Source organism: Aristolochia californica, unplaced genomic scaffold (genome assembly GCF_029961685.1).
Source record: "Aristolochia californica isolate CCGP_79_NKW_82.1479 unplaced genomic scaffold, dmAriCali1.0.hap1 SCAF_1, whole genome shotgun sequence".
NCBI classification, from domain to species: Eukaryota; Viridiplantae; Streptophyta; class Magnoliopsida; order Piperales; family Aristolochiaceae; genus Aristolochia; species Aristolochia californica.
In genome coordinates, this window is record NW_027181770.1 from 14,034,496 (window position 1) to 14,106,584 (window position 72,089).

Genomic DNA, 72,089 nt, shown 5'->3' on the forward strand with positions numbered 1-72,089 from the left:
GCTTGTTTGACACGGGTAAATATCCCTCCGCACGTTCACTTGAGAATTTAAAGTGATTCTCTTTAAAGGTTTGGATCCGTATGTCATTTGAATATTTACCATGTTTCAAACATGCATATCAATTTTTTAGAACATGTGTAGAAAAATCTCTTTCTTATAAAAGTCCGAGCTATTAGGGTAGAACTAGTGGAATTACCCAAACTTGGACAACAAAAATTTTGTGGTCATTTGTTGTGTGTGAATAAATTTTCTTTAATTACATTTGTTTATTGCTTTAAATTCTTTCCGTACATAAACTCAAAAATTTTCATTTTATTGAGATCAATTTGCCTTTTATCTCTTTTTATTGTTTACGAGATGAAGGGAAAGTGAAAAGTCAAATTTTGATTTAAGAAAAAAGTATACATCTAAAATGGAAATTCACAAGGCACAAATTTAGAGAGAGATAATTTCAAAAAGTGTCTGTAATTTTAAAGGATTGTAAACTCTTTTTTAGTTTTTATATATCAGGTTTTGCAATCATCGGGAAAAGGGGGAGGCGGGGGATTCTAACTGAGTGTTGACTCCCAATCCATAAGTCAATCGTTACAAATATATAGCCCATTACACATGATAAATAACTTTACAATCATCTATGATCGTTAGGTCAGCTTATTGTAAATGGGCAAAATAACGGCTTGTTTGACTCGGGTAAATATTCCACCGGACGTTCACTTAAGAGTTTAATGTTATTCTCTTTAAAAGGTTTCGATCCATAGGTCATTTACATCTTTAAAATGTTTCAGGCATATATATCCCTTTTTTAAAACATGTGTAGAAAAATCTCCTTGTTATAAAATTCCAAACTATTAGGGTTGAACTATTGGAATGGCCCAAACTTGGATAACAAAACTTTTGTGTTCATTTATGGTTTGTGAAAAAAAATTCTTCACTTACATTAGTTTCTTGCTTTAAATTCTTTCCATACATATACTCTAAAATTTTCATTTCGTTGTGATCTATTTGCCTTTTATCTCTTTTTTTTGTTTACGAGATAAATGGAAAGTGAAAACACAAGTTTTGATTTAAGAAAAAAGTATACATCTAAAATAGTAATGCACAATGCACAAATGTAGAGAGAGATAATTCCAAAAACTGTCTGGAATTTTTAGGGATTGTAAACTCTATTTAGTTTTTATATATGAGATTCTACAATCTTCGGGAAAAGGGGGAGATGGGGGATTTTTCACAGAGTGTTGACTCCCTATCCATAAGTCATTCCATACAAAAATATAGCCCGTTACCCATGATAAATTACTTTACAATCATCAATGATCGTTATGTCAACTTTTTGTAAAGTTGCAAAATAATGGCTTGTTTCTCTTGAGTAAATATCCCTCCCCACGTTCACTTGAGAATTTAAAGTTATTCTCTATAAAAGGCTTGGATCCATAGGTCATTTGCATCTATAACATGTTTCAACCATGCATATCCATTTTTTAAAACATGTATAGAAAAATCTCTTTCATATAAATTCCGAGCTATATGGGTTGAACTAGTGAAATTTCCCAAACATGGAAACAAAACTTTTATGTTCATTTCTCGTGTGTGAATAAATTTTATTTACTTACATTTGTTTCTTGCTTTAAATTCTTTCCATACATAAACTCTAAAATTTTCATTTTGTTGTGATCTATTTGCCTTTTATCTCTTTTTTTTTTTTTTACGAGTAAAAGGGAAGGTGAAAAGTCAAGTTTTGATTTAAGAAAAAAGTATACATCTAAAATAGAAATGCACAATGCACAAATGTAGAGAGAGATAAATCCAAAAAGTGTCTGTAATTTTTAGGGATTGTAAACACTTTTTAGTTTTTATATAACAGGTTCTGCAATCGTGGGGAAAAGGGGGAGGCGGGGGATTTTTAACTGAGTGTTGACTCCAAATCCATAAGTCATTATTTACAAAAAAAAAAATAGCCTGTTATGCATGATAAATCACTTTACAATCATCTATGATCGTTAGGTCAACTTTTTTTAAATTGGCAAAATAATGGCATGTTTGACTCGGATAAATAACCCACCGCAGGTTGAGTTCAGAATTTAATGTTATTCACTTTAAAAGGTTTGGATCCATACGTCATTTGCATCTTTAACATGTTTCAAGCATGCATATCCATTTTTTAAAACATGTGCGAAAAAATCTCTTTCTTATAAAATTCTGAGCTATTAGGGTTGAACTAGTGGAATTACGCAAACTTGGATAAAAAAACTTTTGTGTTCATTTGTGATGTGTGAATAAATTTTCTTTCCTTACATTTGTTTATTGCTTTAAATTCTTTCCATACAAAAACTCTAAAATTTTCATTTTGTTGTGATCTATTTACCTTTTATCTTTTTTTTTTGTTTACGAGAAGAAGGGAAAGTGAAAACTCAAGTTTTGATTTAAGAAAAAAGTATACATATAAAATGGAAATGCATTATGCACAAATGTAGAGAGAGATAATTCCAAAAATTGTCTGTATTTTTTAGGGATTGTAAACTCATTTTAATTTTTATATATGAGGTTCTGCAATCGTCGGGAAAAGGGGGAGGCTGGGGATTTTTTATTGAGTGTTGACTCCCAATCCATAAGTCAATCCTTAAAAAAATATGGCCCGTTATGCATGATAAATAACTTTACAATCATCTATGATCGTTAGGTCAGCATTTTGTAAAAGGGCAAAATAATGGCTTGTTTGACTCGGGTAAATATCCCATCACACGTTCACTTGGAAATTTAATGTTATTCTCTCTAAAAGGTTTGGATCCATAGGTCATTTGCATCTTTAACATGTTTCAAGCATGCCTATCCATTTTTTAAGACATGTGTAGAAAAAACTCTTTCTCGTTAAATTTCGAGCTATTTGGGTTGAACTAATGGAATTTCCCGAACTTTGAAAAAAAAACTTTTGTGTTCATTTGTGGTGTGTGAATAAATTTTCTCTGCTTACATTTTTTACTGCTTTATATTATTTCCATACATAAACTCTAAAATTTTTATATATCTGATTCTGCAATCGTCAGGAAAAGGGGGAGGTGGGGAATTTTTCACTGGGTGTTGACTTCCAATCCATAAGTCATTCGTTAGAAAAATATAACCCGTTACGCATGATAAATCACTTTACAATCATCTATGATCGTTAGGTCAACTTTTTGGTAAAGTTGCAAAATAATGGTTTGTTTGACACAGGTAAATATCCCTCCGCACGTTCACTTGAGAATTTAAAGTTATTCTCCTTAAAAGTTTGGATCCATCGGTCATATTAATCTTTAACATGTTTCAAGCATGCATATCCTTTTTTTAAAACATGTGTGGAAAAATCTCTTTCTTATAAAATTCCGAGCCATTAGGGTCGAACTAGTGGAACTACCCAAACTTGGAGAACAAAAATTTTTTGTTCATTTGTAGTGTGTGAATAAATTTTCTTTACTTACATTTGTTTATTGCTTTAAATTATTTTCATGCATAAACTCTAAAATTTTCATTTTATTGTGATCTATTTGCCTTTTATCTCTTTTTTTTGTTTACCAGATAAAGGGAAAGTGAAAACTCAAATTTTGATATAAGAAAAAATGTGACATCTAAAATGGAAATTCACAAGGCAAAAATGTAGAGAGAGAGAATTCCAAAAAGTGTCTATAATTTTTAGGGATTGTAAACCCTTTTTAGTTTTTATATATCTGGTTTTGCAATACTCGAAAAAAGGGGCACTCGGGGGATTTTTAATTGCGTGCTGACTCCATAACAATAAGTCATTCCTTCCAAACATATTGCCCGTTACTTATGATAAATGACATTACAATCAGCTATGATCATTAGGTAAGCTTTTAGTAAATGGGAAAAATAATGGCTTGTTTGACTCAGGTAAATTTCCCTCCGCACGTTCATTTGAGAATTTAAAGTTATTCTCTTTTAAAGGTTTGGATCCATAGGTCACTTGAATCTTTAACATGTTTCAAGCATGCATATCCTTTTTTTAAAACATGTGTAGAAAAATCTCTTTCTTATAAAATTCCGAGCTATTAGGGTGGAACTTGTGGAATTTCCCAAACTAGGATAACAAAACTTTTGTGTTCATTTGTGGTGTGTGAATAAATTCTCTTTACTTACATTTGTTTATTGCTTGAAATTATTTCCATACATAAACTCTTAAAATTTTCCTTTTGTTGTTATCTATTTGCCTTTTATCTCTTTTTTTTGTTTACGAGATAAAAGGAAAGTGAAAACTCAAGTTTTGATTTAAGAAAAAAGTACAAATCTAAAACAGAAATACACAATGCACAAATGTAGAGAGAGATGATTCCAAAAAGTGTCAGTAATTTTTAGGGATTGTAAACTTTTTTTAGTTTTTAAATATTAGGTTCTGCAATCGTCGGGAAAAGGGGGAGGCGGGACATTTTTAACTGACAGTTGACTCCCAATCCTTAAGTCATTCCTTATAAAAATGTAGACCATTCCGCATGCTAAATATCTTTACAATCATATATGATCATTAGGTCAACTTTTTGTAAATGGGCAAAAGAATGGCTTGTTTGACTCGGGTAAATATCCCCCCGCACGTTCACTTGGGAATTTAATGTTATTCTCTTTAAAAGGTTTGGATCCAAAGGTCATTTTAATATTTAACATGTTTCAAGCATGCATATCCATTTTTTAAAATATGTGTAGAAAAATCTCTTTCTTATAGAATTCTGAGCTATGAGGGTTGAACTAGTGGAATTTCACAAACTTGGATAACCAAACTTTTTAGTTTTTTGTGGTGTGTGAATAAATTTTCTTTACTTACATTGGTTTATTACTTTAAATTCTTTCCATACATAAACTCTAAAATTTTCATTTTGTTGTGATCTATTTGCCTTTTATCTCTTTTTTTTGTTTACGAGATAAAGGAAAAATGAAAAATCAAGTTTTGACTTAAGAAAAAAGTATACATCTAAAACAAAAATGCACAATGCACAAAAGTAGAGAAAGAAAATTCCAAAAAGTGTCAGTAATTTTTAAGGATTGTAAACTCTTTTTAGTTTTTATATAACAGGTTCTGCAATAGTCGGGAAAGGGGGAGGCGGGAGACTTTTAACTGACTGTTGACTCCCAATCCTCTAGCCATTCCTTATAAAAATATAGCCCGTTATGTATGATAAATCTCATTAATATCATTCATGATCGTTAGGTCTACTTTTTTTAAATGGGAAAAATAATGGATTGTTTGACTAGGGTAAATATCCCTTTGCACATTCACTTGAGAATTTAATGTTATTATCTTTAAAAGGTTTGGATCCATAGGTCATTTTAATCATTAACATGTTTCAAGCATGCATATCCATTTTTTCAAACATGTGTAGAAAAACCTCTTTCTTATAAAATTTTGAGCTATTAGGGTTGAACTAGTGGAATTACCCAAACTTGGATAACAAAACTTTTGTGTTCATTTGTGGAGTGTAAATAAATTTTCTTTACTTATATTTGTTTATTCCTTTAAATTCTTTCCATACATAAACTCTAAAATTTTCATTTTGTTGTGATCTATTTGCCTTTTATCTCTTTTTTTACGTTTACTAGATGAAGGGAAATTGAAAACTCGAATTTTGATTTAAGAAAAAGTATACATCTAAAATGGAAATTCACAATGCAAAAACGTAGAATGAGATAATTCCAAAAAGTGTCAGTATTTTTTTGGGGTTGTAAACTCTTTCTAGTTTTTATATATCAGGTTCTGCATGCATCGAGAAAAAGGGCAGGCTAGGGATTTTTAACTTAGTGTTGACTCCCAATCCAAAAGTCATTCCTTTAAAAAATGTAGCCTGTTACACATGATAAATCACTTTAAAATCATCTATAATCGGTAGGTATGCTTTTTGAAAATGGGCAAAATAATGGCTTGTTTGACTCGGGTGAATATCTCTCTGCATGTTCACTTGAGAATCTAATGTTATTCCCTTTAAAAGGTTTGGATTCATAGGTCATATGAATCTTTAACATGTTTCAAGCATGGATATCTATTTTTAAAAACATGTGTAGAAAAATCTCTTTCTTATAAAATTCCGAGCTATTAGGGATGAACTAGTAGAATTACTGAAACTTGGATAACAAAACTTTTGTGTTCAGTTGTGGTGTGAGAAATTTTCTTTAATTAAATTTTTTTATTTCTTTAAATTCTCTCCATACATAAACTCTAAAATTTTCTATTTTTTGTGATCTTTTTGCCTTTTATCTATTTTTTTTTGTTTACGAGATGAAGCGAAATTGTAAACTCAAATTTTGATTTAAGAAAAAATTATACATCTAAAATTGAAATTCACAATGGACAAATGTAGAGAGAGATAATTCCAAAAAGTGTCTGTAATTTTTAGGGATAGTAAACTCTTTTTAGGTTTTATATATTAGGTTCTGCAACTGTCGGGAAAAGGGGCAGGCGGGGGATTTTCAACTGCGTGTTGACTCCCAATCCATAAGTCATTCCTTACAAAAATATAGCCCGTTACGCATGATCAATAACTTTAAAATCATCTATGATCATTACGTCGACATTTTGTAAATGGGCAAAATAATGGCTTATTTGACTCGGGTAAATATCCCCGCGCATGTTCACATGAGAATTTCATGTTATTCTCTTTAAAAGGTTTGGATTCATATGTCACTTGAATCTTTAACATGTTTCAAGCATGCATATCCATTTTTTAAAACATGTGTAGAAAAAATCTCTTTCTTATAAATTTTGAGCAATAAGGGTTGAACTAGTGGAATTACCCAAACTTGGATAACAAAACTTTTGTGTTCATTTGTGGCGTGAGAATAAATTTTCTTTACTTACATTTGTTTATTGCTTTATATTCTTTCCATATATAAACTTTAAAATTTTCATTTTGTTGTGATCTATTTGCCATTTATCTCTTTTTATTGTTTACGAGATGAAGGGAAAGTGAAAACTCAAGGTTTGATTTTTCAACAAAGTATACATCTAAAATGGAAATGCACTATGAAAAAATGTAGAGAGATAATTCTAAAAACTGTCTTTAATTTTTAGGGATTGTAAACTCTTTTTAGTTTTTATATATCGGGAAACGGAGGAAGCAGGGGATAGTTAGGTTAGTTTTGAATCCCAATCCATAAGTCAATCCTTACAAAAATGTAGTCTGTTACGCATGTTCAATCACTTTACAATCATCTATGATCGTTACATCAACTTTTTGTAAATGGGCAAAATAATGGTTTGTTTCACCCGGGTAAATATCCTACTGCACCTTCACTTGAGAATTTAATGTTATTATCTTTAAAAGGTTTGGATCCAAAGGTCATTTGCATCTTTAACATGTTTCAAGCATGCAAAGCCTTTTTTAAAACATGTGTAGATAAATCTCCTTATAAAATTCCAAACTATTAGGGTTGAACTAATGGATTTCCCCAAACTTAGATAACAAAACTTTGTGTTCATTAGTGGTGTGTAAATAAATTTTCTTTACTTACATTTGTTTCTTGCTTTAAATTTTTCCCATACATAAACTCTAAAATTTTCATTTTGTCGTGATCTATTTGCCTTTTATCTCTTGTTTTTGTTTACGAGAAAAAGGGAAAGTGAAAAATCAAGTTTTGATATAAGAAAAAGTATATATCTAAAATATAAATGAACAATTCACAAATGTAGAGAGAGATAATTCCAAAAAGTCACTGTAATTTTATGGGATTATAAACTCTTTTTAGTTTTTTTATATAACAGGTTCTGCAATCGTTGGGAAAAGGGGTAGGCGGTGGAATTTTCTCTGAGTGTTGACTCCCTATCCATAAGTCATTCCTTAAAAAATATAACCCGTTACGCATGACAAATCACTTTACAATAATCTATGATCGTTAGTCAAATTTTTTTAAAGTTGCAAAATAATGACTTGTTTGACATGGGTAAATATCCCTCCGCACGTTCACTTGAGAATTTAAAGTGATTCTCTTTAAAGGTTTGGATCCATAGGTCATTTGAATATTTACCATTTTTCAAACATGCATATCAATTTTTTAAAACTTTAGTAGAAAAATCTCTTTCTTATAAAATTCCAAGCTATTAGGGTAGAACTAGTGGAATTACCCAAACTTGGATAAAAAGAAATTTTCTGTTCATTTGTGGTGTGTGAATAAATTTTATTTACTTACATTTGTTTATTGCTTTAAATTTTTTCCATACCTAAACACTAAAATTTTCATTTTATTGTGTCTATTTGCTTTTTATCTCTCTTTTTTTTTTTTACGAAATGAAGGGAAAGTGAAAAGTCAAATTTTGATCTAAGAAAAAAGTATACATCTAAAATGGAAATTCACAAGGCACAAATGTAGAGAGAGATAATTCCAAAAAGTGCCTGTAATTTTTATGGTTATAAACTCTTTTTAGTTTTAATATATTATGTTTTGCAATCGTCGAAAAAAGTGACAGGCAGGGGATTTTTAACTGCGTGTTGACTCCATATCCATAAGTCATTCCTTTTAAAAATATAGCATGTTACTTTACGATAAATCACGTTACAATCAGCTATGATCGTTAGGTCAGCTTTTTGAAAATGGGAAAAATAATGGCTTGTTTGACTAGGGTAAATATCCCACCGCATGTTCACTTGGGAATTTAAAGTTATTCTATTAAAATGTTTGGATCGATAGGTCATTTTCATCTTTACCATGTTTCAAGCATGTGCATCCATTTTTTAAAACATGTGTAGAAAAATGTCTTATATATAAAATTCCGAGCTAATAGGGTTGAACTATTGGGATTTCCCAAACGTGGATAACAAAACTTTTGTGTTCATTTGTGGTGTGTGAATACATTTTATATACTTACATTTGTTTATTTCTTTAAATTCTTTCCATACCTAAACTCTAAAATTTTCATTTTGTTATGGTCTATTTGCCTTTTATCTCTTTTTTTTGTTTATTAAATAAAAGGAAAGTGAAAACTCAAGTTTTGATTTAAGAAAAAAGTGTCCATCTAAAACTGAAATGCACAATGCACAATGCACAATTGTAAAGAGAGATAATTCCAAAAAGGGTTTGTTATTTTTAGGGATAGTAAACTCTTTTTAGTTTTTATATATAAGGTTCTGCAATCGTCGAGAAAAGGGGAATGCGGTAGAATTTTAACTAACTGTTGACTCCCAATCCTTAAGTCATTCCTTATAAAAATATAGCCCATTACGCAAGATATATCTCTTTAATATCATCCATGATCGTAAGGTCAACTTTTTGTATATGGGTAAAATAATGGCTTGTTCGACTCGGGTAAATATCCCTCCGCACGTTCACATGAGAATTTAATGTTATTATCTTTAAAAGGTTCGGATCCATGGGTCATTTGAATCTTTAACTTGTTTCAAGCATGCATATTCATTTTTTCAAACATGTGTAGAAAAACCACTTTCTTATAAAATTTTGAGCTATTAGGGTTGAACTAGTGGTATTACCCAAACTTGGATAACAAAAATTTTGTGTTCATTTGTTGTGTGTAAATAAATTTTAATTACTTATATTTATTCATTTCTTTAAATTCTTTCCACACATAAACTCTAAAATTTTCATTTTGTTGTGATCTATTTGCCTTTTAGCCCTTTTTTTTTGTATATGAGATGAAATGAAAGTGAAAAATCAAATTCTGATTTAAGAAATAGTATATCTAAAATGGAAATTCACAATGCACAAATGTAGAGAGAGATAATTCCAAAAAGTGTCAATAATTTTTAGGGATTGTAAACTCTTTCTATTTTTTATATATCAGGTTCTCCATTTGTCGGGAAAAGGGGCAGGCGAGGGCTTTTTAACTGAGTGTTGACTCCCAATCCATAAGTCATTCCTTACAAAAATATAGCCCGTTAAGCATGATAAATAACTTTACAATCATCTATGATCGTTAGGTCAGCTTTTTGTGTATGGGCAAAATAATGGCTTGTTTGACTCGGGAAAATATCCCTCCGCACGTTCATTTGAGAATTTAATGTTATTCTCTTGAAAAGGTTTGGATTCATAGGTCATTTGAATCTTTAACATGTTTCAAGCATGCATATCCATTTTTTAAAACATGTGTAGAAAAATCTCTGTCTTATAAAATTCAGAGCTATTAGGGTTGAACTAGTGGAATTACCAAATTTGGATAACTAAACTCTTGTGTTCATTTGTGGTGTGAGAATTAATTTTCTTTACTTACTTTTGTTTATTGTTTTAAATTCTTTCCATACATAAACTCTAAAATTTTCATTTTGTCGTGATTTATTTGCCTCTTTTTTTTTGTTTACTAGACTAAGGGAAGGTGAAAGCTCAAATTTTGATTTTACAAAAAAGTATATAACTAAAATGGAAATTCAAAATGCACAAATGTAGAGAGAGATAATTCTGAAAAGTATCTGTAATTTTTAGGGATAGTAAACTTTTTTTAGTTTTTATATATCAGGTTTGGCAATTGTGGGAAAAAGGGGAAGCGGGGGATTTTTAACTGAGAGTCGACTCCCAATCCATAAGTCATTCCTTACACAAATATAGCCTGTTACGCATGATAAATCACTTTACAGTAAAGTTGAAAAATAATGGCTGGTTTGACACGGGTAAATATCCTTCCGCATGTTCACTTGAGAATTTAAAGTTATTCTATTTAAAAGGTTTGGATCCATAGGTCATTTGGATCTTTAACATGTTTCAAGCATGCAGATCCATTTTTTAAAACATGTGTAGAAAAATCTCTTTCTTATAAAATTCCGAGCTATTAGGGTTGAAGTAGTGGAATTACCCAAACTTGGATAACAAAACTTTTGTGTTCATTTGTGGTGTGTGAATAAATTTTCTTTACTTACATTTGTTTATTGCTTTAAATTCTTTCCATTCATAAACTCTAAAATTTTCATTTTGTTGAGATTTATTTGCCTTTTATCTCTTTTTTTTTGTTTACGAGATAAAGGAAAAGTGAAAGCTCAAGTTTTGATTTAAGAAAAAAGTATACATCTAAAACAGAAACGCACATTGCACAAATGTAGAGAAAGATAGTTCCAAAAAGTGTCAGCAATTTTTAGGTATAGTAAACTCTTTTTAGTTTTTATATAATAGGTTCTGTAATCGTTGGGAAAAGGGGGAGGCCGGAGATTTTTAACTGACTGTTGACACCCAATCCTTAAGTCATTCCTTACAAAAATATAGCCCGTTACACATGATAAATCTATTTAATATAATCCATGATCGTTAGGTCAACTTTTTGTAAATGGGCAAAATAATGGCTTGTTTGACTCAGGTAAATATCCCTTCGCACGTTCACTTGAGAATTTAATGTTATTATCTTTAAAAGGTTTGGATCCATAGGTCATTTGAATCATTAACATGCTTCAAGCATGCATATCCAAGTTTTCAAACATGTGTAGAAAAAACTCTTTCTTATAAAATTCAGAGCTATTAGGGTTGCACTAGTGGAATTACCCAAACTTGGATAACAAAAATTTTGTGTTCATTTGTTGTGTGTAAATAAATTTTCTTTACTTATATTTTTTTATTCCTTTAAATTATTTCCATACATAAACTCTAAAATTTTCATCTTGTTGTGATCTATTTGCCTTTTATCTCATTTTTTTTTGTTTACGGGATGAAGGGAAACTGAAAACTCGAATTTTGATTTAAGAAAAGTTATTCATCTAAAATTGAAATTCATAACGCAAAAATATAGAGTGAGATAATTCCAAAAAGTGTCAGTAATTTTTAGGGGTTGTAAACTCTTTCTAGTTTTTATATATCAGGTTTTGCATTCGTCGGGAAAGGGGCAGGCTAGGGATTTTTAACTGAGTGTTGACTCCCAATCCAAAAGTCAATCCATAAAAAAATATTGCCCGTTACGCATGATAAATAACTTTACAATCAACAATGATCGTTAGGTCAGCTTTTTGTAAATGGGCAAAATAATGACTTGTTTGATTCAGGTAAATATCCTTCCGCACGTTCACTTGAGAATTTAATGTTATTCCTTTTAAAAGGTTTAGATTCATAGGTCATTTGAATCTTTAACATGTTTCAAGCTTGCATATTCATTTTTAAATACATGTGTAGAAAAATCTCTTTCTTATAAAATTCCGAGCTATTAGGGTTGAACTAGTGGAATTACCCAAACTTGGATAACAAAACTTTTGAGTTCATTCGTGGTGTGAGAATAAATTTTCTTTATCTACATTTGTTTATTGCTTTAAATTCCTTCCATACATAAACTCTAAAATTTTCAATTTGTTGTGATCTATTTGCCTTTTATCTCTTTGTTTTGTTTACGAGATGAAGGGAAAGTGTAAACTCAAATTTTGATTTAAGAAAAAAGTATACAACTAAAATGGAAAAGCACAATGCACAAATGTAGAGAGAGATAATTCCAACAAGTGTCTATAATTTTTAAAGATAGGTAACTCTTTTTAGTTTTTATATATCAGGTTCTGTAATTTACGGGCAATGGGGTAGGCAGGGGATTTTTAACTGTGTGTTGACTCCCAATCCATAAGTCATTCCTTAAAAAAATGTAGCCTATTTCGCATGATCAATAACTTTACAATCATCTATGATCTTTGGGTCAACTTTTTGCAAATGTGCAAAATAATGGCTTATTTGACTCGGGTAAATATACCCCTGCACGTTCACTTGAGAATTAATGTTTTTCATTTTAAAAGGTTTGGATTCATAGGTCATTTGAATCTTTAACAAGTTTCAAGCGTGCAAATCCATTTTTTAAAAGATGTGTAGAAAAAATCTCTTTCTTAAAAATTTCTGAGCAATTAGGGTTGAACTAGTGGAATTACCAAAACTTGGATAACAAAACTTTTGTGTTCATTTGTGGTGTGAGAATAAATTTTCTTTACTTAAATTTATTTATTGTTTTATATTATTTCAATACATAAACTTTAAAATTTTCATTTTGTTGTGATCTATTTGCCATTTTATCTCTTTTTATTGTTTACGAGATGAAGGGAAAGTGAAAATTCATGTTTTGATTTTAGAAAAATGTATACATCTAAAATGGAAATGCACTATGCACAAATTTTGAGAGAGATAATTCCAAAAAGTGTCTTTAATTTTTAGGGATTGTAAACTCTTTTTAGTTTTTATATATCAGGTTCTGTAACGTCAAGAAAAGGGGGAGGCGGGGGATTTTTAATTGAGTGTTGAATCCCAATCCATAAGTCAATCCTTACAAAAATGTAGTCCGTTACGTATGATCAATCACTTTACCATCATCTATGAGCGTTAGGTCAGCCTTTTGTAAATGGGCAAAATAATGGTTTGTTTCACCCGGGCAAATATCCCACCGCACGTTCAATTGAGAATTTAATGTTATTCTCTTTAAAAGGTTTGAATCCAATGGTCATTTGCATCCTTAACATGTTTCAACCATGCATATCCCTTTTTTAAAACATGTGTAGATAAATCTCCTTCATATACAATCCTAAGCTGTTAGGGTTGAACTAATGGATTTGCCCAAACTAGGATAACAAAACTTTTGTGTTCATTACTGGTGTGTGAATAAATTTTCTTTACTTACATTTGTTTCTTGCTTTAAATTCTTTCCGCACATAAACTCTAAAATTTTCATTTTATTGTGATGTATTTGCCTTTTATCTCTTTTTTTTGTTTACGAGATAAAGGGATGGTGAAAACTCAAGTTTTGATTTAAGAAAAATGTACACATCTAAAATAGAAATGCACAATGCACAAATGTAGGCAGAGATAATTCTAAAAAGTGTCTGTAATTTTTAGGGATTGTAAACTCTTTTTAGTTGTTAAGTAACAAGTTCTGCAATCGTCAAGAAAAGCGGGAGGCGGGGGATTTTTCACAGAGTAATGACTCCCTATCCATAAATTATTCCTTCAAAAATATAACCCGTTACGCATGACAAATCACTTTACAATAATCTATGATTAGGTCAAATTTTTTTAAAGTTGCAAAATGATGGCTTGTTTGACGAGAGTAAATATCCCTCCGCACGTTCTCTTGAGAATTTAAAGTGATTCTCTTTAAAGGTTTGGATCCATAGGTCATTTGAATATTTACCATGTTCAAAACATGCATATCAATTTTTTAAAACATGTGTAGAAAAATCTCTTTCATATAAAATTCTGAGCTATTAGGGTAGAACTAGTGGAATTACCCAAACTTGGACAACAAAAATTTTGTGTTCATTTGCGGTGTGTGAATAAATTTTCTTTACTTAAATTTGTTTATTGCTTTCAATTCTTTCCATAAGTAAACTCTAAAATTTTCATTTTATTGAGATCTATTTGCCTTTTATCTCTTTTTTTTTGTTTATTAGATGAAGAGAAAGTGAAAAGCCAAATTGTGATTTAAGAAAAAGCTTACATCTAAAATGGAAATTCATAAGGCACAAATGTAGATAGAGATAATTCCAAAAAGTGTCTGTAATTTTCAGGGATTGTAAACCCTTTTTTAGTTTTTATATATAAGGTTTCGCAATCGTCGGGAAAAGGGGCGGGCATGGGATTTTTAACTGCGTGTTGACTCCATATCCATAAGTCATTTCTTACAAAAATATAGCCCGTTACTTATGATAAATCATGTTACAATCAGCTATGATCATTAGGTCAGTCTTTTGTAAATGGGAATAATAATGGCTTGTTTGACTCGGGTAAATATCCCACCGCACGTTCACTTGGGAATTTAATGTTATTATCTTTAAAAGGTTTGGATCCATAGGTCATTTTCATCTTTAAAAAGTTTCAAGCATGCGTATCCATTTTTTAAAACATGTGTAGAAAAATCTCTTTCTTATAAAATTCTGAGCTATTAGGGTTGAACTAGTAGAATTACCCAAACTTGGACAACAAAACATTTGTGGTGTGTGAATAAATTTTCTTTACTTACATTTGTTTATTGCTTTAAATTATTTCCATACATAAACTCTAAAATTTTCATTTTATTCAGATCGATTTCCCTTTTATCTCTTTTTTTTTTAATTTACGAGATGAAGGGAAAGTGAAAAGTCAGATTTTGATTTAAGAAAAAAGTATACATCTAAAATGGAAATTCACAAGGCACAAATGTAGAGAGAGATAATTCCAAAAAGTGTCTGTAATTTTCAGAGATTGTAAACTCCTTTTAGTTTTTATATATAAGGTTTTGCAATCGTCGGGAAAAGGGGCAGGCATGGGATTTTTAACTGCGTGTTGACTCCATATCCATAAGTCATTCCTTACAAAAATATAACCTGTTACTTATGATAAATCATGTTACAATCAGCTATGATCGTTAGGTCAGCTTTTTGTAAATGGGAATAATAATGGCTTGTTTGAGTCAGGTAAATATCCAACCGCACTTTCACTTAGGAATTTAATGTTATTCTCTTTAAAAGATTTGGATCTATAGGTCATTTTCATATTTAACAAGTTTAAAGCATGCGTATCCATTTTTTAAAACATGTGTAGAAAAATCTCTTTCTTATAAAATTCCGAGCTGTTAGGGTTGAACTAGTGGAATTTCCAAAACGTGGATAACATTACTTTTGTGTTCATTTGTGGTATGTGAATAAATTATCTTTACTAACATTTGTTTATTTCTTTAAATTCTTTCCATACATAAACTCTAAAATTTTCATTTTGTTGTGATCTATTTGCCTTTTATCTTTTTTTTTATTACAAGATAAAGGGAAAGTGAAAACTCAAGTTTTGATTGAAGAACAAAGTATACTTCTAAAACAGAAATGCACAATGCACAAATATAGAGAGAGATAGTTCCAAAAAGGGTCTATAAATTTTAGGGATTGTAAACTCTTTTTAGTTTTTATATATAAGGTTCTGCAATCATCGGGAAAGGGGAAGGCGGGAGATTTTTAACTGACTGTTGACTCCCAATCCCTAAGACATTCCTTATAAAAATATAGCCCGTTACGCATGATAAATCTCTTTAATGTCATCCATGATCGTTAGGTCAACTTTTTTTAAATGGGCAAAATAATGGCTTGTTTGACACGGGTAAATATCCCTCCGCACGTTCACTTGAGAATTTAATGTTATTATCTTTAAAAGGTTTTGATCCATAGGTCATTTTAATCTTTAACATGTTTCAAGCATGCATATCCATTTTTTCAAACATGTGTAGAAAAACCACTTTCTTATAAAATTTTGAGCTATTAGGGTTGAAATAGTGGTATTACCCATACTTGGATAACAATTTTTTTTTTTCATTTGTGGTGTGTAAATAAATTTTATTTACTTATATTTGTTCATTGCTTTAAATTCTTTCCATGCATAAACTCTAAAATTTTCATTTTTTTGTGTACAATTTGCCTTTTACCTCTTTGTTATGTTTACTAGATGAAGGGAAAGTGAAAATTCAAATTCTGATTTAAGAAACAATATACATCTAAAATGGAAATTCACAATGCAGAAATGTAGAGGAAGATAATTTCAAAAAGTGTCAAAAAATTTTAGGGATTTTAAACTCTTTCTTGTTTTTATATATCAGGTTCTGCATTCGTCGGGAAAAGGGGTTGGCGAGGGATTTTTAACTGAGTGTTGAATCCCAATCCATAAGTCATTCCTTAGAAAAATATAGCCTGTTACGCATGAGAAATAACTTTACAATCATCTATGATCGTTAGGTCAGATTTTTGTATATGGGCAAAATAATGGCTTGTTTGACTCTGGTAAATATCCCTCCGCACGTTCACTTGAGAATTTAATTTTATTCTCTTTAAAAGGTTTGGATACATAGGTGATTTGAATCTTTAACATGTTTCAAGCATGCATATCAATTTTTTAAAACATGTGTAGAAAAATCTGTCTTATAAAATTCAGAACTATTAAGGTTGAACTAGTGGAATTACCAAACTTGGAGAACAAAACTTTTGTTTTCATTTGTGGTGCGAGTATAAATTTTCTTTACTCACATTTGTTTATTGTTTTAAATTCTTTCCTTACATAAAGTCTAAAATTTTCATTTTGTTGTGATCTGTTCGCCTTTTATCTCTTTTTTTTCTTTTCTAGATGAAGGGAAAGTGTAAACTCAAATTTTGATTTAAGAAACAAGTATTGATCTAAAATGGAAATTCACAAGGCCCAAATGTGGAGAGAGATAATTCAAAAAAGTGTCTATAATCTCTAGGGATTGTAAACTCTTTTTAGTTTTTATATATGAGGTTTTCCAATCGTCAGGAAAATGGGGAGGCGGGGGATTTTTAACTGCGTGTTGACTCCATACCCATAAGTCATTTATTACCGAAATATAGGCCATTACTTATGATAAATCACGTTATAATCAGCTATGATCGTTAGGTCAGCTTTTGTAAATGGGAAAAATAATGGCTTGTTTGGCTCAGGTAAATATCTCACCGCACGTTCATTTTGGAATTTAATGTTATTCTCTGAAAAAAGTTTGGATCCATAGGTCATTTTCATCTTTAACAAGTTTTAAGCATGCGTATCCATTTTTTAAAACATGTGTAGAAAAATCTCTTTCTTATAAAATTCCGAGCTATTAGGGTTGAACTAGTGGAATCTCCCAAACGTGTATAACAGTACTTTTGTGTTCATTTGTGGTGTGTGAATAAATTTTATTTACGTACATTTTTTATTTCTTTAAATTCTTTCCATACATAAACTCTAAAATTTTGATTTTGTTGTGATCTATTTGGCTTCTATCCCTTTTTTTTTATTTACAAGATAAAGGGAAAGTGAAAACTCAAGTTTTGATTTAAGAAAAAAATATACATCTAAAACAGAAATGCACAATGCACAAATGTAGAGAGAGATAATTCTAAAAAGGGTCTGTAATTTTTAGGGATAGTAAACTATTTTTAGTTTTTATATATAAGGTTCTGCAATCGTCGGAAAAAGGGGAAGGCGGGAGATTTTTAACTGACTATTGACTCCAAATCCTTAAGTCATTCCTTTTAAAAATATAGCCCGTTATGCATGATAAATCTCTTTAATATCATCCATGATTGTTAGGTCAACTTTTTTTAAATGGGCAAAATAATGGCTTGTTTGACACGAGTAAATATCCCTCCGCACGTTCACTTGAGAATTTAAAGTGATTCTCTTTAAAATTTTGGATCCATAGGTCATTTGAATATTTACCATGTTTCAAACATGCATATCAATTTTTGAAAACATGTGCAGAAAAATCTCTTTCTTATAAAATTCCGAGCTATTGGGGTAGAACTAGTGGAATTACCCAAACTAGGACAACAAAAATTTTGTGTTCATTTGTGGTGTGTGAATAAAATTTCTTTACTTACATTTGTTTATTGCTTTAAATTATTTCCATACATAAACTCTAAAATTTTCATTTTATTCAGATCGATTTGCCTGTTAACTCTTTTTTTTTCTTTAATTTACGATATGAAGGAAAAGTGAAAACTCAAATTTTGATTTAAGAAAAAAGTATTGATCTAAAATGGAAATTCACAAGGCCCAAATGTAGAGAGAGATAATTCAAAAAAGTCTCTATAATTTTTAGGGATTGTAAACTCTTTTTAGCTTTTATATATGAGGTTTTGCAATCGTCTGGAAAATGGGCAGGCGGGGGATTTTTAACTGCGTGTTGACTCCATACACATAAGTCATTTATTACCGAAATATAGGCCATTACTTATGATAAATCACGTTATAATCAGCTATGATCGTTAGGTCAGCTTTTTGTAAATGGGAAAAATAATGGCTTGTTTGACTCAGGTAAATATCTCACCGCACGTTCATTTGGGAATTTAATGTTATTCTCTGAAAAAAGTTTGGATCCATAGGTCATTTTCATCTTTAACAAGTTTCAAGCATGCGTATCCATTTTTTAAAACATGTGTAGAAAAATCTCTTTCTTATAAAAGTCTGAGCTATTAGGGTTGAACTAGTGGAATCTCCCAAACATGTATAACAATACTTTTGTGTTCATTTGTGGTGTGTGAATAAATTTTCTTTACTTACATTTGTTTATTTCTTTAAATTCTTTCCATACATAAACTCTAAAATTTTCATTTTGTTGTGATCTATTTGGCTTCTATCCCTTTTTTTTATTTACGAGATAAAGGGAAAGTGAAAACTCAAGTTTTGATTTAAGAAAAAAATATATATCTAAAACAGAAATGCACAATGTACAAATGTAGAGAGATATAATTCTAAAAAGGGTCTATAATTTTTAAGGATAGTAAACTCTTTTTAGTTTTTATATATAAGGTTCTGCAATCGTCGGGAAAAGGGGAAGGCGGGAGATTTTTAACTGACTGTTGACTCCAAATCCTTAAGTCATTCCTTTTAAAAATATTGCCTGTTATGCATGATAAATCTCTTTAATATCATCCATGATTGTTAGGTCAACTTTTTTTAAATGGTCAAAATAATGGCTTGTTTGACACGAGTAAATATCCCTCCGCACGTTCACTTGAGAATTTAAAGTGATTCTCTTTAAAGGTTTGGATCCATAGGTCATTTGAATATTTACCATGTTTCAAACATGCATATCAATTTTTTAAAACATGTGTAGAAAAATCTCTTTCTTATAAAATTCCGAGCTATTAGGGTAGAACTAGTGGAATTACCCAAACTTGGACAACAAAAATTTTGTGTTCATTTGTGGTGTGTGAATAAATTTTCTTTACTTACATTTGTTTATTGCTTTAAATTATTTCCATACATAAACTCTAAAATTTTCATTTTATTCAGATCGATTTGCCTTTTATATCTTTTTTTTTTAATTTACGAGATGAAGGGAAAGTGAAAACTCAAATTTTGATTTAAGAAAAAAGTATTGATCTAAAATGGAAATTCACAAGGCCCAAATGTAGAGAGAGATAATTCAAAAAAGTGTCTATAATTTTTAGGGATTGTAAACTCTTTTTAGCTTTTATATATGAGGTTTTGCAATCGTCGGGAAAAGGGGCAGGCAGGGGATTTTTAACTGCGTGTTGACTCCATATCCATAAGTCATTCCTTACAAAAATATAACCCGTTACTTATGATAAATCATGTTACAATCAGCTATGATAGTTAGGTCAGCTTTTTGAAAATGGGAATAATAATGGCTTGTTTGAGTCGGGTAAATATCCCACCGCACTTTCAGTTGGGAATTTAATGTTATTCTCTTTAAAAGATTTGGATCTATAGGTCATTTTTATCTTTAACAAGTTTCAAGCATGCGTATCCATTTTTTCAAACATGTGTAGAAAAATCTCTTTCGTATAAAATTCCGAGCTGTTAGGGTTGAACTAGTGGAATTTCCCAAACGTGGATAACATTACTTTTGTGTTCATTTGTGGTGTGTGAATAAATTTTCTTTACTAACATTTGTTTATTTCTTTAAATTCTTTCCATACATAAACTCTAAAATTTTCATTTTGTTGTGATCTATTTGCCTTTTATCTTTTTTTTTTATTACGAGATAAAAGGAAAGTGAGAACTCAAGTTTTAATTGAAGAACAAAGTATACATCTAAAACAGAAATGCACAATGCACATAGAGAGAGACAATTCCAAAAAGGATCTATAATTTTTAGGGATAGTAAACTCTTTTTAGTTTTTATATATAAGGTTCTGCAATCGTCGGGGAAAGGGGAAGGCGGGAGATTTTTAACTGACTGTTGACTCCCAATCCCTAAGACATTCCTTATAAAAATATAGCCCGTTACGCATGATAAATCTCTTTAATGTCATCCATGATCGTTAGGTCAACTTTTTTTAAATGGGCAAAATAATGGCTTGTTTGACAAGGGTAAATATCCCTCCGCACGTTCACTTGAGACTTTAATGTTATTATCTTTAAAAGGTTTGGATCCATAGGTCATTTTAATCTTTAACATGTTTCAAGCATGCATATCCATTTTTTCAAACATGTGTAGAAAAACCACTTTCTTATAAAATTTCGAGCTATTAGGGTTGAAATAGTGGTATTACCCATACTTGGATAACAAATTTTTTTTGTTCATTTGTGGTGTGTAAATAAATTTTATTTAGTTATATTTGTTCATTGCTTTAATTTCTTTCCATGCATAAACTCTAAATTTTTCATTTTTTTGTGTACAATTTGCCTTTTATCTCTTTGTTATGTTTACGAGATGAAGGGAAAGTAAAACTCAAATTCTGATTTAAGAAACAATATACATCTAAAATGGAAATTCACAATGCAGAAATGTAGAGGAAGATAATTTCAAAAAGTGTCAAAAATTTTTAGGGATTTTAAACTCTTTCTAGTTTTTATATATCAGATTCTGCATTCGTCGGGAAAAGGGGCTAGCGAGGGATTTTTAACTGAGTGTTGAATCCCAATCCATAAGTCATTCCTAAGAAAAATATAGCCTATTACTCATGAGAAATAACTTTACAATCACCTATGATCGTTAGGTCAACTTTTTGTATATGGGCAATATAATGGCTTGTTTGACTCGGGTAAATATCCCTCCGCACGTTCACTTGAGAATTTAATGTTATTCTCTTTAAAAGGTTTGGATATATAGGTGATTTGAATCTTTAACATGTTTCAAGCATGCATATCAATTTTTTAAAACATGTGTAGAAAAATCGTTGTCTTATAAAATTCAGAACTATTAAGGTTGAACTAGTGGAATTACCAAACTTGGAGAACAAAACTTTTGTTTTCATTTGTGGTGCGAGTATAAATTTTCTTTACTCACATTTTTTTGTTGTTTTAAATTCTTTCCTTACATAAAGTCTAAAATTTTTATTTTGATGTGATCTGTTTGCCTTTTATCACTTTTTTTTCTTTGCTAGATGAAGGGAAAGTGAAAACTCAAATTTTGATTTAAGAAAAAACTATTGATCTAAAATGGAAATTCACAAGGCCCAAATGTGGAGAGAGATAATTCAAAAAAGTGTCTATAATTTTTAGGGATTGTAAACTCTTTTTAGCTTTTATATATGAGGTTTTGCAATCGTCAGGAAAATGGGCAGGCGGGGGATTTTTAACTGCGTGTTGACACCATACCCATAAGTCATTTATTACCGAAATATAGGCCATTACTTATGATAAATCACGTTATAATCAGCTATGATCGTTAGGTCAGCTTTTTGTAAATGGGAAAAATAATGGCTTGTTTGACTCAGGTAAATATCTCACCGCACGTTCATTTGGGAATTTAATGTTATTCTCTGAAAAAAGTTTGGATCCATAGGTCATTTTCATCTTTAACAAGTTTCAAGCATGCGTATCCATTTTTTAAAACATGTGTAGAAAAATCTCTTTCTTATAAAATTCCGAGCTATTAGGGTTGAACTAGTGGAATCGCCCAAACGTGTATAACAATACTTTGGTGTTCATTTGTGGTGTGTGAATAAATTTTCTTTACTTACATTTGTTTACTTCTTTAAATTCTTTCCATACATAAACTCTAAAATTTTCATTTTGTTGTGATCTATTTGCCTTCTATCTCTTTTTTTTTATTTACGAGATAAAGGGAAAGTGAAAACTCAAGTTTTGATTTAAGAAAAAAATATACATCTAAAACAGAAATGCACAATGCACAAATGTAGTGAGAGATAATTCTAAAAAGGGTCTGTAATTTTTAGGGATAGTAAACTCTTTTTAGTTTTTATATATAAGGTTCTGCAATCGTTGGGAAAAGGGGAAGGCGGGAGATTTTTAACTTACTGTTGACTCCAAATCCTTAAGTCATTCCTTTTAAAAATATTGCCTGTTATGCATGATAAATCTCTTTAATATCATCCATGATTGTTAGGTCAACTTTTTTTAAATGGTCAAAATAATGGCTTGTTTGACACGAGTAAATATCCCTCCGCATGTTCACTTCAGAATTTAAAGTGATTCTCTTTAAAGGTTTGGATCCATAGGTCATTTGAATATTTACCATGTTTCAAACATGCATATCAATTTTTTAAAACATGTGTAGAAAAATCTCTTTCTTATAAAATTCCGAGCTATTAGGGTAGAACTAGTGGAATTACCCAAACTTGGACAACAAAAATTTTGTGTTCATTTGTGGTGTGTGAATAAATTTTCTTTACTTACATTTGTTTATTACTTTAAATTATTTCCATACATAAACTCTAAAATTTTCATTTTATTCAGATCGATTTGCCTTTTATCTCTTTTTTTTATTTAATTTACGAGATGAAGGGAAAGTGAAAAGTCAGATTTTGATTTAAGAAAAAATTATACATCTAAAATGGAAAGTCACAAGGCACAAATGTAGAGAGAGATAATTCCAAAAAGTGTCTATAATTTTCAGAGATTGTAAACTCCTTTTAGTTTTTATATATAAGGTTTTGCAATCGTCGGGAAAAGGGGCAGGCAGGGGATTTTTAACTGCGTGTTGACTCCATATCCATAAGTCATTCCTTACAAAAATATAACCCGTTACTTATGATAAATCATGTTACAATCAGCTATGATCGTTAGGTCAGCTTTTTGAAAATGGGAATAATAATGGCTTGTTTGAGTCGGGTAAATATCCCACCGCACTTTCAGTTGGGAATTTAATGTTATTCTCTTTAAAAGATTTGGATCTATAGGTCATTTTTATCTTTAACAAGTTTCAAGCATGCGTATCCATTTTTTCAAACATGTGTAGAAAAATCTCTTTCGTATAAAATTCCGAGCTGTTAGGGTTGAACTAGTGGAATTTCCCAAACGTGGATAACATTACTTTTGTGTTCATTTGTGGTCTGAGAATAAATTTTCTTTACTAACATTTGTTTATTTCTTTAAATTCTTTCCATACATAAACTCTAATATTTTCATTTTGTTGTGATCTATTTGCCTGTTATCTTTTTTTTTTATTACGAGATAAAAGGAAAGTGAGAACTCAAGTTTTGATTGAAGAACAAAGTATACATCTAAAACAGAAATGCACAATGCACAAATGTAGAGAGAGATAATTCCAAAAAGGGTCTATAATTTTTAGGGATAGTAAACTCTTTTTAGTTTTTATATATAAGGTTCTGCAATCGTCGGGGAAAGGGGAAGCGGGAGATTTTTAACTGACTGTTGACTCCCAATCCCTAAGACATTCCTTATAAAAATATAGCCCGTTACGCATGATAAATCTCTTTAATGTCATCCATGATCGTTAGGTCAACTTTTTTTAAATGGGCAAAATAATGGCTTGTTTGACACGGGTAAATATCCCTCCACACGTTCACTTGAGAATTTAATGTTATTATCTTTAAAAGGTTTGGATCCATAGGTCATTTTAATCTTTAACATGTTTCAAGCATGCATATCCATTTTTTCAAACATTTTTAGAAAAACCACTTTCTTATAAAATTTCGAGCAATTACCCATACTTGGATAACAAATTTTTTTTGTTCATTTGTGGTGTGTAAATAAATTTTATTTAGTTATATTTGTTCATTGCTTTAATTTCTTTCCATGCATAAACTCTAAATTTTTCATTTTTTTGTGTACAATTTGCCTTTTATCTCTTTGTTATGTTTACGAGATGAAGGGAAAGTAAAACTCAAATTCTGATTTAAGAAACAGTATACATCTAAAATGGAAATTCACAGTGCAGAAATGTAGAGGAAGACAATTTCAAAAAGTTTCAAAATTTTTTAGGGATTTTAAACTCTTTCTAGTCTTTATATATCAGGTTCTGCATTCGTCGGGAAAAGGGGCTTGCGAGGGATTTTTAACTGAGTGTTGAATCCCAATCCATAAGTCATTCCTTAGAAAAATATAGCCTGTTACGCATGAAAAATAACTTTACAATCATCTATGATCGTTAGGTCAGATTTTTGTATATGGGCAAAATAATGGCTTGTTTGACTCGGGCAAATATCCCTCCGCACGTTCACTTGAGAATTTAATGTTATTCTCTTTAAAAGGTTTGGATACATAGGTGAGTTGAATCTTTAACATGTTTCATGCATGCATATCAATTTTTTAAAACATGTGTAGAAAAATCGTTGTCTTATAAAATTCAGAACTATTAAGGTTGAACTAGTGGAATTACCAAACTTGGAGAACAAAACTTTTGTTTTCATTTGTGGTGCGAGTATAAATTTTCTTTACTCACATTTTTTTATTGTTTTAAATTCTTTCCTTACATAAAGTCTAAAATTTTCATTTTGTTGTGATCTGTTTGCCTTTTATCTCTTTTTTTTCTTTGCTAGATGAAGGGAAAGTGAAAACTCAAATTTTGATTTAAGAAAAAAGTATTGATCTATAATGGAAATTCACAAGGCCCAAATGTGGAGAGAGATAATTCAAAAAAGTGTCTATAATTTTTAGGGATTGTAAACTCTTTTTAGCTTTTATATATGAGGTTTTGCAATCGTCAGGAAAATGGGCAGGCGGGGGATTTTTAACTGCGTGTTGATTCCATACCCATAAGTCATTTATTACCGAAATATAGGCCATTACTTATGATAAATCACGTTATAATCAGCTATGATCGTTAGGTCAGCTTTTTGTAAATGGGAAAAATAATGGCTTGTTTGACTCAGGTAAATATCTCACCGCATGTTCATTTGGGAATTTAATGTTATTCTCTGAAAAAAGTTTGGATCCATAGGTCATTTTCATCTTTAACAAGTTTCAAGCATGCGTATCCATTTTTTAAAACATGGGTAGAAAAATCTCTTTCTTATAAAATTCCGAGCTATTAGGGTTGAACTAGTGGAATCTCCCAAACGTGTATAACAATACTTTTGTGTTCATTTGTGGTGTGTGAATAAATTTTCTTTACTTACATTTGTTTACTTCTTTAAATTCTTTCCATACATAAACTCTAAAATTTTCATTTTGTTGTGATCTATTTGCCTTCTATCTCTTTTTTTTTATTCACGAGATAAAGGGAAAGTGAAAACTCAAGTTTTGATTTAAGAAAAAAATATACATCTAAAACAGAAATGCACAATGCACAAATGTAGAGAGAGATAATTCTAAAAAGGGTCTGTAATTTTTAGGGATAGTAAACTCTTTTAAGTTTTTATATATAAGGTTCTGCAATCGTCGGCAAAAGGGGAAGGCAGGAGATTTTTAACTGACTATTGACTCCAAATCCTTAAGTCATTCCTTTTAAAAATATTGCCCGTTATGCATGATAAATCTCTTTAATATCATCCAAGATTGTTAGGTCAAATTTTTTTAAATGGTCAAAATAATGGCTTGTTTGACACGAGTAAATATCCCTCCGCACGTTCACTTGAGAATTTAAAGTGGTTCTCTTTAAAGGTTAGGATCCATAGGTCATTTGAATATTTACCATGTTTCAAACATGTGTAACAATTTTTTAAAACATGAGTAGAAAAATCTCTATCTTATAAAATTCCGAGCTATTAGGGTAGAACTAGTGGAATTACCCAAACTTGGACAACAAAAATTTTGTGTTCATTTGTGGTGTGTGAATAAATTTTCTTTACTTACATTTGTTTATTGCTTTAAATTATTTCCATACATAAACTCTAAAATTTTCATTTTATTCAGATCGATTTGCCTTTTATCTCTTTTTTTTTTTTAATTTACGAGATGAAGGGAAAGTGAAAAATCAGATTTTGATTTAAGAAAAAAGTATACATCTAAAATGGAAATTCACAAGGCACAAATGTAGAGAGAGATAATTCCAAAAAGTTTCTGTAATTTTCAGAGATTGTAAACTCCTTTTAGTTTTTATATATAAGGTTTTGCAATCGTCGGGAAAAGGGGCAGGCAGGGGATTTTTAACTGCGTGTTGACTCCATATCCATAAGTCATTCCTTGCAAAAATATAACCCGTTACTTATAATAAATCATGTTACAATCAGCTATGATCGTTAGGTCAGCTTTTTGAAAATGGGAATAATAATGGCTTGTTTGAGTTGGGTAAATATCCCACCACACTTTCAGTTGGGAATTTAATGTTATTCTCTTTAAAAGATTTGGTTCTATAAGTCATTTTCATCTTTAACAAGTTTCAAGCATGCGTATCCATTTTTTAAAACATGTGTAGAAAAATCTCCTTCGTATAAAATTCCGAGCTGTTAGGGTTGAACTAGTGGAATTTCCCAAACGTGGATAACATTACTTTTGTGTTCATTTGTGGTGTGTGAATTAATTTTCTTTACTAACATTTGTTTATTTCTTTAAATTCTTTCCATACATAAACTCTAAAATTTTCATTTTGTTGTGATCTATTTGCCTTTTATCCATTTTTTTATTACGAGATAAAAGGAAAGTGAGAACTCAAGTTTTGATTGAAGAACAAAGTATCCATCTAAAACAGAAATGCACAATGCACAAATGTAGAGAGAGATAATTCCAAAAAGGGTCTATAATTTTTAGGGATAGTAAACTCTTTTTAGTTTTTATATATAAGGTTCTGCAATCGTCGGGGAAAGGGGAAGGCAGGAGATTTTTAACTGACTGTTGACTCCCAATCCCTAAGACATTCCTTATAAAAATATAGCCCGTTACGCATGATAAATCTCTTTAATGTCATCCATGATCGTTAAGTCAACTTTTTTTAAATGGGCAAAATAATGGCTTGTTTGACACGGCTAAATACCCCTCCGCACGTTCACTTGAGACTTTAATGTTATTATCTTTAAAAGGTTTGGATCCATAGGTCATTTTAATCTTTAACATGTTTCAAGCATGCATATACATTTTTTCAAACATGTGTAGAAAAACCACTTTCTTATAAAATTTCGAGCTATTAGGGTTGAAATAGTGGTATTACCCATACTTGGATAAAAAATTTTTTTTGTTCATTTGTGTTGTGTAAATAAATTTTATTTACTTATATTTGTTCATTGCTTTAATTTCTTTCCATGCATAAACTCTAAATTTTTCATTTTTTTGTGTACAATTTGCCTTTTATCTCTTTGTTATGTTTACGAGATGAAGGGAAAGTGAAAAATCAAATTCTGATTTAAGAAACAATATACATCTAAAATGGAAATTCACAATGCAGAAATGTAGAGGAAGATAATTTCAAAAAGTGTCAAAAATTTTTAGGGATTTTAAACTCTTTCTAGTTTTTATATATCAGATTCTGCATTCGTCGGGAAAAGGGGCTGGTGAGGGATTTTTAACTGAGTGTTGAATCCCAATCCATAAGTCATTTCTAAGAAAAATATAGCCTATTACTCATGAGAAATAACTTTACAATCATCTATGATCGTTAGGTCAACTTTTTGTATATGGGCAAAATAATGGCTTGTTTGACTCGGGTAAATATCCCTCCGCACGTTCACTTGAGAATTTAATGTTATTCTCTTTAAAAGGTTTGGATATATAGGTGATTTGAATCTTTAACATGTTTCAAGCATGCATATCAATTTTTTAAAACATGTGTAGAAAAATCGTTGTCTTATAAAATTCAGAACTATTAAGGTTAAACTAGTGGAATTACCAAACTTGGAGAACAAAACTTTTATTTTCATTTGTGGTGCGAGTATAAATTTTATTTACTCACATTTTTTTATTGTTTTAAATTCTTTCCTTACATAAAGTCTAAAATTTTCATTTTGTTGTGATCTGTTTGCCTTTTATCTCTTTTTTTTCTATGCTAGATGAAGGGAAAGTGAAAACTCAAATTTTGTTTTAAGAAAAAAGTATTGATCTTAAATGGAAATTCACAAGGCCCAAATGTGGAGAGACATAATTCAAAAAAGTGTCTATAATTTTTAGGGATTGTAAACTCTTTTTAGCTTTTATATATGAGGTTTTGCAATCGTCAGGAAAATGGGCAGGCGGGGGATTTTTAACTGCGTGTTGACTCCATACCCATAAGTCATTTATTACCGAAATATAGGCCATTACTTATGATAAAGCACGTTATAATCAGCTATGATCGTTAGGTCAGCTTTTTGTAAATGGGAAACATAATGGCTTGTTTGACTCAGGTAAATATCTCACCGCACGTTCATTTGGGAATTTAATGTTATTCTCTGAAAAAAGTTTGGATCCATAGGTCATTTTCATCTTTAACAAGTTTCAAGCATGCGTATCCCTTTTTTAAAACATGTGTAGAAAAATCTCTTTCTTATAAAATTCCGAGCTATTAGGGTTGAACTAGTGGAATCTCCCAAACGTGTATAACAATACTTTGGTGTTCATTTGTGGTGTGTGAATGAATTTTCTTTACTTACATTTGTTTACTTCTTTTAATTCTTTCCATACATAAACTCTAAAATTTTCATTTTGTTGTGATCTATTTGCCTTCTATCTCTTTTTTTTATTTACGAGATAAAGGGAAAGTGAAAACTCAAGTTTTGATTTAAGAAAAAAATATACATCTAAAACAGAAATGCACAATGCACAAATGTAGAGAGAGATAATTCTAAAAGGGGTCTGTAATTTTTAGGGATAGTAAACTCTTTTTAGTTTTTATATATAAGGTTCTGCAATCGTCGGCAAAAGGGGAAGGCGGGAGATTTTTAACTGACTATTGACTCCAAATCCTTAAGTCATTCCTTTTAAAAATATAGCCCGTTATGCATGATAAATCTCTTTAATATCATCCATGATTGTTAGGTCAACTTTTTTTAAATGGTCAAAATAATGGCTTGTTTGACACGAGTAAATATCCCTCCGCACGTTCACTTGAGAATTTAAAGTGATTCTCTTTAAAGGTTAGGATCCATAGGTCATTTGAATATTTACCATGTTTCAAACATGCATATCAATTTTTTAAAACATGTGTAGAAAAATCTCTTTCTTATAAAATTCCGAGCTATTAGGGTAGAACTAGTGGAATTACCCAAACTTGGACAACAAAAATTTTGTGTTCATTTGTGGTGTGTGAATAAATTTTCTTTACTTACATTTGTTTATTCCTTTAAATTATTTCCATACATAAACTCTAAAATTTTCATTTTCTTCAGATCGATTTGCCTTTTATCTCTTTTTTTTTTTTAGTTTACGAGATGAAGGGAAAGTGAAAAGTCAGATTTTGATTTAAGAAAAAAGTATACATCTAAAATGGAAATTCACTAGGCACAAATGTAGAGAGAGATAATTCCAAAAAGTGTCTGTAATTTTCAGAGATTGTAAACTCCTTTTAGTTTTTATATATAAGGTTTTGCAATCGTCGGGAAAAGGGGCAGGCAGGGGATTTTTAACTGCGTGTTGACTCCATATCCATAAGTCATTCCTTACAAAAATATAACCCGTTACTTATGATAAATCATGTTACAATCAGCTATGATTGTTAGGTAAGCTTTTTGTAAATGGGAATAATAATGGCTTGTTTGAGTCGGGTAAATATCCCACCGCACTTTCACTTGGGAATTTAATGTTATTGTCTTTAAAAGATTTGGATCTATAGGTCATTTTCATCTTTAACAAGTTTCAAACATGCGTATCCATTTTTTCAAACATGTGTAGAAAAATCTCTTTCTTATAAAATTCTGAGCTGTTAGGGTTGAACTAGTGGAATTTCCCAAACGTGGATAACATTACTTTTGTGTTCATTTGTGGTGTGTGAATAAATTTTCTTTACTAACATTTTTTTATTTCTTTAAATTCTTTCCATACATAAACTCTAAAATTTTCATTTTGTTGTGATCTATTTGCCTTTTATCTTTTTTTTTTATTACGAGATAAAAGGAAAGAGAGAACTCAAGTTTTGATTGAAGAACAAAGTATACATCTCAAACAAAAATGCACAATGCACAAATGTAGAGAGAGATAATTCCAAAAAGGGTCTATAATTTTTAGGGATAGTAAACTCTTTTTAATATTTATATATAAGGTTCTGCAATCGTCGGGGAAAGGGGAAGGCGGGAGATTTTTAACTGACTGTTGACTCCCAATCCCTTAGAAATTCCTGATAAAAATATAGCCCGTTACGCATGATAAATCTCTTTAATGTCATCCATGATCGTTAGGTCAACTTTTTTTAAATGGGCAAAATAATGGCTTGTTTGACACGGGTAAATATCCCTCCGCACGTTCATTTGAGAATTTATTGTTATTGTCTTTAAAAGGTTTGGATCCATAGGTCATTTTAATCTTTAACATGTTTCAAGCATGCATATCCATTTTTTCAAACATGTGTAGAAAAACCACTTTCTTATAAAATTTCGAGCTATTAGGGTTGAAATAGTGGTATTACCCATACTTGGATAACAAATTTTTTTTGTTCATTTGTGGTGTGTAAATAAATTTTATTTACTTATATTTGTTCATTGCTTTAAATTCTTTCCATGCATAAACTCTAAAATTTTCATTTTTTTGTGTACAATTTGCCTTTTTTCTCTTTGTTATGTTTACGAGATGAAGGGAAAGTGAAAATTCAAATTCTGATTTAAGAAACAATATACATCTAAAATGGAAATTCACTATGCAGAAATGTAGAGGAAGATAATTTCAAAAAGTGTTAAAAATATTTAGGGATTTTAAACTCTTTCTAGTTTTTATATATCAGGTTCTGCATTCGTCGGGAAAAGGGGCTGGCGAGGGATTTTTAACTGAGTGTTGAATCCCAATCCATAAGTCATTCCTTAGAAAAATATAGCCTGTTACGCATGAGAAATAACTTTACAATCATCTGTGATCGTTAGGTCAGATTTTTGTATATGGGCAAAATAATGGCTTATTTGACTCGGGTAAATATCCTTCTGCACGTTCACTTGAGATTTTAATGTTATTCTCTTTAAAAGGTTTGGATACATAGGTGATTTGAATCTTTAACATGTTTCAAGCATGCATATCAATTTTTTAAAACATGTGTAGAAAATTCTTTGTCTTATAAAATTCAGAACTATTAAGGTTGAACTAGTGGAATTACCAAACTTGGAGAACAAAACTTTTGTTTTCATTTGTGGTGCGAGTATAAATTTTCTTTACTCACATTTGTTTATTGTTTTAAATTCTTTCCTTACATAAAGTCTAAAATTTTCATTTTGTTGTGATCTGTTTGCCTTTTATCTGTTTTTTTTCTTTGCTAGATGAAGGGAAAGTGAAAACTCAAATTTTGATTTAAGAAAAAAGTATTGATCTAAAATGGAAACTCACAAGGCCCAAATGTGGAGAGAGATAATTCAAAAAAGTGTCTATAATTTTTAGCGATTGTAAACTCTTTTTAGTTTTTACATATGAGGTTTTGCAATCGTCAGGAAAATGGGCAGGCAGGGGATTTTTAATTGCGTGTTGACTCCATATCCATAAGTCATTCCTTACAAAAATATAACCCGTTACTTATGATAAATCATGTTACAATCAGCTATGATCGTTAGGTCAGCTTTTTGTAAATGGGAATAATAATGGCTTGTTTGAGTCGAGTAAATATCCCACCGCACTTTCACTTGGGAATTTAATGTTATTCTCTTTAAAAGATTTGGATCTATAGGTCATTTTCATCTTTAACAAGTTTCAAGCATGCGTATCCATTTTTTAAAACATGTGTAGAAAAATCTTTTTCTTATGAAATTCCGAGCTATTAGGGTTGAACTACTGGAATTTCACAAACGTGGATAACATTACTTTTGTGTTCATTTGTGGTGTGTGAATAAATTTTCTTTACTTACATGTTTTTATTTCTTTAAATTCTTTCCATACATAAACTCTAAAATTTTCATTTTGTTGTGATCTATTTGCCTTTATCTCTTTTTTTTTTGTTTACGAGATAAAGGGACAGTGAAAACTCAAGTTTTGACAATGCAAAAATGTAGAGAGAGATAATTCCAAAAAGGGTCTGTAATTTTTAGGGATAGTAAACTCTTTTTAGTTTTTATATATCAGCTTCTGCATTCGTCTGGAAAAGGGGCAGGCGCGGGATGTTTAACTGATTGTTGACCCCTAACCCTTAAGTCATTCCTTATAAAAATATAGCCCGTTACGCATGGTAAATCTCTTTAATATCATCCATGATCGCTAGGTCAACTTTTTTTGAATGGGCAAAATAATGGCTTGTTTCACATGGGTAAATTTCCCTTCGCAAGTTCACTTTAGGATTTAATGTTATTATCTTTAAAAGGTTTGGATCCATGGATCATTTGAATCTTTAACTTTCAAGCATGCATATCCATTTTTTCAAACATGTGTAGAAAAACCACTTTGTTATAAAATTCTGAGCAATTAGGGTTGAAATAGTGGTATTACCCATACTTGGATAACAAAACTTTTGAGTTCATTTGTGGTGTGTAAATAAATTTTCTTTACTTATATTTGTTCATTGCTTTAAATTATTTTCATGCATCAACTCTAAAATTTTCATTTTGTTGTGAACAATTTGCCTTTTATCTCTTTTTTATGTTTACGAGATGAAGGGAAAGTGAAAACTCAAATTTTGATTTAAGAAACAGTATACATCTAAAATGGAAATTCACAATGCCCAAATGTGGAGAAAGATAATTCCAAAAATTGTCTGCAATTTTTAGGGATTTTAAACTCTTTCTCGTTTTTATATATATGGTTCTGTATTCGTTGGGAAAAGGGGCAGAAGAGGGATTTTTAACCGACTGTTGACTCCGAATCCATAAGTCATTCCTTTCAAAAATATAGCCTGTTACGCATGATAAATAACTTTACAATCATCTATGATCGTTAGGTCAGCTTTTTGTAAATGGGTAAAATAATGGCTTATTTGACTCGGGTAAATATCCCTCCGCACGTTCACATGAAAATTTAATGTTATTATCTTTAAAAGGCTTGGATTCGTAGGTCATTTGAATCTTTAACATGTTTCAAGCATGCATATCAATTTTTTAAAACATGTGTAGAAAAATCTTTGTTATAAAATTCAGAACTATTAGGGTTGAAATAGCGGAATTACCACACTTGGATAACCAAACTTTTGTGTTCATTTGTGGTGTGAGAATTAATTTTCTTTACTTACATTTTTTTATTTTTTGAAATTCTTTCCATACATAAAATCTAAAATTTTCATTTTGTTGTGATCAATTTTCCTTTTATCTCTTTTTTATGTTTGCTAGATGAAGGGAAAGTGAAAACTCAAATTTTGATTTAAGAAAAAAATATTCATCTAAAATGGAAATTCACAAGGCCCAAATGTAGAGAGAGATAATTCCAAAACGTGTATGTAATTTTTAGGGATTCTAAACTCTTTTAAGTTTTTATATACCAGGTTTTGCAAACGTCGAGAAAAGGGGCAGGCGGGGAATTTTTAACTGCATGTTGACTCCATATCCATAAGTCACTCCTTACAAAAATATAGGTCGTTACTTAAGATAAATCATGTTATAATCAGCTATGATCGTTAGGTCAGCTTTTTGTAAATGGGAAAAATAATGGCTTGTTTGACTCGGGTAAATATCCCACCACACGTTCACTTGGGAGTTTAATGTTATTCTCTTAAAAAGGTTTGGATCCATAGGTCATTTGCATCATTAACATGTTTCAAGCCCGCGTATCCATTTTTTTAAACATGTGTAGAAAAATCTCTTTCTTATAAAATTCCGAGCTATTAGGGTTGAACTAGTTGAATTTCCCAAATTTGGATAAAGAAACTTTTGGGTTCATTTGTGGTGTGTGCATACATTTTCTTTACTTACATTTGTTTACCACTTTAAATTCTTTCCATACATAAACTCTAAAATTTTCATTTTGTTGTGATCTATTTGCCTTTTATCTCTTTTTATTTTTTTGTTTAGAGATGAAGGGAAAGTGAAAACTCAAATTTTAATTTAAGAAAAAGTATTCATCTAAAATGGAAATTCACAAGGCCCAAATGTAGAGAGAGATAATTCCAAAATGTTTCTGTTTTTTTTAGGCAGTGTCCACTCTTTTTCGTTTTTATATATCAGGTTCTGCAATCGTCGGGAAAAGGGGCAGGCGGGGGATTTTTAACTGCGTGTTGACTCCATATCCATAGGTCATTCCTTAAAAAAATGTTGCCCGTTACTTATGATAAATCACATTACAATCAGCAATGATCATTAGGTCAGCTTTTTGTAAATGGGAAAAATAATGGCTTGTTTGACTTGGGTAAATATCCCACCGCACGTTCACTTGGGAATTTAATGTTATTCTCTTTAAAAGGTTTGGATCCAAGGTCATTTGCATCTTTAACATGTTTGAAGCAAGCATATCCATTTTATAAAACATGAGTAGAAAAATTTATTTCATATAAAATTCCGAGCTACTAGGGTTGAACTAATGGAATTTCCCAAACTTGGATAACAAAACTTTTGTGTTCATTTGCGGTATGTGAATAAATTTTATTTACTTACATTTTTTTATTGCTTTTAATTCTATCTATACAGAAACTCTAAAATTTTCATTTCGTTGTGATCTATTTGCCTTTTATCTTTTTTGTTTTTTACAAGATAAGGGGAAAGTGAAAACTCAAGTTTTGATTTAAGAAAAAAAGTATACATCTAAAATTGAAATGCACAATGGACAAATGCAAAGAGAGGTAATTCCAAAAAGTATCTATAATTTTTAGGGATAGTAAACTGTTTTTAGTTTTTATATATCTGGTACTGCAATCGTCGAGAAAAGTGGAAGGTGGGAGATTTTTTACTCACTATTGACTCCCAACCCTTAAGTTGTTCCTCATAAAAATATAGCCCATTACGCATGATAAATCTCTTTAATATCATCCAAGATCGTTAGGTCAACTTTTTGTAAATGGGCAAAATAAATGCTTGTTTGACTCGGGTAAATATCCCTCCGCACGTTCATTTGAGAATTTAATGTTATTATGTTTAAAAGTTTTGGATCCATAGGTCATTTGAATCTTTAATATGTTTCCAGCATGCATATCTTTTTTTTCAAACATGTGGGGAAAAACCTTTTTCTCATAAAATTCCAGGTTATTAGAGTTGAACTAGTGGGATTACCCAAACTTGGATAACAAAAATTTTGTGTTCATTTGTGGTGTGTAAATAACTTTTCTTTACTTATTTTTGTTTATTCCTTTAAATTCTTTCCAAACATAGACTCTAAAATTTTCATTTTGTTGTGATCTATTTTCCTTTTATCTCTTTTTTTTTGTTTAAGAGATGAAGGGAAACTGAAAACTCAAATTTTGATTTAAGAAAAACTATACATCTAAAATTGAAATTCACAACGCAAAAATGTAGAGAGTGATAATTCCAAAAAGTGTCTGTAATTTTTAGGGATTGTAAACTCCTTTTTTTTATATATTAGGTTCTGCATTAGTCGAGAAAAGGAGCAGGCGAGGGATTTTTAACTGAGTGTTGACTCCCAATCCATAAGTCATTCCTTACAAAAAAATATAGCCCATTACGCATCATAAATAACTTTACAATCATCAATGTTCGTTAAGTCATCTTTTTGTAAATGGGCAAAATAATGGCTTGTTTGACTCGGGTAAAATATCCCACCGCACTTTCACTTGAGAATTTAATGCTATTTCTTTTAAAAGGTTTGGATTCATAGGTCATTTGAATATTTAACATGTTTCTTTCTTATAAAATTCCGAGCTATTAGGGTTGAACTAGTGGAATTACCCAAACTTGGATAACAAAAATTTTGTGGTCATTTGTTTATTGCTTTAAATTTTCTTAACTTAAATTTTTTTATTGCTTTAAATTCTTTCCATACATAAACTCTAAAATTTTCATTTTGTTATGATCAATTTGCCATTTATTCATTTTGAAATTCACAATGCACAAATGTAGAGAGAGATAACTCCAAAAAGTGTCTGTAGTTTTTAGGGATAATAAATTCTTTTTAGTTTTTATATATCAGGTTCAGCAATTGTCGGGAAAAGGGGCATGTGGGGGATTTTTAACTAAGTGTTGAATCCCAATCCATAAGTCATTACTTATAAAAATATAGCCCGTTACACATGGTAAATAAATTTACAATCATCTATGATCGTTAGGTCAACATTTTGTAAATGGGCAAAATAATGGCCTATTTGACTCGGGTAAATATCCCCCCGCATGTTCACTTGGCAATTTAATGTTATTCTCTTTAAAAGGTTTGGATTCATAGGTCATTTGAATATTTAACATGTTTCGAGCATGCATATCAATTTTTTAAAACATGTGTAGAAAAATCTTTTTCTTATAAATTTTCGAGCTATTAGGGTTGAACTAGTGGAATTACCCAAACTTAGATAACATAAATTTTGTGTGCATTTGTGGTGTGTGAATAAATTTTCTTTACTTACATTTTTTTATTGCTTTAAATTATTTACATACATAAACTCTAAAATTTTCATTTTGTTGTGATCTATTTGCCATTTATCTCTTTTTATTGCTTACAAGATGAAGGAAAAGTGAAAAGTCAAGTTTTGATTTTACAAAAAAAGTATACATCTAAAATGGAAATGTACTATGCACAAATTAAGATAGAGATAATTTCAAAAAGTGTCTTTAGTTTTTAAGGATTTTAAACTCTTTTTAGTTTTTATATATCAGGTTATGTATCATGGGGAAAATGGGGAGGCGGGGGACTTTTTAGTTGAGTGTTGAATCCCTATCCAGAAGTCAATCATTACAAAAATGTAGTCCGTTACGCATGATCAATCACTTTACCATCATCTCTGATCGTTCGGTCAACTTTTTGTAAATGGGCAAAATAATGGTTTGTTTCACCCGAGTAAATATCCCACCGCACGTTCACTTGAGAATTTAATGTTATTCTCTTTAAAAGGTTTGGATCCAAACGTCATTTGCATCTTTAACATGTTTCAAGCATGCATATCCCTTTTTTAAAACATGTGTAGATAAATCTCCTTCTTATAAAATTCCGAACTATTACGGTTGAACTAATGGATTTGCCCAAACTTAGTTAACAAAACTTTTGTCTTCATTAGTGGTGTGTGAATAAATTTTCTTTACTTAAATTTGTTTCTTGCTTTAAATTCTTTCCATACATAAACTCTAACATTTTCATTTTGTTGTGATCTATTTACCTTATATCTCTTTTTTTTGTTTACGAGATTAAGGGAAAATGAAAACTCAAGTTTTAATTTAATAAAAAAGTATACGTCTAAAATAGAAATGAACAATGCACAAATGTAGAGAGAGATAATTCCAAAAAGTGTTTGTAATTTTTAGAGATTGTAAACTCTTTTTAGTTTTTATATATCAGGTTCTACAATCATCGGGAAAAGGGGGAAGCGGGGGATTTTTCACTGAGTGTTGACACCCTATCCATAAGTCATTCCTTAAAAAATATAACCCATTAAGCATGATAAATAAGTTTACAATAACCTATGATCGTTAGGTCAAATTTTCGTAAAAAAGCAAAATAATGGCTTCTTTAACACGGGTAAATATCCCTCTGCATGTTCACATGAGAATTTAAAGTGATTCTCTTTAAAGGTTTGGATCCATAGGTCATTTGAATATTTACCATGTTTCAAACATGCATATCAATTTTTTAAAACATGTGTAGAAAAATCTCTTTCTTATAAAATTCCGAGCAATTAGGGTAGAAATAGTGGAATTACCCAAACTTGGATAACAAAAAATTTGTTTTCATTTGTGGTGTGTGAATAAATTTTCTTTACTTACATTTGTTTATTGCTTTAAATTCTTTCCATACATAAATTCTAAAATTTTCATTTTGTTGTGACCAATTTGCCTTTTATCTCTTTTTTATGTTTACGAGATGAAGGGAAAGTGAAAACACAAATTTTGATTTAAGATACAGTATACATCTAAAATGGAAATTCACAATGCACAAATCTAGAGAGAGATAATTCTAAAAAGTGTGTGTAATTTTTAGGGATTGTAAACTCTTTCTAGTTTTTATATATCAGGTTCTGCATTCGTCGTGAAAAGGGGTAGGCAAGGGATTTTTAACTAAGTGTTGACTCCCAATCCATAAGTCATTCCTTACAAAAATATAGCCCGTTATGCATAATAAATAACTTTACAATCATCTATGATTGTTAGGTCAGCTTTTTCTATATGGGATAAATAATGACTTGTTTGACTCGGGTTAATATCCCTCCGCACGTTCACTTGAGAATTTAATATTATTCTCATTAAAATGTTTGGATTCATAGGTCATTTGAATCTTTAACATGTTTCAAGCATGCATATCCATTTTTTAAAACGTGTGTAGAAACATCTCATTCTTATAAAATTCATAGCTATTAGGGTTGAACTAGTGGAATTACATTTATTTATTTTTTAAAATTCTTTCCATACATAAACTCTAAAATTTTCATTTGTTGTGATTTATTTGCCTTTTATCTCTTTTTTTTTCAAGATGAAGCGAAAGTGAAAAGTCAAAATTTGATTTAAGAAAAAAGTATGCAACTAAAATGGAAATTCACAATGCACAAATGTAGAGAGAGATAATTCCAAAAAGTGTCAGTAATTTATAGGGATAGTAAACTCTTTTTAGTTTTTATATATCAGGTTCAACATTTGTCGGGAAAAGGGGCATGCGGGAGATTTGTAACTGAGAGTTGACTCCCAATGCATAAGTCATTCCGTACAAAAATATAGCCCGTTACGCATGATAAATCACTTTACAATCATCAATGATCGTAAGGTCAACTTTTTGTAATGTTGAAAAATTATGGCTTGTTTGACACGGGTAAATATCCCTCCGCACGTTCACCTGAGAATTTAAAGTTATTTTCTTTAAAAAGTTCGGATCCATAGGTCATTTGGATCTTTAACATGTTTCAAGCATGCATATCCATTTTTTAAAACATGTGTAGAAAAAGGTCTTTCTTATAAAATTCCGAGCTATTAGGGTTGAACTAGTGGAATTACCCAAACTTGGATAACAAAACGTTTGTGTTCATTTGTGGTGTGTGAATAAATTTTATTTACTTACATTTGTTTATTGCTTTAAATACTTTCCATGCATAAACTCAAAAATTTTCATTTTGTTGTGATCTATTTGCCTTTTATCTCTTTTTTTTGTTGACGAGATGAAAGGAAACTGAAAACTGAAATTTTCATTTAAGAAAAAGTATTCATTTAAAATGGAAATTCACAAGGCCCAAATGTAGAGAGAGATAATTCCAAAAAGTGTCTGTAATTTTTAGGGATTGCAAACTCTTTTTAGTTTTTATACATCAGGTTTTGCAATCGTTGGGAAAAGGGGCAGGCAGGGGATTTTTAACTGCGTGTTGACTCCATATCCATACGTCATTCCAAACAAAAATATAGGCTGTTGCTTATGATAAATAACGTTATAATCAGCAATGATCGTTAGGTCTGCTTTTTGTAAATGGGAAAAATAATGGCTTGTTTGACTCGGGTAAATATCCCACCACACGTTCACTTGGGAATTTAATGTTATTCTCTTAAAAAGGTTTGGATCCATAGGTCATTTGCATCATTAACATGTTTCAAACATGCATATCCATTTTTTAAAACGTGTGTAGAAACATCTCTTTCTTATAAAATTCTGAGCTATTAGGGTTGAACTAGTGGAATTTCCCAAACTTGGATAACAAAACTTTTGTGTTCATTTGTGGTGTGTGAATACATTTTCTTTACTTACATTTGTTTACTACTTTAAATTCCTTCGATACATACACTCTTAAATTTTCATTTTGTTGTGATCTATTTGCCTTTTATCACTTTTTTTTTGTTTACGAGATGAAGAGATAGTGAAAACTCGAATTTTAATTTAAGAAAACAGTATTCATCTAAAATGGAAATTCACAAGGTCCAAATGAAGAGAGAGATAATTCCAAAAAGTGTCTTTTATTTTTAGGGATTGTAAACTTTTTTTAGTTTTTATATATCAAGTTCTGCAATCGGCGGGAAAAGGGGCAGGCGGGGGATTTTAAACTGCGTGTTGACTCCATATCCATAAATCATTCCTTAAAAAATTGTTGCCCGTTACTTATGATAATCACATTACAATCAGCTATGATCGTTAGGTCAGCTTTTTGTAAATGGGAAAAATAATGGCTTATTTGACTTGGGTAAATATCCCACCGCACGTTCACTTGGGAATTTAATGTTATTCTATTTAAAAGGTTTGGATCCATAGGTCATTTGCATCTTTAACATGTTTCAAACATGCATATCGATTTTCTAAAACATGTGTAGAAAAATCTCTTTCTTATAAAATTCCGAGCTATTAGGGTTCAACTAGTGGAATTTCCCAAACTTGGATAACAAAACTTTTGTGTTCATTTGTGGTGTGTGAATAAATTTTCTTTACTTACATTTGTTTATTTCTTTTAATTCTTTCCCTACATAAACTGAAAAATTTTCATTTTGTTGTGATCTATTTGCCTTTTATCTTTTTTTTTGTTTACGAGATAAAGGGAAAGTGAAAACTCAAGTTTTGATTTAAGAAAAAAGTATACATCTAAAAAAGAAAGGCACAATGCACAAATGTAGAGAGAAATAATTCCAAAAAGTGTCTGTAATATTTAGGGATAGTAAACTCTTTTTAGTTTTTATATATCAGGTTCTGCAATCGTCGGAAAAAAGGGGAAGGCGGGAGATTTTTAACTCACTATTGACTCCCAATCCTTAAGTCATTCCTTATAAAAATATAGCCCGTTACGTATGATAAATCTCTTTAATATCATCCATGATCGTTAGGTCAACTTTTTGTAAATGTGGCAAAATAATGGATTGTTGGACTCGGGTAAATATCCCTCTGCACGTTCATTTGTGAATTTAATGCTATTATCTTTAAAAGGTTTGGATCCATAGGTCATTTGAATTTTTAACATGTTTCAAGCATGACTATCCATTTTTTCAAACATGTGTAGAAAAACCTCTTTCTTATAAAATTCCAAGCTATTAGGGTTGAACAAGTGGGATTACCTAAACTTGGATAACAAAACTTTTGTGTTCATTTGTGGTGTGTAAATAAATTTTCTTTACTTATATTTGTTTATTCCTTTAAATTCTTTCCATACATCAACTCTAAAATTTTCATTTTGTTTTGATCTATTGGCCTTTTATCTCTTTTTTTTGTTTACGAGATGAACGGAAACTGAAAACTCAAATTTTGATTTAAGAAAAAGTATACATCTAAAATTGAAATTCACAATGCAAAAATGTTGAGAGTGATAATTCATAAAAGTTTCTGTAATTTTTAGGGATTGTAAACTCTTTCTAGTTTTTATATATCAGGTTTTGCATTAGTCGGGAAAAGGGGTAGGCGAGGTATTTTTAACTGAGTGTTGACTCTTAATCCATAAGTCATTCCTTACAAAAATATAGCTCGTTATGCATGATAAATAACTTTACAATCATCAATGATCGTTGGGTCATCTTTTTGTAAAGGGGCAAAATAATGGCTTGTTTGACTCGGGAAAATATCCCTCCACACGGTCACTTGAGAATTTAATTTTATTCCCTTTAAAAGGTTTGGATTCATAGGTCATTTGAATATGTAACATGTTTCAAGCATGCATATCCATTTTTAAATACATGTGTAGAAAAATCTCTTTCTTATAAAATTCCGAGCTATAAGGGTTGAACTAGTGGAATTACCCAAACTTGGATAACAAAACTTTTGTGGTCATTTGTGGTGTGAGAATAAATTTTATTTACTTAAAATTTTTTATTGCTTAAATTTTTTCCATACAGAAACTCTAAAATTTTCATTTTGTTATCATCTATTTGCCTTTTATTTCTTTTTTTTTGTTTACGAGATCAAGGGAAAGTGTAAACTCAAATTTTGATTTAAGAAAAAAGTATACATCTAAAATGGAAATTCACAATGCACAAATGTAGAGAGATAATTCCAAAAAGTGTCAGTAATTTTTAGGGATAGTAAACTCTTTTTAGTTTTTATATATCAGGTTCAGTAATTGTCGGGAAAAAGGGCATGAGGGGGATTTTTAACTGAGTGTTGAATCCCAATCCATAAGTCATTCCTTACAAAAATATAACCCATTATGTGTGATAAATAACTTTGCAATCATCTATGATCATTACATCAACTTTTTGTAAATGGGCAAAATAATGGTTTATTTGACTTGGGTAAATACCCCCCCACACATTTACCTGAGAATTTAATGTTATTCTCTTTAAAAGGTTTGGATTCATAGGTCATTTGAATATTTAAGATGTTTCAAGCATGCATATCAATTTTTTAAAACATGTGTAGAAAAATCTCTTTCTTATAAATTTTCGAGCTATTAGGGGTTAACTAGTGGAATTACCCAAACTTGGATAACAAAACTTTTGTGTTCATTTGTGGTGAGAGAATAAATTTTATTTAATAACAATTTTTTATTATTTTAAATTATTTCCGTACATAAACTCTAAAATTTTCATTTTGTTGTGATCTACTTTCCATTTATCTCTTTTTATTATTTACGAGATGAAGGGAAAGTGAAAACTCAAGTATTGATTTTAGAAACATGTATACATCTAAATTGGAAATTCACTATGCACAAATGTAGAGAGAGATAATTCAAAAAAGTGTCTTTAATTATTAGGGATTGTAAACTCTTTTTAGTTTTTATATATCAGGTTATGTATCGTTAGGAAAAGGGGGTGGCGTGGGATTTTTAATTGAGTGTTGAATCCCAATCCATATGTCAATCCTTACAAAAATGTTGTCCGTTACGCATGATCAATCACTTTACCATCATCTATGATCGTTAGGTCAGCTTTTTGTAAATGGGCAAAATAATGGTTTGATTCACCCGGGTAAATATCCCACCGCACGTTCACTTGAGAATTTAAATGTATTCTCTGTAAAAGGGTTGGATCCAAAGGTCATTTGCATCTTTAACATATTTCAAGCATGCATATCCGTTTTTTTAAAACATGTATAGATAAATCTCCTTCTTATAAAATTCTGAACTATTAGGGTTGAAATAATGGATTTGCCCAAACTTGGGTAACAAAACTTTTGTGTTCATTAGTGGTGTGTGAAAAAATTTTCTTTAGTTAAATTTGTTTCTTGCTTTAAATTATTTCCATTCATAAACTCTAAAATTTTCATTTTGTTGTTATCTATTTGCCCTTTATCTCTTTTTTTTGTTTACGAGATAAAGGGAAAGTGAAAACTCAAGTTTTGATTTAAGAAAAAAGTATATATCTAAAATAGAAATGCACAATGCACAAATGTAGAGAGAGATAATTCCAAAAAGTTTATGTAATTTTTAGAGATAGTAAACTTTTTTTAGTTTTTAACTGACTGTTGACTCCCAATCTTTAAGTCATTCCTTATAAAAATATTGCCCATTACGCATGATTAATCTCTTTAATATCATCCATGATCGTTAGGTCAACTTTTTTTAAATGGGCAAAATAATGGCTCTTTTGACTTGGGTAAATATCCCTCCGCATGTTCACTTGAGAATTTAATGTTATTATCTTTAAAAGGCTTGGATCCATAGGTCATTTGAATCTTTAATATGTTTCAAGCATGCATATCCATTTTTTCAAACATGTGTAGAAAAACCTCTTTCTCATAAAATTCCGAGCTATTAGGGTTGAACTAGTGGTATTTGCCAAACTTGGATAACAAACATTTTGTGTTCATTTGTGGTGTGTAAATAAATTTTTTTTACTTATATTTTTTCATTGCTTTAAATTGTTTCCATACATAAACTCTAAAATTTTCATTTTGTTGTGAACAATTTGCCTTTTATCTCTTTTTTATGTTTACGAGATGAAGGGAAAGTGAAAACTCAAATTTTGATGTAAGAAATAGTATACATCTAAAATGGAAATTCACAATGCACAAATGTAGAGAGAGATAATTCCAAAACGTGTTTGAAATTTTTAGGGATTGTAAACTCTTTCTAGTTTTTATATATCAGGTTCTGCATTTCTTCGGGAAAAGGGGCAGGCGAGGGATGTTTAACTGAGTGTTGACTCCCAATCCATAAGTCATTCCTTACAAAAATATAGCCCGTTACGCATGATAAATAACTTCACAATCATCTAGGATCGTTAGGTCAGCTTTTTGTATATAGGCAAAATAATGGCTTGTCAGACTCAGGTATATATCCCTCCGCACATTCACTTGAGAATTTAATGTTATTCTCTTTAAAAGGTTTGGATTCATAGGTCATTTTAATCTTGAACATGTTTCAAGCATGCAAATAAATTTTTTAAAACATGCATAGAAAAATCTTTGTCTTATAAAATTCAGAGCTATTAGGGTTGAACTAGTGGAATTACCAAACTAGGGTTACTAAACTTTTGTGTTCATTTGTGGTGTGAGAATAAATTTTCTTTACTTACATTTGTTTATTGTTTTCAATTCTTTGCATACATAAACTCAAAAAAATTCATTTTTTTGTGATCTTTTTGCCTTTTATCTCTTTTTTTTTGTTTACTAGATGAAGGGAAAGTGAAAACTCAAATTTTTATTTAAGAAAAAAGTATTCAACTAAAATGGAAATTCACAATGAACAAATGTAGAGAGAGATAATTCCGAAAAGTGTCTATAATTTTTAGGGATAGTAAACTCTTTTTAGTTTTTATATATCAGGTTCGGCAATTGTCGGGAAAAAGGGCATGCGGGGGATTTTTAACTGAGAGTTGACTCCCAATCCATAAGTCATTCCTTACAAAAATATAGCTCGTTACGCTTGATAAATCACTTTACAATCATCTATGATCGTTAGGTCAACTTTTTGTAAAGTTGAAAAATAATGGCTGGCTTGACACGGGTAAATATCCCTCCGCATGTTCACTTGAGAATTTAAAGTTATTCTCTTTAAAAGGTTTGGATCCATAGGTCATTGGGATCTTTAACATGTTTCAAGCATGCATATCCATTTTTTAAAACATGTGTAGAAAAATCTCTTTCTTATAAAATTCTGAGCTACTAGGGTTGAACTAGTGGAATTACCCAAACTTTGATAACAAAACTTTTGTGTTCATTTGTGGTGGATGAATAAATTTTATTTACTTAAATTTGTTTATTGATTTAAATTCTTTACATACATAAACTCTAAAATTTTCATTTCGTTGTGACCTATTTGCCTTTTATCTCTTTTTTTTTTTTTTTTTTTGTTTACAAGATGAAGGATAACTGAAAAACTCAAATTTTCATTTAAGAAAAAAATATTTATGTAAAATGGAAATTCACAAGGCCAAAATTTAGAGAGAGATAATTCCAAAAAGTGTCTGTAATTTTTAGGATTTATAAAGTCTTTTGAGTTTTTATATATCAGGTTTTGCAATCGTCAGGAAAATGGGCAAGCGGGGGATTTTAAACTGCATGTTGACTCCATATCCATAAGTCATTCCTTAAAAAAATATAGCCCGTTACTTATGATAAATCACATTATAATCAGCTATGATCGTTAGGTCAGCTTTTTGTAAATGGGAAAAATAATGGCTTGATTGTCTTGGGTAAATATCCCACCGCACGTTTACTTGGGAATTTAATGTTATTCTCTTAAAAAGGATTGAATCCATAGGTCATTTGCATCATTAACATGTTTCAAGCATGCATATCCATTTTTTAAAACATGTGTAGAAAAATCTCTTTCTTATAAAATTCCGAGCTACTACGGTTGAACTAGTGGAATTTTCCATACTTGGATAACAAAACTTTTCTCTTCATTTGTGGTGTGTGAATAAATTTTCTTTACTTACATTTTTTTACTACTTTAAATTGTTTCAATACATAAACTCTAAAATTTTCATTTTGTTGTGATCTATTTGCCTCTTATCTTTTTTTTTTTTGTTTACGAGATGAAGGGAAAGTGAAAACTCAAATTTTAATTTAAGAAAATAGTATTCATCTAAAATGGAAATTCACAAGGCCCAAATATAGAGAGTGATAATTCCAAAAAGTGTTTGTTATTTTTAGGGATTGTAAAAAAGTTTTAGTTTTTATAGACCAGGTTCTGCAATCGTTGGGAAAAGGGGAGGTGGGGGATTTTTAACTGCGTGTCGATTCCATATGCATAAGTCGTTCCTTACAAAAATGTAGCCCGTTACTTATGGTAAATCACATTACAATCAGCTATGATCGTTAAGTCAGATTTTTGTAAATGGAAAAAATAATGGCTTGTTTGACTCGGGTAAATATCCCACCTCACGTTCACTTGGGAATTTAATGTTATTCTCTTTAAAAGTTTTGGATCCATAGGTCATTTGCATCTTTAACATGTTTCAAGCATGCATATCCATTTTCTAAAACATGTGTAGAAAAATATCTTTCTTATAAAATTCCGAGCTATTAGGGTTGAACTAGTGGAATTTCCCAAACTAAGATAACAAAACTTTTGTGTTCATTTGTGGTGTGTGAATAAATTTTCTTTACTTACATTTGTTTATTGCTTTCAATTCTTTCCATACCTAAACTCTAAAATTTTCATTTTGCAGTGATATATTTGCCTTTCATCTTTTTTTTTTGTTTACGAGATAAAGGGAAAGTGAAAACTCATGTTTTTATTGAAGAAAAAAGTATACATCTAAAACAGAAATGCACAATGCACAAATTGTTTGACTCGGGTAAATATCCCACCGCATGTTCACTTGAGAATTTATTGAGCGTTTGTTATCCTCTTTAGAAGCTTCGGATCCATAGGTCATTTTCATCTTTAACATGTTTCAAGCAGGCATATCCATTTTTAAAACATGTGTAGAAGAAATCTCTTTCTTATAAAATTCCAAGCTATTAAGGTTGAACTAGTGGAATTTCCCAAACTTGGATAAAGAAAACTTTAGTGTTCATTTGTGGTATGTGAATAAATTTTATTTACTTGATATTTTATTTTTTTAAATATTTTCCTGACATAAACTCTGAAATTTTCATATTATTGAGATCTATTTGCCATTTTTTTTTACATTTTGAAGGGCGAGTGGAAACTCTAAGTTTTGATTTAATAAAAAAAGTGTACATCCAAAATGGAAATGCATAATGCACAAATGTAAAGAGAGATAATTCCTAAGAGTGTTTGTAATTTTTACGGATTGTAAGCTCTTTTTAGTCTCTATATCTCAGGTTTTGCAATCGTCAGGAAACGGGGGAAGCGGGGGATTTTTAACTAAGTCTTGACTCCCAATCCATAAGTCATTTCTTACAAAAATATAGCCTGTTATGCATGATAAATCACTTTACAATCATCTATGATTGTTAGGTCAGCTTTTTGAAAATGGGCAAAATAATGGCTTGTTTGACTCGAGTAAATATCCCACTGGACGTTCACTTGAAAATTTAATGAGTGTTTGTTAATCTCTTTAAAAGCATTTGATCCTTAGGCCATTTGAATCTTTAACATGTTTCAAGCATGCATATCCATTTTTTAAATATGTGCAGGAGAAATCTCTTTCTTATAAAATTCCAAGCTATTAGGGTTGAACTAGTGGAATTTCCCAAACTTGGATAACAAAAACTTTTTGGTTCATTTGTGGTGTGTCAATAAATTTTCTTTACTTACATATGTTAATTTTTTAAAAATTTCCTTACATAAACTCTAAAATTTTCATATTATTGTGATCTATATACCTTTTATTTTTTACGGTATGAAGGGAAAGCGAAAACTCAAAGTTTTGATTTAAGAAAAAAGTGTACATCTAAAATGGAATTGCACAATGCACAAATATAGAGAGAGATAATTTCAAAGAGTGTTTGTAATTTTTATGGATTTTAAGCTCTTTTTAGTTTCTATATCTCAGGTTTTTAGAATCGATGGGAAAATGGGTAGGCGGGAGATTTTTAACTGAGTGTTCACTCCAAATCCATAAGTCATATCTTAAAAAAATATAACCAGTTAAGCATGATAAATCACTTTACAATAATGTATGATTGTTAGGTTAGCTTTTTTTAAATGGGCAAAATAATGGTTTGTTTTACACGAGTAAATATCCCACCACACGTTCACTTGACAATTTAAAGAGCATTTGTTATTCTCTTTAAATGCTTTGGTTCCTTAGGTCATATGCATCTTTAACATGTTTAAAGCATGCAAATCCATTTTTAAAACAAGTGTAGAAGAAATCTTTGTCTTATAAAATTCCAAGCTATTAGGGTTGAACTAGTGGAATTTCCAAAACTTGGATAACGAAACTTTTGTGTTCATTTGTGTGTGATCAAATTTTCTTTACTTACATTTGTTATTGTTTAAAATTTTTTATACATAAACTCTAAAATTTTCATTTTGTTGTGATCTATTTACCTTTTTTTGTTTACAGGATGAAGGGAGACTGAAAACTCAAAGTTTAGATTTAAGAAAAAAGTGTACATCTAAAATGGAAATGCACAATGCACAAAAGTAGAGAGAGATTATTCCAAAGAGTGTCTGTAATTTTTAGGGATTGTCACCTCTTTTTAGTTGTTATATCTCAGGTTTTTCAATCGTGGGGAAAAGGGGGAGGAGGAGGATTTTTAACTGAGTGTTGACTCCCAATCCATAAGTCATTTCTTACAAAAAATATAGCCCGTCATGCATGATATTTCACTTTACAATCATCTATTATTGTTAGGTCAGCTTTTTGTAAATGGGCAAAATAATGGATTGTTTGACTCGGGTAAATATCCCACCGCACGTTCGCATGAGAATTTAATGAGCGTTTGTTATTCTTCTTTAGTAGGTTTTGATCCATAGGCCTTTTTCATCATTAACATGTTTCAAGCATGCATATCCATTTTTAAAACATGTGTAGAAGAAATCTCTTTCTTATAAAATTCCATGCTATTAGGGTTGAACTAGTAGAATTTCCCAAACTTGGATAACAAAACTTTTGTGTTCATGTGTGGTGTGTGAATAAATTTTCTTTACATACGTTTGCTATTTTTAAATTTTTTTTCCTTAGATGAACTCTTAGGATTTTTTTTACAGTATGAAGGGAGAGCGAAAACTCAAAGTTTGGATTTTAGAAAAAGGTGTACATCTAAAATGGAAATTCACAATGCAAAAATGTAGAGAGAGATAATTCCAAAGAGTGTTTGTAATTTTTCGGGATTGTAAGCTCTTTTTAGTTTCTTTAAAACATGTGAAGAAGAAATCTCTTTCTTGTAATATTCCAAGCTCTTAGGGTTGAACAATTGGAATTTCCAAAACTTGGTTAACAAAACTTTTGTGTTCATTTGTGGTGTGTGAATAAATTTTCTTTATTTACATTTTTTATTGTTATCAATATTATCCATACATAAAATCTAAAGTTTTCATATTGTTGTGATCTATTTGCTTTTTCTTGTTTACAGGATGAAGGGAGTGCGAAAACTCGAAGTTTTGATTTAAGAAAAATGTGTACATCTAAAATGGAAATGCACAATGCCCAAATGCAAGGAGAGATAATTCCAAAGAGTGTCTGTAATTTTTAGGATTGTAAGCTCTTTTTAGTTTTTATATCTCAGGTTTTGCAATCATGGGGAAAAAGAGTAGGCGGGGGATTTTTAACTGAGTGCTGACTCCCTATCCATAAGTCATTTCCTACAAAAATATAGCCCGTTACGCATGATGAACCACTTTACAATCATCTATGATTGTTACCTCAGCTTTTTGTAAATGGGCAAAATAATGGCTTGTTTGACTTGGGTAAATATCCCCCCACACGTTTACTTGAGAATTTAATGAGCATTTGTTATTCTCTTTAAAAGCTTTGGATCCATAGGTCATTTGCATCTTTAACATGTTTCAAGCATGCATATTCATTTTTAAAGCACGTGTAGAAAAAATCTCTTTCTTATAAAATTCCAAGCTATTAGGGTTGAACTAGTGGAATTTCCAAAACTTGGATAACAAAGCTTGAATAAATTTTCTTAACTTACATTTGTTATTGTTTTATATTTTTCCCATTCATAAACTCTAAAATTTTCATTTTGTTGTGATCTATTTGTCATTTTTTTTTACGGGATGAAGGGAGAGCTAAAACTCAAAGTTTTGATTTTAAAAAAAAGTGTACATAAAAAATGGAAGTGCACAATGCTCAAAAGAAGAGAGAGAAAATTCCACAGAGTGTTTGTAATTTTTAGGGATTTTCAGCTAATTTTTGTTGTTATATCTCAAGTTTTGTAATCAAGGTAAAAGGGGTATGCGAGAAATTTTTACCTGAGTGTTGACTCCCAATCCATAAGTCATTTCTTACAAAAATATAGGCCGTTACGCAAGCTAAATCACTTTACATTCATCTATTATTGTTAGGTCAGCTTTTTGTAAATGGGCAAAATAATGGCTTGTTTGACTCGGGTAACTATCCCACCGCACGTTTACTTGAGAATTCAATGAGCGTTTTTTATTCACTTCAGAAGCTTTGGATCCATAGGTCATTTGCATCTTTAACATGTTTCAAGCATGCATATCCAGTTTTAAAACATGTGTAGAAGCAATCTCTTTCTTATAAAATTCGAAGCTATTAGGGTTGAACTAGTGGAATTTCCAAAACTTGGATACCAAAACTTTTTTGTTCATTTGTGGTGTGTGAATAAATTTTTTTTATTTAAATTTGTTATTGTTCAAAAATTTTCCATACATAAACTCTAGAATTTTCATTTTGTTGTGATCTATTTGCCCTTTTTTGTTTACGAGAACATAGGAGAGCAAAAACTCAAAGTATTAATTTAAGAAAAAAGTGTACTTCTAAAATGGAAATGTACAATGCACAAAAGTAGAGAGAGATAATTTCAAAGATTGTCAGTGATTTTTAGAGATTGTCAACTCTTTTTAGTTGTTTTATCTCAGGTTTTGCAATCGTAGGGAAAAGGGGGAGGCGGAGGATTTTTAACTGAGTGTTGACTCCCAATCCATAAGTCATTTCTTACAAAAATATAGCCCGTTACGCATGATAAATCACTTTACAATTATCTATGATTGTTAGGTCAGCTTTATGTAAATAGGCAAAATAATGGCTTGTTTGACTTTGATAAATATCCCACCGCACGTTCACTTGAGAATTTAATGAGAGTTTTCTATTCTCTTTAAAAGCTTTGGATCCTTAGGTCATTTTCATGTTTAAAATGTTCCAAGCACGCATATCCATTTTTAAAACAAGTGTAGAAGAAATCTCTTTCTTATAAAATTCCAAGCTAATAGGGTTGAACTAGTGGAATTTCCCAAGCTTGGATAACAAAACTTTTGTGTACATTTGTGGTGTGTGAATAAATTTTCTTTACTTAATTTTTTATATTTTTAAACTTTTTTCCTTACATAATCTCTAAAAGTTTCATATTATTGTGATCTATTTGCCTTTTTTTTTTTTACTGTATGAAGGGAGAGCAAAAACTCAAAGTTTTGATTTAAGAAAAAAGTGTACATCTAAAATGGAAATGCACAATGCACAAATGTAGAGAGATATAATTCCAATGAGTGTTTTTAACTTTTAGGGATTTTAAGCTTTTTTTAGTTTCTATATCAAAGGTTATGCAATCGTCAGGAAAAGGGGAAGGGGGAGATTTTTAATTGAGTGTTGACTCCCAATCCATAAGTCATATCTAACAAAAATATAGACCGTTACACATGATAAATCACTTTACAATCATCTATGATTGTTAGGTCAGCTTTTTGTAATTGGGAAAAATAATGGCTTGTTTGACTCGGGTACCCACCACACGTTCACTTGAGAATTTAATGAGCATTTGTTATTCTCTTTAAAAGTTTTTATTCCTTAGGTCATTCGCATCTTTAACATGTTTCAAGCACGCATATCCATTTTTAAAACATGTGTAGAAGAAATCTCTTTCTTATAAAATTGTGAGTAATTAGTGTTGAACTAGTGGGATTTCCCAAACTTAGATAACAAAACTTTTGTGTTCATTTGTGGTGTGTGAATAAATTTTCTTTACTTATATTTTTTATTGTTTAAAATATTTCCATACATAAACTCTAAAATTTTCATGAAGTTGTGATCTATTTGCCTTTTTTTGTTTATGGGATGAAAGGAGAGCGAAAACTCAAAGTTTTGATTTAAGAAAAATACGTACATCTCAAATGGAAATGCACAATGCAGAAAAGTAGAGAGAGGTAATTCCAAAGAGTGTCTTTAATTTTTACAGATTGTCAATTTTTCTTAGTTGTTATATCTCAGGTTTTGCCATAGTGGGGAAAAGCGGGTGGTGGCGGATTTTTAACTGAGTGTTGACACCCAATCCATAAGTCATTTCTTACAAAAATATAGCCCGTTACGCATGATAAATCAGTTTACAATCATCTATGATTGTTAGGCCAACTTTTTTTAAATGGGCAAAACAATGGCTTGTATGACTCAGGTAAATAACCCACCGCAATTTCACTTGAGAATTTAATGAGTGTTTGATATTCTCTTTAGAAGCTTTGGATCCATAGGTCATTTACATCTTTAACATGTTTTAAGCATGCATATCCATTTTTAAAACATGTGTAGAAGAAATCTCTTTCTTATAAAATTCCAATCTATTAGGGTTGAACTAGTTGAATTTCCCAAACTTGGATAACAAAAATTTTGTGTTCATTTGTGGTGTGTGAATAAATTTTCATTACTTACATTTTTTATGTTCTTTTAAAATTTGTTTACATAAACTCTAAAATTTTCCTGTTATTGTGATCTGTTCGCCTTTTTTTTTATGGTATGAAGGGAGAGCAAAAACTAAAAGTTTTGATTTAAAAAAAGTGAACATCTAAAATGGAAATGCACAATGCACAAATGTAGAGAGAGATAATTACAGAGATTGAAAGCTCTTTTTAGTTTCTATATCTTAGGTTTTGCAATTGTCGGGAAAGGGGGAGGCGGAGGATTTTTAATTGAGTGTTGACTCCCAATCCATAAGTCATTTATTACAAAAATATAGCCCGTAACTCATGACAAATCACTTTACAATCATCTATGATTGTTAGGTTAGCTTTTTGTAAATGGTCAAAAGAATGGCTAGTTTTACTCGGGTAAATATCCCACTGCACGTTCACTTGAGAATTTAATGAGCGTTTGTTATTCTGTTTAAAAGCTTTGGATCCTTAGGTCATTTTGTGCAGAAGAAAACTCTTTCTTATAAAATTCCAAGCTATAAAGGTTGAGCTGGTAGAATTTCCCAAACTTGGATAACAAAACTTTGTGTTCATTTGTGGTGTGTGAATAAACTTTCTTGACTTACATTTGTTATTTTTTAAAAATTTTTACTTACATAAACTCTAAAAGTTTCAGATTATTGTGATCTATTTGCCTTTTTTTTTTTTTACCGTATGACGGGAGAGCGAAAAATCAATGTTTTGATTTAAGAAAAAAATGTACATCTAAAATTGAAATGCACAATGCCAAAATGTAGAGATCGATAATTCCAAAGAGTGTTTTTAAATTTTAGGGACTTTAAGCTCTTTTTAGTTTCTAAATCTCATGTTTTTCAATCATCGGGAAAAGAGGGAGGCAGGAGATTTTTAACTGAGTGTTAACTCCCAATCCATAAGCCATTTCTTACAAAAATATAGCCCGTTGCGAATGATAAATCACTTTATAATCATCTATTATTATTAGGTCAGCTTTTTGAAAATGGGCAAAATAATGGCTTGTTTGACCCGGGTAAATATCCCACCGCACGTTCACTTGAGAACTTAATGAGCGTTTGTTAATCTCTTTAAAAAATTTGGTTCCTTAGGTCATTTGCATTTTTAACATGTTTCAAGTATGTGTATCCATTTTTAAAACATGTGTAGAAGAAATATCTTTCTTATAAAATTCCATGCTATTAGGGTTGAACTAGTGGAATTTCCAAAACTTGGATAACAAAACTTTTGTGTTCATTTGTGGTGTGTGAATAAATTTTCTTTACTTACATTTGTTATTGTTTAAAATCTTTCTACACATACACTCTAAAATTTTCATTTTGTTGTGATCTATTTGCCTTTTTATGTTTACGAGATAAAGGGAGAGCAAAAACTCAATGTTTTAATTTAAGAAAAAAGTGTACATCTAAAATGGAAATGAACAATGCACAAAAGTAGAGAGATATAATTCCAAAGAGTGTCTGTAATGTTTAGGGATTGTCAGCTCTTTTTAGTTGTTATATCTCAGGTTTTGCAATCGTGGGGAAAAGGGGGAGGTGGTGGATTTTTAACAGAGTGTTGATTACCAATCCATAAGTCATTTCTTAAAAAAATATAGCCCATTACATATGATAAATCATTTTACAATCATCTATGATTGTTAGGTCAGCTTTTTGTAAATGGGCAAAATAATAGCTTGTTTGACATGGGTAAATATCCCACTGCACGTTAACTTGAGAATTTAATGAACATTTTTTTATTCTCTTCAGAAGCTTTGGATCCATAGGTCATTTGCATCTTTCACTTGTTTAAAGCACGCATATCATTTTTAAGACATGTGTAGAAGAACTCTCTTTCTTATAAAATTCCAAGCTATTATGGTTGAACTAGTGGAATTTCAGAAACTTGGATAACAAAACTTTTGTGTTCATTTGTGGTGTGTGAATAAATTTTCTTTACTTAAATTTGTTATTTTTTTAAAAATTTTCTATACATAAACTCTAAAATTTTAATATTATTGAGGTATTTCTGCCTTTTTTTGTTTATGGGATAAAGGGAGGGTGAAAACTCAAAGTTTTGATTTAAGAAAAAATTGTACATCTAAAATGGAAATGCACAATGCACAACTGTAAAGAGAGATAATTCCAAAGAGTGTCTATAATTTTTAGGGATTGTAAGCTCTTTTAAGTTTTATATTTCAGGTTTTGCAATCGTCGGGAAAAGGGGGAGGAGGGGGATTTTGAACTGAGTGTTGACTCCCAATCCATAAGTCATTTCTTACAAAAATATAACCCGTTATGCTTGATAAATCACATTACAATCATCTATGATTGTTAGGTCAGCTTTTTGGAAATGGGCAAAATAATGGTTTGTTTGACTCGGGTAAATATCCCACCGCATGTTCACTTGAGAATTTAAAGATCTTTTGTTATTCTCTTTAAAAGCTTTGGATCCATAGGTCATTTCCATCTTAAACATGTTTCAAGCATGTGTATCCATTTTTAAAACATGTGTAGAAGAAATCTCTTTCTTGTAAAAGTCCAAGCTATTAGGGTTGAACTAGTGGAATTTCCCATACTTGGACAATAAAACTTTTGTGTTCATTTGTGGTGTGTGAGTAAATTTTCTTTACTTAAAATTGTTATTGTTTTAAAATATTTGAACACTTAAACTCTTAAGTTTTCAATTTTTTGTGATCTATTTGCCTTTTTAGGTTACGGGATGAATGGAGAGCGAAAACTCAAAGTTTTGATTTAAGAAAAAAGTGTACTTCAAAAATGGAAATTCACAATGCAAAAATGTAGAGAGAAATAATTCCAAAGTGTGTCTATAATTTTTAGGGATTGTATGCTCAATTTATTTTTTATATCTCAGGTTTTGCAATCGTCAGGAAAAAGGGGGAGAGGAGGGGGATTTTTAACTGAGTGTTGACTTCCAATCCATAAGTCATTTATTATTAAAATATTACCCGTTACACAAGATAAATCACTTTAAAATCATCTATGATTGTTATGTCAGATTTTTGTAAATGGGCAAAATAATGGCTTGTTTGACTCGGGTAAAGATCCCACCGCACGTTCACTAGAGAATTTAATCAGCGTTTGTTATTGTCTATAAAAGCTTTGGATCCCTAGGTCATTTGCATCTTTAACATGTTTCAAGCATGTATATCCATTTTTAAAACATGAGTAGAAGAAATCTCTTTCTGGTAAAATTCCAAGCAATTAGGGTTGAACTAGTGAAATTTCCCAAACATGGATAACAAAACTTTTGTGTTCATTTGAGGTGTGTGAATAAATTTTTTTGACTTGAATTTGTTATTGTTTTAAATTTTTTCTATACATAAACTCTAAAATTTTCATTTTGTTGTGATCTTTTTGCCTTTTTTGTTTACAGATAAAGGGCGAGCAAAAACTCAAAGTTTTTATTTAAGAAATAGGTGTACATCTAAAATGGAAAAGCACAATGCACAAATGTAGAGAGAGATAATTCCAAAGAGTTTCTGTAACTTTTTAGGATTGTAAAATCTTTTTAGTTTTTATATCTTAGGTTTTGCAATTGTGGGGAAAAGGGAGAGGCGGGGGATTTTTAACTGAGTGTTGACTCCCAATCTATAAGTCATTTCCTATAAAAATATAGCCCGATACGCATAATAAATCACTTTACAATTATCTGTGATTGTTAGGTCAGCTTTTTGCAAAAGGGCAAAATAATGGCTTGTATGATTTGGGTAAATATCCCATCCTGCTTTCAGTTGTCAAATTATTGAGCGTTTGTTATTCTCTTTAAAAGCTTTGGATCCATTGGTCATTTGCATCTTTAACATATTTCAAGCTAGCATATCAATTTTTAAAACATGTGTAGAGGAAGTCTCTTTCTTGTAAAATTCCGAGCTATTAGGGTTGAACAAGTGAAATTTCCCATACTAGGAAAACAAAACTTTTGTATTCATTTGTGATGTGTGAATAAATTTTCTTTACTTGCATTTGTTATTTTTTTAATTTTTTTCCGTACATTAACTCTTAAATTTTCATTTTGTTGTGATCTATAATGCCTTTATTTTTACAGGATGAAGGGCAAACAAAAACTCAAAGTTTTGATTTAAGAAAAAATAGTACATCTAAAATGGAAATGCACAATGCAAAAATGTAGAGAGAAATAATTCCAAAGAGCGTTTGTAATTTTTACGGATTGTAAGCTATTTTTAGTTTTTATATATCAGGTTTTGCAATTGTCGGGAAAAGGGGGAGGCGGGTGATTTTTAACTAAGTGTTGACTCCCAATCCATAAGTCATTTCTTACAAAAATATAGCCTATTACGCATGATAAATCACTTTACAATCTTCTATGATTGTTAGGTCAGCTTTTTGTAAATGGGCAAAATATGGCTTCTTTGACTCGAGTAAATATCCCACTGCACGTTTACTTGAGAATTTAATGAACGTTTGGTATTCTCTGTAATAGATTTGGATCCATAGGTCATTGACTTCTATAACATTTTTCAAGCATGCTTATCCATTTTACAAACATGTGTGGAAGAAATCTCTTTCTTATAAATTTCCAAGCTATTAGGGTTGAACTAGTGGAATTTCCCAAACTTGGATAACAAAACTTTTGTGTTCATTTGTGGTGTGTGAATAAATTTTCTTTACATACATTTGTTATTGTTATAATTTTTTTCCATACATAAACTTTAATATTTTCATTTGTTGTGATCTATTTGGATTATTTTGTTTACAGGATGAAGGGAGAGTGAAAACTCAAAGTTAGGGATTGTCATCTACTTTTAGTTATTATATCTCAGGTTTAGCAATCATGGAGAAAAGGGGGAGGCAGGGGATTTTTACCTGAGTGTTGACTCCCAAACCATAAGTCATTTCTTACAAAAATATAGCCCGTTACGCATGATAAATCACTTTATAATCATCTATGATTGTTAGGTCAGTTTTTTGTAAATGGGCAAAATAATGGCTTGTTTGACTCGGGTAAATATCCCACCACACGTTCACTTGAGAATTTAATGAGCGTTTGTTATTCTCTTTTGAAGCTTTGGATCCATAGCTCATTTTCATCTTTAACATGTTTCAAGCATGCAAATCCATTTTTAAAACATGTGTAGAAGAAATCTCTTTATATTAAAATTCCAAGAAATTATGGTTAAACTAGTGGAATTTCCTAAACTTGGATAACAAAACTTTTGTGTTCATTTGTGGTGTGTGAATAAATTTTCTTTACTTACATTTGTTATTTTTTAAAACTTTTTCCATACATAGACTCTACAATTTTCATATTATTGTGATCTATTTGCCTTTTTTTGTTTACGGAATGAACGGCAAGCGAAAACTCCAAGTTTTGATGAGAATTTTTTATTCTCTTTAAAAGATTTCGATCCATAGGTCATTTGCATCTTTAACATGTTTCAAGCATGCATATCCATTTTTAAAACATGTATAGATGAAATCTCTTTGGAACAAGTGGAATTTCTCAAACTTCGATAACAAAAATTTTGTGTATATTTGTGGTGTGTGAATAAATTTTCTTTACTCACATTTGTTATTATTTTAAATTTTCTCCCTACATAAACTCTAAAATTTTCATTTTCTTTTGATTTGTTTGCCTGTTTTGTTTACAGGATGAAGGGACAGCAAAAACTCAAATTTTTTATTTAAGAAAAAATTATACATCTAAGATGGAAATTCACAATGTACAAATGTAGAGAGAGATAATTTCGAAGAGTGTCTATAATTTTTAGGGATTGTAAGCTCTTCTTTGTTTTTATATCTCAAGTTTTGCAATCGCCGGAAAAAAATGGGAGGAGGGGGATTTGTAACTGAGTGTTGACTCCCTATCCATAAGACATTTCTTACAAAAATATAGTCCGTTATGCATGATCAATCACTTTACAATCGTCTATGATTGTTAAGTCAGGTTTTTGTTAATGGGCAAAATAATGACTTATTTGACTGGGGTAAATATGCCACTGCACGTTCACTTGAGAATTAAATGAGCATTTGTTATTTTATTTAAAAACTTTTGATCCAAAGGTCATTTGTATCTTTAACATGTTTCAAACATGCATATCCATTTTTAAAACATGTGTAGAAGAAATCTCTTTCTTATAAAATTTCAAAGTTTTAGGGTTGAACTAGTAGAATTTCAAAAACTTGGATAAAAAATTTTTTTTGTTCATTTTTGGTGTGTGAATATATTTTATTTAATTACATTTGTTATTGTTTTAAATTTCTTCCATAAAAAACTCTAAAATTTTCATTGTGTTGTGATTTATTTACCTTTTTTTGTTTATGGGATGAAGGTTGAGCGAAAACTCAAAGTTTTGATTTATGAAAAAAGGATGAATCTAAATGGAAATGCACAATGCACAAATATAGAGAGAGATAATTCCAAATAGTGCCTGTAATATTTAGGGATTGTAAGCTCTTCATAGTTTTTAAATCTCCGATTTTGCAATTGTGGGGAAAGGGGGGAGGCAGGGGATTTTTAAATGAGTGTTGACTCCCAATCCATAAGTCATTTCTTACAAATATATAACCTGTTACGCATGATCAATCACTTTACAATCATCTATGATTGTTAGGTAAGCTTCTTGTAAATGGGAAAAAAATGGCTTGTTTGACTCGGGTAAATATCCCACTGCACGTTCACTTGAGAATTTAATGAGCGTTTGTTATTCTCTTTAGAAGCTTTGGATCCATAGGCCATTTCCATCTTTAACTTGTTTCAAGCATGCTTATTCATTTTTGAAACATATGTTGAAGAAATCTCTTTCTTATAAAATTCCAAGCTATTAGGGTTGAACTAGTTGTATTTCCAAAACTTGGATAAAAACACATTTGTATTCATTTGTGGTGTGTGAATAAATTTTCTTTACTTATATTTGATATTTTTTTAAAAAAAATCCATACATAAACTCTAAAATTTTCTTTTTGTTGTGATCTATTAGCCTTTTTTGGTTTACGGGATGAAGGGAGATCGAAAACTCAAAGTTATGATTTAATAAAAAAGTGTACATCTAAAATGGAAATACACAATGCACAAATGTAGAAAGAAATAATTCCAAAGAGTTTCGTTAAATTTTAAGGATTATAAGCTCTTTTTAGTTTTTATATATCAGGTTTTGCAATAGTGGGAAAAATGGGGAGGAAGAGGATTTTTAATTGAGTGTTGACTCCCTATCAATAAGTCATTTCTAAAAAAAATATAGTTCATTAGGCATGATAAATCACTTTATAATCATCTATGATTGTTAGGTCAACTGATTGTAAATGGGCAAATTAATAGCTTGTTAGACTCGGGTAAATATCCCACCGCACTTTCACTTGAGAATTTAATGAGCGTTTGTTATTATCTTTAAATGCTTTGTATCCATAGGTCCTTTGCATGTTTAATAAGTTTCAAAGCATGCATATCCATGTTTAAAACACGTGTAGAAGAAATCTGTCTTATAAAATTCAAAGCTATAAGGGTTGAACTAGCAGAATTTCCAAAACATGGATAACAAAACTTTTGTGTTAATTTGTGGTGTGTGAAAAAATTTGTTTTACTTACATTTGATTTTGTTTTAATTTTTTTCCAAACAAAAACTCTAAAATTTTCATTTTCTTGTGATCTATTTGCCTTTTTTTGTTTATTCGATGAAGGGAGAGCAAACACTCAAAGTTTTGATTTAAAAAAAAAAGTGTACATCTAAAATGTAAATGCACAATGCACAAATGTAGAGAGAGATAATTCCACAGATTGTCTGTAATTTTTAGGGATTGTAAGTTCTTTTTAGCTTTTATATCTCAGGTTTAGCAATCATAGGGAAAAGGGGGAGGAGGGAGATTTTTAACATAGTGTTGACTCCCTATCCATAAGTCATTTCTTACAAAAATATATTCCGTTACACATGATCAATCCCTTTACAATCATCTATGATTGTTAGGTCAGCTTTTTGTAAATGGGCAAAATAATGGCTTGTTTGACTCGGGTAAATATCCCACAGCACGTTCACTAGAGAATTGCATGAGCATTTGTTATTCTCTTTAAAAGCTTTGGTTCCATAGGTCATTTGCATCTTCAACATGTTTCAAGCATGCATATCCATTTTTAAAACATATGTAGCAGAAATCTCTTCCTTATAAAATCCATGCTATTAGGGTTGAACTAGTGGAATTTCTCAAAATTGGATAACAAAACTTTTGTGTTCATTTGTGGCATGTGAATAAATTTTATTTACTTATATTTTTTTATTGTTTTAAATTTTTTCCATACATGAACTCCAAAATTTTCATTTTGAACTGATCTATTGGTTTTTTTTTGTATACGGGATAAAGGGAGAGCGAAAACTCACTGTTTTGTATTAAGAAAATATTTTACATCTAAACTGGAAATCCTCAATGCACAAATCTAGAGAGAGATAATTCCAAAGAGTGTGTACTTTTTAGGGATTGGAAGCTCCATTTTGTTTTTATATCCCAGGTTTTGCATTAGTCAGGAAAAGGGGGAGGTGGGGGATTTTTACCCGAGTGTTGACTCCCAAACCATAAGTCATTTCTTACAAAAATCTAGCCCGTTACGCATGATAAATCACTTTACAATCATCTATGATTGATAGGTCTGCTTTTTGTAAATGGGCATTCACTTGAGAATTTAAAGAGCATTTCTTATTCTCTTTTGAAGCTTTGGATCCATAGCTCATTTTCATCTTTAACATGTTTCAAGCATGCATATCCATTTTTAAAACATGTGTAGAAGAAATCTCTTTCTTTTAAAATTCCGAGCTATTAGGGTTGAACTAGTGGAATTTCCCAAACTTGGATAAAAAAATTTTTGTGTTCATTTGTGGTGTGTGAATAAATTTTCTTTACTTACATTTGTTATTTTTTAAAAAAATTTCCATACATAAACTCTAAAATTTTCATATTATTGTGATCTATTTGCCTTTTTCTGTTTACGGGATGAACGGCAAGCAAAAACTGCAAGTTTTGAAGAGCATTTGTTATTCTCTTTAAAAGATTTGGATCCATAGGTCATTTGCATCTTTAACATGTTTCAAGCATGCATATCCATTTTTAAAACATGTATAGAAGAAATATCTTTCGAACAAGTGGAATTTCTCAAACTTCGATAACAAAAATTTTGTGTTCATTTGTGGTGTGTGAATAAATTTTCTTTACTTACATCATAAACTCTAAAATTTTCATTTTTCTTTGATCTGTTTGCCTTTTTTGTTTACGGGATGATGGGACAGCGAAAACTCAAAGTTTTGATTTAAGAAAAAAAATTGTACATCTAAAATGGAAATGCACAATGTACAAATGTAGAGAGAGATAATTTCAAAGAGTGCCTATAATTTTAAGGGATTGTAAACTCTTCTTTGTTTTTATATCTCAAGTTTTGCAATCGTCGAAAAAAGTGGGAGGAGGGGGATTTTTAACTGAGTGTTGACTCCCTATCCATAAGTTGTTTCTTAAAAAAATATAGTCCGTTACGCACGATCAATCACTTTACAATCGTCTATGATTGCTAAGTCAGCTTTTTGAGACATGTGTAGAAGAAATCAATTTCTTATAGAATTCCAAGCCATTAGGGTTGAACTAGTGGAATTTTCAAAACTTGGATAAAAAAACTTTTGTGTTCATTTGTGGTGTGTGAATAAATTTTATTTACATACATTTGTTATTGTTTTAAATTTTTTCCATACATAAACTCTAAAATTTTCATTTTGTTGTGATCTATTTACAGCATGAAGGGAGAGCGAAACCTCAAAGTTTTGATTAAAGGAAAAAGTGTACGTTTAAAATGGAAAAGGACAATGCACAAAAGTAGAGAGAGATAATTCCAAACAGTATTTGTAATTTTTAAGGATTGTCAGCTGTTTTTAGTAGTTATATCTCAGGTTTTTCAATAGTGGGAAAAAGGAGGAGGGGTTCATTTTTAACTGAGTGTTGAATCCCAATCCATAAGTCATTTCTTACAAAAATAAAACCCGTTACGCTTGATAAATCACTTTACAATCATCTTTGTTTGTTAGGTCTGCGTTTTGTAAATGGGAAAAATAATGGCTTGCTTGATTCTGGGAAATATCCCACCCCACGTTCACTTGAGAATTTAATGAGCGTTTGTTATTCTCTTTAGAAGCTTTGAATCCATAGGCCATTTTCATCTTTAACATGTTTCAAGCATGGATATCCATTTATAAAACATATGTTGAAGAAATCTCTTTCTTATAAAATTCCAAGCTATTAGGGTTGAACTAGTGGAATTTCCTAAACCTGGATAACAAAACTTTTGAGTTCATTTGTGGTGTGTGAATAAATTTTTTTTACTTACATTTGTTACTTTTTTAAAACTTTTCCATACATAAACTCTAAAATTTTTATTTAGTTGTGATCTGTTTGCCTTTTTTTGTTTCGGGTTGAATGGAGAGCAAAATATCAAAGTTTTGATTTAAGAAAAAAGTGTACATGTAAAACGAAAATGCACAATGCACAAATGTAGAGAGAGATAATTCCAAAGTGTGTCTTAAATTATTCGGGATTGAAAGTTGTTTTTAGTTTTTATATCTAAGGTTTTACAATAGTCGGGAAAAGGGGGAGGTGGGGGATTTTTAATTGAGTGTTGACTCCATATCCATAAGTCATTTCCTACAAAAATACAACCTAGTACGCATGATAAATCACTTTACAATCATCTATGATTCTTAGGTCAACTTTTTGCAAATGGGCAAAATATTAGCATGTTTGACAAGGGTAAATGTCCCATCAGACGTTCACTTGTGAAATTAATGAGCGTTTTTTATTCACTTTATAAGCTTTGGATCCATAGGTCATTTGTATCTTTAACATGCTTCAAACAAGCATATCCATTTTTAAAGCATGTGTAGAGGAAATCTCTTTCTTGTAAAATTCCAAGCTATTAGGGTTGAACTAGTGGAATTTCCAAAACTTGGATAACAAAACTTTTGTGTATATTTGTGGTGTGTGAATAAATTTTTATTACTTAAATTTTTTATTGTTTTAAATTTTTTCCGTACATTAACTCTAAAATTTTCATTTTGTTGTGATCTATTTGATTTTTTTTTTTAGGGGATGAAGGGAGATCGAAAAACTCAAACTTTTTATTTAAGAAAAAAGTATACATAAAAAATGGAAATACACAATGCACAAAAGTAGAGAGAGATAATTCCAAAGAGTGCCTATAATTTTTTGGGATTCTTAGCTATTTTTAGTTGTTGTATCTCAAGTTTTGCAATCGTGGGGAAAAGGGAAGGGCGGGATTTTAAACTTAGTGTTGACTCCCAATCCATAAGTCATTTCTTACAAATATATAACCCGTTACACATGATAAATCACTTTAAAATCATCTATGATTGTTCGGTCAGCTTTTTGTAAATGGGCAAAATAATGGCATGTTTGACTCGGGTAAATATCCCACCGTACGTTCACTTGATAATTTAATGTGCGTTTGTTATTCTCTTTAAAAGTTTTGGATCCAAAGGTCATTTGCATCTTTCACTTGTTTCAATCATGCATGTCCATTTTTAAAACATGTGTAGAAGAAATCTCTTTCTTATAAAATTCCAAGCTATTAGGGTTGAACTAGTGGAATTTCCAAAACTTGGATAACAAAAGTTTTGTGTTCATTTGTGGTGTGTGAATAAATTTTATTTACTTACATTTTTCATTGTTTTAAATTATTTCCATACATAAACTCTAAAATTTTCAATTTGGTGTGATCTATTTGCCTTTTTAGTTTACAGGATGAAGGGAGAGCGAAAACTCAAAGTTATAATTTAAGAAAAAAGTGTACATTCAAAATGGAAATGCACAATGCACAAATATAGAGAGAGATAATTCCAAAGAGTGCCTGTAATTTTTAGGGATTGTAAGCTCTTTATAGTTTTTATATCTCAGGTTTTGCAATCGTGGGGAAAAGGGGAGGGCGGGATTTTATACCGAGTGTTGACTCCCAATCCATAAGTTATTTCTTACAAATATATAACCCGTTACGCATGATAAATCACTTTACAATCATCTATGATTGTTAGGTCAGCTTTTTTTAAATGGGCAAAATAATGGCATGTTTGACTCTGGTAAATATCCCACCACACGTTCACACTAGAATTTAATGAGTGTTTGTTATTCTCGTTAAAAGTTTTGGATCCATAGGTCTTTTGCATCTTTCACTTGTTTCAATCATGCATATCAGTTTTTAAAACATGTGTAGAAGAAATCTCTTTCTTACAAAATTCCAAGCTATTAGGGTTGAACTAGTGGAATTTCCCAAACTTGGATAACAAAAGTTTTGTGTTCATTTGTGGTGTGTGAATAAATTTTCCTTATTTAAATTTGTCATTGTTTTAAATTATTTCCATACATAAACTCTAAAATTTTCATTTTTGTGTGATCTATTTGCCTTTTTAGTTTACGGGATGAAGAGAGAGAGAAAACTCAAAGTTTTGATTTAAGAAAAAAGTGTACATCTAAAACGGAAATGCACAATGCACAAAAGTAGAGAGAGAAAATTCCAAACATTGTTTGTAATTTTTAGGGATTGTCAACTGTTTTTAGTTGTTATATCTCAGGTTTTGCATTCGTGGGAAAAAGGAGGAGGTGGGTGATTTTTAACTGAGTGTTGACTCCCAATGCATAAGTCATTTCTTACAAAATATACCCCGTTATGCATGATAAATCACTTTAAAATCATTTATGATTTTTAGGTCTGCTTTTCGTAAATGGAAAAAATAATGGCTTGTTTGACTCTGGTAAATATCCCACTGAACGTTCACTTGAGAATTTAATGAGCATTTATTATTCTCTTTAGAAGCTTTGGATCCATAGGCCATTTCCATCTTTAACTTGTTTCAAGCATGCATATCCATTTTTGAAACATGTGTAGAAGAAATCTCTGTCTTATAAAATTCAAAGCTATTAGGGTTGAACAAGTGGAATTTCCAAAACTTGGATAACAAAATTTTTGTGTTAATTTGTGGTGGGTGAATAAATTTGTTTTACTTACATTGGATATTTTTTAAAAAATTTTCGAAACATAAACTCTAAAATTTTCATTTTGTTGTGATCTATTTGCCTTTTTTTTGTTTACTGGATGAAGGGAGAGCAAAAACTCAAAGTTTTGATTTACAAAAAAAGTGTACATCTAAAATGTAAATGCACAATGCACAAATGTAGAGAGAGATAATACCAAAGAGTGTCTATAACTTTTAGGGATTGTAAGCTCTTTTTAGTTTTTATATCACAGGTTTAGTAATCATTGTGAAAAGGGGGAGAAGGGGGATTTTTAACAGAGTGTTGACTTCCTATCCATAAGTCATTTCTCACAAAAATATTTTCCGTTACACATGATCAATCCCTTTACAATCATCTATGATTGTTAGGTCAGCTTTTTGTAAATGGGCAAAATAATGGCTTGTTTGACTTGGGTAAATATCCCACAACACGTTCACTAGAGAATTGCATGAGCATTTGTTATTCTCTTTAAAGGTTTTGGCTCCACAGGTCATTTGCTTCTTTAACATGTTTCAAGCATGCATATCCATTTTTAAAACATATGTAGAAGAAATCTCTTCCTTATAAAATCCAAGATATTAGGGTTGAACTAGTGGAATTTCTCAAACTTGGATAAAAAAACTTTTGTGTTCATTTTTGGTGTGCGAATAAATTTTCTTTACTTACATTTTTTATTGTTTTAAATTTTTTCCATACATGAATTCCTAAATTTCCATTTTGTATTGATCTATTGGCCTGTTTTTGAATACGGGATAAAGGGAGAGCGAAAACTGAATGTTTTGTTTTAAGAAAAATTTTTACATCTAAACTGGAAATCCTCAATGCACAAATCTAGAGAGAGATAATTCCAAAGAGTGTGTGTAATTTTTAGGAATTGGAAGCTCTTTTTAGTTTTTATATCTCAGGTTTTACATCGTTGGGAAAAGGGGGAGGCGGGGGATTTTTAACTGAGTGTTGATTCCCAATTCATAAGTCATTTCTTTCAAAAAAATAGCCCGTTATGCATGATAAATCAGTTTACTATCATATATGATCTTTTGGTCAGCTTTTTGCAAATGGGCAAAATAATGGCTTGTTTGACTCGAGTAAATATCCCACCGGAAGTTCACTTCAGAATTTAATGAGCGTTTATTATTCTCTCTAAAATATTTGGTACCAAAGGTCATTTGCATCTTTAACATGTTTCAAGCATGCATATCCATTTTTTAAAATGTGTAGAAGAAATCTCTTTGTTGTAAAATTCATAACTATTAGGGTTGGACAAGTGGAATTTCACAAACTTGGATAACAAAACTTTTGTGTTAATTTTTGGTGTGTGAATAAATTTTCTTTACTTACATTTGTTATTTTTTAAAAAAATTTCCTTACACAAACTCTAAAATTTTCATTTTGTTGTGATCTTTTTACCATTTTTCTTAAAGGGATGAAGGGAGTGCGAAAACACAAAGTTTTGAATTAAGAAAAAAGTGTAAATCTAAAATGGAACTGCACAATGCACAAATGTAGTGAGAGATAATTCCAAAGAACGTCTGTAATTTTTAGGGATTGAAAGCTCTTTTAGTTTTTATATCTTGGGTTTGCAATCGTCGGGAATAGGGGGAGGCGGGGGATTTTTAACTGAGTGTTGACGCCCAATCCATAACTCATTTCTTACAAAAATATATCCCGTTACGCATGATAAGTCACTTTACAATCATCTATGATTGTTAAGTCAGCTTTTTGCTAATGGGCAAAATAATGGCTTGTTTGACTCGGGTAAATATCCCACCGCACATTCACTTGAGAAGTTAAAGAGGGTTTGTTATTCTCTTTAAATGCTTTGCATCCATAGGTCATTTGAATCTTTTACATGTTTCAACCATGCATATCCATTTGTAGAACATGTGTAGAAGAAATCTCTTTCTTGAAAAATTCCAAGCTATTCGGGTTGATCTAGTGGAATTTCCCAAACTTGGATTACAAAACTTTTGTGTTCATTTGTGGTGTGAGAATAATTTTTATTTACTTACATTTGTTATTGTTTTAAATTTTTTCCATTCATAAACTCTAAAATTTTCAATTTTTTGTGATCTTTTTGCTTTTTTTGTTTAGGGGGTTTAGAGAGAGCGAAAACTCAAAGTTTTGACTTAAGAAAAAAGTGTACATCTAAAATGAAAATGCATAATGCACAAATGTAGAGAGAGATAATTCCAAAGAGTGTCTGTAATTTTTAGGGATTCTAAGTTGTTTTTAGTTTTTATATCTCCAGTTTTCCAATCATCGGGAAAAGGGGGAGGCATGGGATTTTTAACTGAGTGTTGACTCCCAATCCATAACTCATTTCATAAAAAAATATTGCCCTATACGCATGATAAATCACTTTACAATCATTTATGTTTGTTTGGTCTGCTCTTTGCAATGGGCAAAATAATTTCTTGTTTGACACGGGTAAATTTTCCACCGTTCGTTCACTTGAGAATTTAATGAGCATTTTTTATTCTCTTTAAAAGCTTAGGATCCATAGGTCATTTGCATCTTTAACATTTTTCAAGCATCCATATCCATTTTTAAAACATGTGTAAAAGAAATCTCTTTCTTTTAAAATTCCAAGCTACTTGGGTTGAACAAGTGGAATTTCACAAATTTTGAAAACAAAACTTTTGTGTTTATTTGTGGTGTGTGAATAAATTTTCTTTACTTACATTTGTTATTTTTTTAAATTTTTTCCATCCATGAACTCTAACATTTTCATTCTGTTGTGATCTATTTGCCTTTTTTATTTACGGGATGAAAGGAGAGCGAAAACTCAAAGTTTTGATTTATGAAAAAAATGAACATCTAAAAATGAAATGCACAAAGCACAAATGTAGAGAGATATAATTCTGAAAAGTGTCTGTAATCTTTATGGATTGTAAGCTCTTTTTAGTTTTTATATCTTAGGTTTTGCAATAAGTCATTTCTTCCATAAGTCATTTCTTACAAAAATGTTGCCCGTTATGCATGATAAATAACTTGACTATATTCTATGATTGCTAGGTCAACCTTTTCCAAATGGGCAAAATAATGGCTTGTGTGACTCGGGTAAATATCCAACCGCACGTTAACTTGAAAAATTATTGAGTGTTGGTTATTCTCTTTAAAAGATTTGGATCCATAGGTCATTTGCATCTTTAACATGTTTCAAGCATGCATATCCATTTTTAAAACATGTGCAAAAGAAATCTCTTTCTTGTATAATTCAAAGCTATTAGAATTAAACAAGTTGAATTTCCAAAACTTGGATAAATAAACTTTTCTATTCATTTGTGGTGTGTGAATAAATTTTCTTTACTTATATTTGTTATTGTTTCAAAAAATTTCCATACATAAACGCTTAAATTTTCATTTTTTGTGATATATTAGCCTTTTTAGTCTACGGATGAAGGGAGAGCGAAAGCTCAATGTTTTGATTTGAGAAAAAAGTGTACATCTAAAATGGAAATGCACAATGCACAAATGTACAGAGAGATAATTCCAAAGAGTGTCTATAATTTTAGGGATTATAAGCCTTTTTAGTTTTTACATATCAGGTTTTGCAGTCGTTGGGAAAAGGGGGAGGTGGGGGATTTTTAACTGAGTGTTGACTCCCAATCCATAAGTCGTTTCCTACAAAAATATAACCCATTACGCATGATAGATCCCTTTACAATCATTTATGATTTTTAGGTCAGCTTTTATGAAATGGGCAAAATAATGTCTTGCTTGACTTGGGTAAATATCCCACTGTTCGTTCACTTGAGAATTTAATGGGCGTTTGTTATTCTCTTTAAAAGCTTATGATCCATAGGTCATTTGTATCTTTAACTTGTTTCAAGCATGCATATCCTTTTTTAAAACATGTGTAGAAGAAATCTCTTTCTTGTAAAATTCCAAGCTATTAGGGTTGAACTAGTGGAATTTCCCTAACTTGGATAACAAAACTTTTGTGGTAATTGGTAGTGTGTGAATAAATTGTCTTTACTTACATTTGTTGTTTTTTTAATTATTTCCATTCATAAAATCTAAAATTTTCATTTTGTTCTAATCTATTTGCCTTTTTTGTTTACGGGATGAAGGGAGACAAAAAAACTCAATGTTTTGATTTAAGAAAAAAGCGTACATCTAAAATGGAAATTCACCATGCAAAAATGTAGGAAGATATAATTCCAAAGAGTGTCTTTAGTTTTTAGGGATTGTAAGCTCTATTTAGTCTTTATATCGAAGGTTTTACAATCGTCTGGAAAAGGGGGAGGCAGGGGATTTTTAACTGAGTATTGATTCCCAATCCATACATCATTTCTTACAAAAAAATAGCCCGTTACGCATGTTAAATCACTTTACTATCATCTATGATTTTTTGGTCAGCTTTTTGCAAATGGGCAAAATAATGGTTTGTTTGACTCGGGTAAATATCCCACCGGACGTTCACTTGAGAATTTATTGACCGTTTATTATTCTCTCTAAAAGATTTGGTACCATAGGTCATTTGCATCTTTAACATGTTTCAAGCATGCATATCCATTTCTTAAAATGTGTAGAAGAAATCTCTTTGTTGTAAAATTCATAACTATTAGGGTTGGACAAGTGGAATTTTCCAAACTTGGGTAACAAAACTTTTGTGTTCATTTGTGGTGTGTGAATAAAATTTCTTTATATACATTTGTTGTTTTTTAAAATTTTTTCCTTACACAAACTCTAAAATTTTCATTTTGTTGTGATCTTTTTGCCTTTTTTCTTTACAGGATGAAGGGAGTGTGAAAACTCAAAGTTTTTATTTAAGAAAAATGTGTATATCTAAAATGGAAATGCACAATACACAAATTTAGTGAGAGATAATCCCAAAGAATGTCTGTAATTTTTAGGGATTGTAAGCTCTTTTAGTTTTTATATCTCGGGTTTTAAAATAGTCGGGAAAAGGGAGAGGCGGGGGATTTTTAACTGAGTGTTGATGCCCAATCCATAACTTATTTCTTACAAAAATATACCCCATTACGCATGATAAGTCACTTTACAATCATCTATGATTGTTAGGTCAGCATTTTGCTAATGGGCAAAATAATGGCTTGTTTGACTCGGGTAATTATCCAACCGCACGTTCACTTGAGAATTTAAAGAGGGTTTGTTATTCTCTTTAAATGCTTTGGATCCATAAATTATTTGAATCTTTTACATGTTTCAGCCATGCATATCCATTTTTAGAACATGTGTAGAAGAAATCTCTTTCTTGAAAAATTCCAAGCTATTCGGGTTGATCTAGTGGAATTTCCCAAAATTGGATTACAAAACATTTGTGTTCATTTGTAGTGTGTGAATAAATTTTCTTTACTTACATTTTTTATTGTTTTAAATTTTTTCCATTCATAAACTCTAAAATTTTCATTTTGTTGTGATCTTTTTGCCTTTTTTGTTTACGGGGTGAAGGGAGAGCGAAAACTCAAAGTTTTGATTTAAGAAAAAAGTGTACATCTAAAATGGAAATGCATAATGCACAAATGTAGAGAGAGATAATTCCAAAGAGTGTCTATAATTTTTAGGGATTGTAAGCTGTTTTTAGTTTTTATATCTCTGGTTTTCCAATCGTCGGGAAAAGGGGGAGGCATGGGATTTTTATCAGAGTGTTCACTCCCAATACATACCTCATTTCATACAAAAAAATAGCCCTTTACGCATGATAAATCACTTTACAATCATTTATGATTGTTTAGTCAACTTTTTTAAAATGGGCAAAATAATTTCTTGTTTGACTCAGGTAAATTTCCCACCGTTCGTTCACTAGAGAATTTAATGAGCATTTTTTTATTCTCTTTAAAATCTTTGGATCCATAGGTCATTTGCATCATTAACATGTTTCAAGCATGCATATCCATTTTTAAAACATGTGTAAAAGAAATCTCTTTCTTTTAAAATTC